The sequence below is a fragment of the Pollicipes pollicipes genome, unplaced genomic scaffold, assembly GCF_011947565.3.
Source record: "Pollicipes pollicipes isolate AB1234 unplaced genomic scaffold, Ppol_2.1 Scaffold_7261;HRSCAF=8764_pilon_pilon_pilon, whole genome shotgun sequence".
NCBI classification, from domain to species: Eukaryota; Metazoa; Arthropoda; class Thecostraca; order Pollicipedomorpha; family Pollicipedidae; genus Pollicipes; species Pollicipes pollicipes.
This window is the reverse complement of record NW_023597054.1, coordinates 27,765,537-27,835,879: the sequence shown is the minus strand read 5'-3', so window position 1 is coordinate 27,835,879 and position 70,343 is coordinate 27,765,537. Positions and strand designations below refer to the sequence as shown.

Genomic DNA, 70,343 nt, shown 5'->3' with positions numbered 1-70,343 from the left:
ATGAAAAGTGGGTGGGTGTTATGATTATATTATTTGAATGATTCCCCAGGAATTATTTCTCAGACAGCTATGACCTGAGTTTAACCTGCCACAGATCAGTAACTTGACACGATATGCATCATTGTTATACCAGATGATTAGTTATTTAATTGTCTACGGCTTGAACTAGAGTAACGCGGCTACCACGCAATGTTCGGAAGTTTTTTTTTACAAAACTTTTGGATGGCAAATTAGCCCACTCAAGCACGTATTAACGAGAGTATAAGGCCTTGTTTGCTCTTTTCGAAATAGTTCATGATCGAGAGGTCGTTTGTTAGTACTCATTATGTGTTTTAAACTGTAAGTTATGACATTCTGATGTCTACTGACCATGTTTGTTTTATATTCTACCCAGACTACTTTGGACAAGATCCAAAAAAGAGCGTAGCCCTTTATTTGCCCATCCCTAAACCCCTCCCTCGCGGTAAGACGTTTATGGCGATGTACGGACGAGCATCGACCAATATCACATGACGTTGCCATCGCTCACCTGTTGGTACAAGTTTCATGGGTGTTGGATGACGTCTTATTGGTGTCGGTAATGTTTTTCGTTACAAAAGCATTGGGTTAGAATAATCAAGATTGAGCTTAGATTAGGACAGTGTAGAAAAATATGTCACTCAAGATGGACACCAATGATTATATAGTTCGGGAGCAGTGACTTGCCCGGTCGTTTTGTTGATATGACGAAAGCGTGGAATCTAAAATATATTGCAATCTCAAAACAGCTAATGAAATTGGTAGCGGTGTTTGTTTGAATGGTTCCACGAACCGAGTTGTTACGAATGCTTCATTTACAACAACTTTCTTGATCGATTTCAGCGCAAATACCTTGTGTGGCACAACGGAATGTGTGCAAAGGTTTTCGTGCTTAAATGCTTTTAAATTTTGTAAATCGAATTGAAAGATGCAAGGGACTGCTAGCATTTAGAAGCACTTGTGCACTTGGTCGTCAAGGGGATTGTGAGACCTTTTTCGTAAAAAAAGGATGTGCGGGCGCATTTAAGCTCCTGATCACAAATAACTATGTGGAGTTTTGTCTCTAGTCATTAGGCCGATAAATAGTCCTCAGCTATACTGATCGATTCAGACATCTATAGGCGTTCCATGCCTAATGACGTGGTACTCAAGTGAGAATGTAACATAAAAGATGTTTTGTAATAAAAAACAAATACCGACAGCAATAAGACGTCATCCACACCCATGAATGCTCTTCAAATCGGTAAACGGCGACAACGCGGCCTGGTGTTGGTCGATGCTCGTCTGTACATCGCCATTAACGCCTTGTTATGAGGGAAGGTTTAGGAATAGACAAAATTACAAGCCCACCCACCCCACTCAAGCGCGTGTTAGGGGAAGGCGCACCCAAGTGGATTACCTATGATATGGACAGTTAAGAGAGAGACAGAGCGTCGACTTCGGATGTGACAACGATCTCATGAGCTGTCCCACTGAGGATATCCACACGAAGTCGCAGGGCACGGACAGGAAAGCGCAAATGACTGGCAAGTAGTGAAAGGTGCCAATGTTTGCTACGTTCAGTGTCGCTATCTTCTTTTTCCCACATTTGTTTTACACATGTGTAATGATTGACTGTTCAGTAAGCCGTGCCTCTAAAAGAAAATCAGCTATTAGAGACGGCTCCACTGAAATAATTTCGCCCTATTAAAAGCGCTCCGGAAATGTTCGTGAGACTGGCACCCTCGGGACAAAGAACGGCGTTCGGTGCGTGTTGGGCCTTCACGTGGTAGCCCAGGTTTGATTCCCGGCTGGTGTAACAGCCACCAGTCATTCATATGACCAGTGTAGTCACCGGTGCTTCATTCAGTGTTGCGAGGCAACACGCTCGCGGCATCTAAAATGATTTCTATAAATTATTGTAGGTGTCAATGTCGATGTCTATAAAATTCACAAACATCGCGACACCAAGTGACTACCAGGTTTCCCACGACGAAAATCTTCCATCCTCTCATCCAGCGCCACCTTTTCTTCAACACCGTGCCGCTGTCAGCCCCAACACACCGCACCCAGTGCGTACACAGCGCACCGGACCGCACACCCGCGTGGCCGCATCCGAGCGCGCCTGGTCGGTACCCGCGTGGCCGGATCCGAGCCCGCCGGGTAGCACACCCGCGCGGCCGCATCCGAGCGCGCCTGGTCGCATACCCGAGTGGTCGGATCTGAGCCCGCCTGGTCGCATACCAGCGTGGTCGGATCCGAGCGCGCCTGGTGCATACCGCGTGGCCGCATCCGAGCGCGCTGGTCGCATACCCACGTGGTCGGATCCGAGCGCCGGTCGCATACCCGCGTGGCCGCATCCGAGCACGCCGGGTAGGAACCGCGTGGTCGGATCCGAGCGCGCCTGGTCGCATACCCGCGTGGCCGCATCCGAGCGCGCTGGTCGCATACCCGCGTGGCCGCATCCGAGCACGCCGGGTAGGACACCGCGTGGTCGGATCCGAGAGCGCGCTGGTCGCATACCCGCGTGGCCGCATCCGAGCGCGCCGGGTCGCAGACCCGCGTGGTCGGATCCGAGCGCGCCGCTGCTCGCGTCGTCTGGACTTGATGGAGCCAGTCTCCGTAGTAGCCGCCTCTCCGCCTATCGACCAGGGTGTTAACGCCGGCGAACGGCGCGCCTTTGACGCATTGCAGATCTGATTAGCGCCGAATTCATAACAGGGTAGACGACGGTTGCAATTACTAAATTCGAACAGGCGGCGTCAAGGCGCAGTCCTCGTGAGCTTAGCTATTCAGCGACCGGTCCACAGCCAGTCAGGTCTCACTCTGGAGCAAACATGCAAGGATGCGGTGCGAGTCATCGCGTCTGGGTCCTTCTGAGTCACACTTGGAGTCCGGGTCAGGCATGGTAGTATGTTTCGAGTCTCATTTTGGGCAAAGGTCGCGTCTGAACCTCCACTGATCACCAAATGAGCACGCTGAGTGTCATACTCTTGGAATGTGCCCAGAGCGAGTTCCACCTGACCTAGCAGCGAGGTGGAACTGGACGCGAAGAAAGTTTAGCCGGAGTCACACTTGGAGTCCGGGTCAGGCATGGTAGTATGCTTCGAGTCTCACTTTGGGCAAAGGTGGAATCTGAATCTCCATTGATCACCAAATGAGCACTCTGAGTGTCTTACTCTTGGAATGTGTCCAGAGCGAGTTCCACCTGACCTAGCTGTGAGTAACAGACGGCACCCCGACCCGGCAGTGAGTAGCAGACCGGACCTCGTGACCCAGCAGTGAGCAACAGACCGCACCCGGAAACAGCCAGGAAACTTTTTCTTAAAAGCCCCCCATTGAAAAACCTGACACAAGGCCCAGAGAAAGTGTGAGAGAACCATGATTGCTTGTCATTCTCCCTTAAGACCCATTTGACCGGTAATAAAAGTTATCAGGCGTCTTGAAGGGAACATGCGACTTCTTCACTGAGCAATGAGATACTCATATAGGCTGTCAGCCGAGAACACGCACCTTCGGAAGGTTCTGGATGCAACAACACCGTTTCAAAGTGCTTCGGTTTTTCCTGCATGTGTACCCTAGTCCTATCTCAGGCTCACCATGGGCACGGCCGTCATATTTGTGCGATGATCTGGCGGGTCTGCTACCTGGACTTTTGTGGTGATGTTTTTCAAACTGTACTAAGCCTCTGCATCCCTTAAAATAATGTGTATAAGGTCCAAAAACAAGATTGCGTGCTCTCTCAATATACCGTTTCAGTCAACCAGGATATGATTCTTAACACAATAGTCAAATCTTGTACAGATTTCATTTGGGATCATCGTCATATCTACATGTTCTTATTGTAATTTTGGCACTTCTAGGAGAATGGTCACGAGATGTCAATATCTAATTTTCGTAAGCATACTGATTTAAAGAGCTTTCCAAAGGACTAACTCACTTGACGTCAAGGTGACAGGCTACCGTAAAGATCACAAAGTCATACTTTGCCAAGGTTCAGTTACACAGGGGATGGCATGTGCCTGTATGTTGTCCAAACATGTAATGCATTCTAAGGTACACACAAGTCTGGGAAATTCTCTTAAGAATATTTTGGACGTCGCGGGTACAGTTTTCTATTTAGCCGGGGGGAGGGGCTATCGGCCCTCCCACAATTTTGAGATGAAAGTGGGCTAAATCCAGGGGAAATCTCGCGTTATGTACTTTGAGGAAAGTGTGACCATTGTTAGTTAATCAGCCGTCTCCCAGCTTGTTTCGCGAAAGTACATCCCTAAACCATATGTTGTATACCAGTCATTTCCTCCCATGCCCAGCGTGAAATGATGATCTTGTTCCTGCATGTATGTAACCCCGGGAACTATCATGTTTCCCAGAGTCTCCAAAGGGTCAGGGATCTTTGCTTCCTTAAAAGAAATGTCCACATTTCAGTTTTAACCCGCCCCCCCCCCCCCCCCCTCCCGGTCAATGCCGGGATAAGCAGGGAACCAAAAAAATGTGAGCAACTGCAGGCATGTCTGTCTAGCCTAACTAGTATGCAAGATCCCAGAACAATTCATTAAGGCTAGCATTCGGTCACATTTAGATAGGCACCAGTTGACAAAAAGTCGTCAGCATGGTTTTCCTTCTGGTAGGGCCTGCTTGACAAATCGTATAGAGTTCATGGAGTATGTCACTAGTCAGATAGATAATGGGGAAAGTTTGGATGTTGTTTATCTGCATTCTAGTAAAGCGTTTGATAAGGCGCCACACCCGCGCCAGCTATACCAGTTAAAATTGCATGGCATTAAGGGAAAAAATATTGGCTGGTTAAGGGCTTGGCCGCCAGACAGGAAACAACAAGTAATGCTAATTGGCACCAAATCTCAGTGGGAGCTAGTAGTGAGTGGGGCTCCACAGGGGTCGGTGTCGTGCCCTTCGCTCTTTATCTTTTGTGAATGATATTGAGTTAGGATTAGAGAATAAGGTGTGCTGAAATTTGGTGGCGATATTAAATTGGTTGGGGTGTCAGGAAATACCGACCAGATGAACCAAATTACACTTGTCTTAGAGAAGCTTTTGGACTGGACTTCTCTGTGGCAGATATAAAATTATGACAAGTGTAATGTGATGCATTTGGGTAGTTTTGGCAGTGAGCGCATTTGCTATGGAATGGGAGGCCAGGAGTTAGACCAGAGTGAGGAAGATAAGGACTTGGGCTTTGTAATTTCCAGGTATGCAAGGCTGAAAATCAAAGTAGAGCCGTTAGGAGCTAGGTACTTCAGGTGCTTGGGCTTAATAAAAGGAATATCCATTACAAGAGAAGGAATGTTGTCACATGAATAAAAAGTTTTACTTTGCTTATGCCAGATCACCCGTAGAGTTTGTGTACGAGCTTGGTCACAATGCCTCCAAAAAGACATAATCAAATTAGAAATAGTGAAGCGAAAAGTAACTAGAATCACAAGTTGGATTGACGACTTAGAACACGAGGATAGGCATAGAGACGTGGATTTGTATTCACTGAAATATCGTAAACCTAGAGGGGATCTGGTAAAGTATCCAAGGTTATCAAAGCGACAGAGAAGGTACATCTACATGGAGTTCTGGAAATTAGGCCGAGACTTGAGGAAATCAGTTTCATTTAACAATAGGTGAGAGTAGGACTATCAGGAGGCAGGTGTCATTTAGTTAAAAGAGTAGTGAATCATTTGAATGGACTCTCAAACAAAATTGTAGGAGGCCGCTCTCTAGCAACATTTAAAAATCGTTTGAACAAAATGTATCGGTCTAAGGATATCATTTATAGCTACATTTAGGCAGGCCAGGTGGCAACATCAGTTTCGAAGATGTGTGCGGAACCTGAGGTAGGCCAACTGTGATCGGTGCTGGTGGCTCTTTATTGGCCAGATGTCTTTATGGCTCTATGGTTTTAAGAACACCACGAAAATTTGCTAAAACACGAGCACATAACTACATTTGGCTCAGCGAACACTTCCAGCATCGCCACTGCCATCCCTCGGTGAATGGAAAGCACAACATGTGAGTGCTTGGGTGGCAATTTCGCACGGCTAATTTGGCATCACCTCAAGGTCATACAAACATTCCATGATGTAATCCAACAACGAGGTATTGAGGAGCATATTTACCAAATAGAGAAATTGTGTGGTCTACAGCAGATTTTTCTAGTTTAAGGCATATCAGGTAACCTATTGAAGGTCATAGGTAGCCCAATTTCATCATATCTCATGCTTGGTTCAATATCTTCAAATATCAAACATTGCATTTGAACAGCGTTTAAAACTGCAATTTGTTTTCAAGATTTAAGCCGAACGTTTTAAATGGATGGATGTTTGGGATCAGAGCTCCCGATAAGCAGCGCTTGCTATGTAAGCCCCGACCTCCATCATCTGATCGCGCAATTCTAGGACAATGGCAGAATTTGGTGGCGAAAGTTGAACAGGCCGAAAGGGTCGGCACGATCTTTCTTGCACTTTGACGTCACCTGAATTTTAGACGGATGCTGCGACATGACAAGGGAAATAGCAGGTATCAAAAGCGGCTCGAATTCACCCCGCGACGGGCGGATGGGTCAGAGCACATGCGCTCTAACCAACCGTAACCGTTGGGTCCGTCACAGAGAACAAATATCCACACCAATGTCCAAATGAGAGAGTGGTGGGTTTGGTGCACCCCGTTAGATCTATGGCAAGACATTGGGTCACACAGTGACCTCTCGGGGCTCCGGAGCGTCGCTACCCAGCTGGGTGGCCTGAGCGGGTAGACGCGGTAAATAAGCGGGGCGTGAGCGTGGTTGGGAAGGGAGACCGCTCTGAAAGCAAGCGCAGCGTGCTCATTCCCATTGACACAGGGTCTGGAGTCAGACCCAGGGTCAGGGTATGCATGGTCTGGAGTGTGATCGAGGAGCGTAAGCTGGCAGTGACGCAAAGGGTGAGAGGCAATGGACCGTGGACGTTATGGCTGTCGAGCATGACCTTCAGGCGATCACTCAAAATTACGCCGCAGTTCGTAATGATGTTTAGTATGTAAATTGGTACCCAAGGCCGCAATTAAATTAACCGTGACAATTGGAGCCTAGTACCAACTTCAACCTTACCGGTTTGTGCGTAATTTAAAGCCTATAAAAGTCGGCAAATTGGGTGCTGATGGACTCAAGACAATCGCTGACAACAGCCCATTTGATGTGTGAATAACCTTCGGACACGAATAGGCTTTTATCCGTGTGCTATGTGAGAAGGCAAGTTTTGAAGCCGCCTTCTTTTGGTCCCTGAAGTAGGTGGATGCAAATTATTGATGGCTTCAAAGACGGACCCGGCATTGAATCTGGAGAGGGGATAATTTCTGAACACCTCACCGAATGTAACCAAAGTGGGATGTTAAGAGGGATATGTGTCCTAGCTGAGTTAACTGGGGTAGCGATGTGTTTGGGTCTCGGTGACTCCATCGGCCTCCCCTGAATCAGCCGCCCGGGTCACCGTGAACCCATCGACCGGTCCCTTCCCTGATATGAATTCCAGTTGCCGCCCGTCGACTCTCCGTGCCCGAGACCTACGCCCGAAAATGACAGCCCAGCACGCGCTCTAGGAGGCGCCAGGTCCGTCGAGCTGGTAACTACCAGCCCACATGCGATGCAGTGTGTATGCAAATTGGCGAAACTCGTGCAAGAGTTGCCTAGAGACCAGGCATGGAATCCGACGTAACCGTTTGGTCTGTGGCACAGCATCTTTCTGCATGGCACGTTGCCAGTCGGCTCGGGTGACTGCGCCGTCAGGTGGTATGTCAGGCATTTAGGAAGTTCCAGGTCGACGGGGACATGAACCCAGACAGAGCAGAGTTAACGCCTTGACTCATATCGTGGTTTCTTAATATGGTCTGGGGAATGCTACCTATGAGGTTTCAATAACATTTAATGTGATGTTATAATCACGGTTGCAAGTAATCTACGCGTGCTTGGTTTTTAGTGGAGGAAGTTTGCCAACTTTGGACATATTTCAAAAGACATGCTCCGATGACACACCAGGACTACTTCTGTCTCACAATGGTAAACGAGATAATCACTACAGTACCCACAAGATAAGATCAGCGAATTTATTTTGATTATTTCTTGTCTAAATTAAAAGGTAAGTGTTCCGGTGCAGTGTCGGACATTTTTTTTTCTTTGTAGACCTGCATTTCTGTTCTGGGATGAGTGATCCTGGTACATATGAAACGTTTTAGTGAGATATTCGCCGTAGTCTTTACGACCGTGTGAGAGGATTTTACGTGGAACTTGTTCATAGCCGACATGCAAATCGGCATGATTAAGTGAAAAGCTAGTTGCAAACAACAACGATCAGGTCTTTGGTATACCTGAAATGTGGTAGTTGCAATGTACTCCACCGTTTAAGGGTATGAATAGCGTCGGTGGAGATGAATGTTCGTGCTTACCACAGCAGGCAGAGTAAGGCATTCAGGAGGGAGTGCGTCGGTTGAAGTTTAAATATTGAATATTGGTTTAATGGGCCACGCAGTATGTCGCTTACACATACCTGCTCTGTAAACACAGCCTTACTCGAAATGAGGATTTAAAAATGATGTTTCTAAAAGCACAAGCATGGTTAGAAAAGGATCCCCGCGCTTAACACAATGGAAAAAATTGATGACGCGGTGAGACGCTGCGTTAAATTAGCGTGATAAGCGTTTCATAATTCCTTGATAATTTTTCATGAAACAGAATGGTTAAAGCTCTCATTTCATGTACCGCGCGCGATTTGGCGCATTCATGTGCTACAGCCATTGAATGATACAGATGTTGAAAAAAGCAATGCAAGTAAAAGCTATGTCTCATGACAGTGACCAGAGAGGCGGATGGGGTTTCTCCCTTGGGAGCCGTTGCTCCAAATATAAGATTTGAACACTCTAGAGGGATTTTCCGTAAGCTGGTAGTACTGCCCAAATCTGGTCCATCTTACCTAGAATAAGCGAAAAACAAAAACAAACTTGGCATACTTCTTTTAAACCCGTCCGCGCGGCACAGCTGAAAGGGTCACAGGACAAAGCTCCGAACTGGAGAGATTCGAGAATGCTTCCTGTAAATCGGATCACTCCAGTTATATAAGTTGTGTGACTAAAAAGGATTTTTCTGTCTTCCATCGGGGCGAAATGCATCATGTTCTAAATACTCCGCCTTTCGGTGAGGATTAAAACTGGATCTTGGTCCCGGCAGTCAGTGGTCGCAGAGACATGTCATTAACATAATTTGCTTGAAGAAATACTGGGCAATTGTGCTAGTGCACTTGTGCATACCTGCACATTATGTCACACACGCACAAGCACACGCACACGCACAACGCAACACCATGGATTCCCGGCTTTGGACATGCTGAATTAACGACAGATGTCGGCAACTGGAACAGGCGGCATGCCCGTAGTCCCACAAATAGTCCATAACGAACATTCCAGCTTAAGTGAATGCACCATGCATACATTTCGCATGTCGTTTAATGTTCTTGGGTGTATGGGCCCGTAACGAAAGAAGACAAAGGGCGATGCCGCCCGGCTATGAACTGGTCTCATTTCTCCAACACTGGTGCACATTTGAAAATGAAAAACCCAATCGTATAGCCAGCGTGACCTATATTAATACCACAAATTAAAGTTTTCAATGATCTTCCGCGTGTTTTCTGGCCAAGACCTAAAGGAATGCCTCTTGCGTTATTTCGTCCTTTGAAAATGCCATGCCTTTTAACGCTTCCTGTTACGAGTAAAATGAATGTTATGAGCAAATGCGCGCAAGAAAGGCTTGGGCTAACTTCCCAGCTAACTCACATGGTGACACGGCTGTGATTGCAAGGTCCATTGGTGTATGTTTCCAGATGCGCATGATTACATTTCCTTAAGGTTTGGTACTTTGCATGATAATTTTTCTGTCACTACTCGTTGGTCTCCTGTCAATCAGACCATCTGCTATGTTTTCATGATAGCTGCATGTTTATCCTGTTCATGCAATGTTTAACAAACATGGAATCAGAATTCATGTCATGGGTGGATGTGCAAACAAAACCAAGTGTAGAACCGAATCAAGCAGTCATTTGCGTTGCCACCTAAGCAGTTATCACGAACTTGTGTGGATCACGACGAGGAGCACTAGCCAGCCCAGTCACAGCGCATATCCTCCCACAACTCTCGCCTCCCCCGCCACTCGTTGGGCTGAATTTGTGAGGCGCTCAGACTGAGAAGATGCTCCCACAGGCGATTAGTCGCAGCGCGGAGCATCCGAAGTCTGATATCTGAGGCAGTTCGCACCCCGCGAGCGAGCAGCGTCTGACTGGACCGCCGAAGCCGAGCCGAGTCGGGCCGGGGCGCGCGTCGCGCCGCTTTATTGGACCAGGGACTGCCCACAGTTGTACCGATCAATAGCCAGCGCGCTTTGACCGGGCACCACTCGTCTTTATAACTCGGTTACCGACTGCGACGAGTCCGGTCGGCCGGCGACATATCAGACCGGTCGGCGGCGAATGTGAAGCGGGCGTGCGCCGCCCGCTCTGACAAAGTCGGCCAGCGTAGCGCCAGCTCAGCTGTCGCCGGCAGGACGCCGGGCGTGCGTGATGCGGCGAAATCCGTTTCTTTTCCGGGAAGGTCAGCGTATAGATCGGACCATCAGAAGCAGGTCGAACAATTCGAAATGGTGATAGCCATCGAGCACGCGATGAACGTCGGCTCTTGTCCCATGTTCAGCTTGTGCGCCGTTCAGGGATAGTTGTAGCACAGTTGGCACATAAGTCTCGTCTCAATGAGTGGCAGCTGTAGTGGCGTTGAGACAGGTTGCAGGGAAAATGTCCGACAGCGGGAGCCTCCATTTGAAACGAAAATCACGCGTCTCGTCGGAATGTATTTCAGCGAGAACCACTTTTGCTTACAGCTGGGATGTCTATCGGACAATCCTCAATGTCTCGGTTTAGCAGGGTTACGTAAGGTACTGCATGCCTCTTGGGCCGGAACTCAGCAACACTACGGGGTCTTGAAGGCTGTGCCTGAAAGGCAATTTGTGTCTAGATTTTGCTCTAGCCAAACGAGGAAGCTCGGTCCATTTATCATGAAGAAAAAACGACTGTCATTTGACTCTTCAAGGCTGCTCGCTGTCAAAAAGCGAAAACATGTCACAGGAAAGCAATTTTACGCCATTGCCGCCTGAGAAAGCCAATTTTGACATAAGTGTATGCTCAGTGAAATTGCTACACTTCAAATTCATCCTGCTTTTTCGACATCGCTTCCTTTCCTATTCTTTTCAAACTGGCAGCAGAATCGCAATTCGCTGCGGTTTGGGCCGTGTTTTCCTGCCCGATTTCATCTGTTCCGGCGCGCTGCGTCAGCCGCCGGCCCGCCCCATGGGAGCCTGCCAGACTGCGCCACGACCGACCCAGCCGGCCCCAGTCAGCCGGGCGCCGACCGCTTTACGGCCGCCGCACGCTGCGCTGGAAATCCGGGCGTCCTGCTGCCGAGCTCAGGTGCGAACGAGCGGCGCGTGACAGCCGCCGCTCCAATAGCGGCCACCGGGCCGGCCGGACCAAGGCGCTGGGCCGCCGGCGAGGCACCCCCGTCAGCTCAGGGGCGGCGGACGGCCATCGCCTTGCAATAGCAGGTTGGGAGGCGTGGTTTACGTTAAAGCATACTGGATCTCAAAATGATATGGGCCTAGCAATATCACACATCAGTGCCAATGAATGACTGTAGCAATGATAAAACTTCAATGATGCCTTGTTAGCACACCTCAGGCAAAGGAACCATCATAATCTGAGATCACAAATTTGTAGAATAGCATTCTCAGTGGCCTAAAAACGTGACTTTGTGTGGTCATTGATATAGTTCTGGTGTCCCGTAGACGTAACAAAGTTGCGCTGGCTCTGCCGGCAACATAGCCATTTTTCGCAGTTGATTTCTCATCAACTGCGAAATCAGTTGATGAAAAATCAGCTCAACGTCAATCGAAATCCCTCCACCCGAATATTTGCGTCCAGGTAGCTGTCCCAATAATATTTTCAGACCCATGCACCATTGTTACATTTAGACCTGTCATGAAAAGTCCACAAAGGCAATTCGATATGACGCACTCGTCCCCCTCCCTCCGCTCTCCCTTCCCCAAGTCTAGCATAACATATGCGTTGTATCTAACAGTAATATCAATGCAATGCTATTGGTGCGGGATCAGTGTCCAGTGGTAGGGCGCCAAACGAGTGAGAGTGGGTAGGGGGCTGAGCATTAAGAATTGACGCAGCTCACCCCCTCCCCCCCAAAAAAAGCGCCAAAGGTAGGTGCCTTCCCTGGTGCGGTTCGCTTACTTCCCAAAGTTGGGTGGTGGCTTGAGACCAAGTTGAGGGAGGGGGGCCTGGACACCAGTTTGGAGGGGCTGGCTTCCTTTCCCGACTGAATGGGAAACTACACCCCTGCCAGTGATGGTAATTGGTGATAGGCATGTCCTTTGCAGTGCCCTGTATCCAGTACGATCTCCACACATGAAGCTACTCTTATGTACCTAATGACGGTACGATTACAGAAAAAAAAATGCAATACAGCATGTCGTTTGGCCACACCATTGGTTTATCTTAACTAGTGGCATAAACAGCTCACATTAGTTACAGTAACAGTTAACAGGTCAGGCTCAGTACTTCGATGAGTTGGTCCTGTTCGATTCCACGGGGATTTCGCCTGGGGGTCTCACTTGTCCTCAAGGTAGCGTCAGTGATCTACCCCGCGGTCCTCTAATGTCTATTCCATTGATCATCGTGTCATTAACTTGCGCTCAATCAACATTCACTTGGCATTTCCAGAGCACTCGTCAAATAACATGTGATGGCATAGGAGCTGTTCGTAAATCAAAATTATTCCCAATTATTAGTGCTGCTGTTATTCCTCTAGGCAACCTGACGCTGTTGGAAATTGACCACCTGCAGCTATCAGCGTTATGTGATGGATCGATCAATTGCCCCCCCCCCCCCCCGCCCCGAAACCCTGTTAGGCCTGTGAAGCCAGTTTACTCTGCTTCCCATCTACAACTGTCATTTCCCTGTCATTATTTTAATCCCAGGTGAATGTGGTAATGCCACAAGAATGCTAAGGTCGTCAGCATTACAAGCGGCTTGCACATTTTGAGCAGCTTCGTATGAAATGTTCATGATTTCTGGGCTTCTGAAGGCCAGGAGCGTTGCAACAGGGGGAGGAAGGGGGGGGGGGGCGGGGTAGAGCGGGAAATTGATCTTTCAACTTTCTGAACATTTGGCGCTGTTCCTCTGGGCATTGACAGAACACAAATAACCAAAAATAGATGTTTGCCCCTCAACTTGGGAGAACCCTCGTTGCCCCAGCTGAACGTCCATCCATATAAGCTCATAAGACACCTATCTAAGACATCTATCTAAGCTCATAAGACACCAATGTCTCGCCAGCCCCATTTGCAAACTCATGGCTGCCGTTGAGGCTTGCGTTTGGGAGCCTACACGGGTGTAACCTCAAGACTGTGACGTGAGGACGTAGCTCCGTTTGCCAAAGATCGCGAAATATTTAGGTCTATGGCGCTGCAAGCAAGGAATAGCTCAAAAATGATATCAGGATCTTAAAAATTTGTTGGTTATTTTCAGTTCAGAGCCAAAATAAATACTCAAAAGTGATCCCTACAATCCTATTGCCGGCACCACGTAAAATCAGATTGTATTTGCCTTTCTGGCCCATTTGGCCAGGACAAATCCTGGTGCCCCTCTTACCTTGAATACATCCGCTGTCGCCTTCTTATTGGTTGCACACTGAAACATTTCCCGTCTATCCAGTTTAACTTTGAACCTTGATTTCAGCCTGAGCGTGCTTTGCCAAAAAATAGTCACCGAGAGGGGCATTCCCTGTTTTGCTTTCAGCGCCTCGTAGGTGTTCACTATATCAGGCTGGAATATGGAGGGAGGTATGGGGCCCTATGCCCCTTTTAGAGCTCAAAGTCATCTACAGAGCACAAGACCACCCAGACAGAAAAATAAGTGGATCTATTGTTACAAAAAGTAGGTGGCCAAATCTTAACGTACAGGGCTCATCATGGCCGATTATGTGACCGTGGTATGTGCCTTTATGTGTGATGTGTACCAGCTTAAAATCGTTTACATGTGTAGGTGATGTCTGACGCGTGACGTGCGATGCCTGTTCAATTGAAATCGTTTGCATGTATCGTTGATGCGCGGTCTGTGACGCCTGTTTACTTCAACTCTCTTGCATGTTTGAATGAAGCGCGATACGTGATGCCCCTTTGCTTGAATTCGTATGCATGCACGCGTATTTTGGCGTATTTTAATTCTTAGGCATGCACTGAATCATGGCAATGGCTGGTAATCGCTCTTTGTTTAATCACCGAAATGTTGGTGTCCTGTAAAAACTGTGACTTGTTGTTTCAAAAAAGCCTGCAAAATAGAGCAGGATCATCGGCAGGCAACTTTGAATTCACGTCTGCTATTGTTTCGATAAAGGCAGTTTGCCGAAATGTAAACCAATCCATTTCTCCACCCTCCTGGTTTTTCTCCGAGGAATAAGGCCATCACTAACGTTTTATCTATGTGAATAATGTTCCTCGCGAATGCACTGAACAACTTGCGCAAAAAGTCGCCCTTATTGGATGAAGAGCATGGTCCAATGACAGGCTGGTGTTGCAGTCAGTGACCAGCCACAGTTGGTTGGAACCCGACTATGGAAAGTAGGCGTATTATCAAACGTCTTGAGTTTTATTCTATAGGAACAAGCGGCTTAGAAGCAATGGAAAACTATTGTTGAAAACCCGTTCTGTGATGCCTGCAACACGTAAATGGCCTGGGACATCCCCATGATGACGTCACCGTGGGATTGCCAGACTGAGTTCCGAGCAGCTTCCGATTCCCCTGCCAGTGTCCAACTGGCTTCAGCCAATCCCTGACTGAGCTGACCTGGACCGTCCAGGTAAAGTGATGACAAAACGATAACTTTCCAGGATACTTTTAATGATTTTGTGATGTGCATTTCATGCCTTATTACCTTGCAATGTATCGGTATAATCAGAGTTTCGGATAGTGTTGGTTAGCTACTTGAATCTTTAACAGCTATACTACACCAAACCACAACATAACACAGCCACAGCCATACTACACCATACTACACAGCCATACTACACCAAATCACACAGGTAATGCGTTCTCAGACCAAAAGCGGGGAGTTCGTGGGTATCGATTTATCTGGTTCTATGTTTTTCAGCATCAATAAAACACCCCTGTGATATTACGCTGCCGCCTATGCGACGGCTAAACTCTGCTGGGATGTCAGGGTCACTGATGTAAATAAACAAGCTGTTTGAAACAGACTCACTTAAAATGACGTATCGTATACCTTTCCTGTGCCTCTTTATTGTACCTTTCGCATCGAACGTGAAGAGATTGAAAAAGGCTCCTCCAGACAACCACCCTAACCTAGCCAAAGCCCAAACGTTACAGCGCGAGGAAAGGATAGGGAGAAATGGTCAACTCGGTACGAACGATCATTTGACCCAGACTAGGATTATAATTAATCTCACTGCGCTCGTTCGGGTTACTGTACTTACAACTTTTTATCGGGTCACAATTCAACGTACACCAATCGACGCAGCGTAGCTGATGTTCTGGGGACAAACGAGCAAGAAAAGAGCATAGTCTTTATGTTGTGGCCTACTGGTACGCAAAGGTCGAACCTATTACTTTTGGCTGCCACAAGTCAAAAATCACCTTTATACAACGCAAAAAAAGTTTATCATTCGAAACACCGTAGTTCATTTCCCTGTGATAAATGCAACGTCGTAAGCCACAGGTGAACATAACTCAAAATAATCCATTTTGGGTGCTGATATGCCGCACAAACCGGCAAGGTGTGCGGATCACAATAAGAGTACACCAAACCACATGTTGTAGCCAATTTATCGCAGTCAGATTAGCATAGCAGGTTATGCTACGTGTTTCGTGACCGGAGATCAGCAAAACTAAAAATGCTTTCTCTGGGTCCGCTGACAAGATAAGACATCACCCTTCTGCGACGTGATCTTAATGCAAAGCACTCTTTTCGACCCGGGGCGCATGGGTCTTTATTCACTGACATTAAACGTGCTCCACCCATTTGCCGCAGTCATCCTACAAACTTGTTTTTTATCAACGCATTTCTGTGGCACTGGTGACAGGTTCCCAGCATATTTTTGGCGGATAGTTGTATTACAGAAAGTTTTGAGCTGGGCGCTTCCTTGAAAATGGGGTTATTTCCCCGCCGAATAGCCGTCTGTAGTCTAACTGTACAGTAATAACAGGCAGGGGTGTACGCACAACGTAACCCTCGGGGCACGTGCACCCTCCTTTCCAAATGTATGACATGTATTGATGTGTACGTAGCCAAATGTTCACAGTTAAAAACACTTGATCAAGACGTCAAAATTGGAAGATCCCAAATGAGCAATACTGTTTGACGGTACGCAAGAAATTGCACGCACCCGAGGCGTCCTAAACTTGGTTTTGGCGAACATTTCGAGTTTTGTCGCTCTCATTTTGAAATTATTAGTTCGCTCCTCATAACAAATCCAACATTTTGTTTCTCCTTCATTCAGTTCTAAAAAGCCATTTCCTTTTTTCTTCTCTAGGTTGACTGATCCTGGAAAGTGTGATCTCACCTCATTGCATCCAATAAACACACAGAATGTGATGATGTGTGTATTGTTCGTGAAAGCACTTGACCAACCACCAGGCACTGACAGTGACATCTACCGGTACAACTCTACACTACATAGACAGCACAGCGACATGGATAAAAACTGCTTGCATGCGGGGCTCGCTTCACCCCTATATCCAAACATTTCATATCCCCGGCACGAAGTTCATCTGGGCCACGTTTAATGCTCATGAACCCAAATCTGCTCCGAAGCGAGTAGTAGAAAACGTCACAAGGCGGCTAAATAATTAAACGAGACACAGGCAGCTGGACACACCCGATAACGGCGTGTTATGAATATTGACATACATCACGGCGTAGATCTTGAAACCGCAGGGCACCACATTGACACGAAACACGGAATTAGATGGGATAGCCAGGAGAAAATGGCATGTTGAAAACCGTAGGTAAACGATACCTTGTATATACAGTCGGCACACGGAGATATGCTCACGAATTACAAGTATGATGCAAATATGTTACAAGGTAGTTGTTTGAATCTGTCCGTCTAGACATTTCCTCGCTTTTCTCCTTTAAAGATGGGTCAGAAAGCTACTTGTTTAGCGCCCTAGTCACGGTTCTAAAGATATATATTTGTTCAACCCGAGGGATAAAAGCACATTCTGATCGGAACCAGATAATTGGTTATAAGGAGCTCTTAAACATAATTCGATAGTCTACAGACAGGCGGATACGAGAGAGGATGATATTGAGGATATTACGGCGCATATACATGAACACACCTGGAATGTCTAGTACTCCTTAGGTTCGAACAGCATGCACCGCGGCATGCAATGCATCACATTCATTATGAACAAACAATGCCCTCTGCTACGTCTTCTCCCTTCGTGAAGACGTCCGCCACTGTGACGTTGCTCGCGGTCAATCCTATCAATCACTTCCAAGCATGCGCGCCCGGTTAAGACAAAACGTGCAAACTTCTGTTGTCTGGAAGCGAACGAGACACATTGAGCGAGTGACGCATGTTTCCCATCCAGGGCAAACTATCGGATTCAACGCTGGTTCGACCATCTGTCCCACTCTGAGCCTCCAGTCGTTTCGTTTCTCCTCCGAACGTGGTCATATTTTGCAGCCGCAATCGACTACGGTGCAGAACCGCTAACCAGTAACGGTGCGAAACAAGCCCAAATCTCTCGGCATCAGGTGCTTTGGCGGCCAACGTTCTGCCATGAACTACGAACAATTTGCGGCTCTTATGGGTTTTACATCGACTAAGCAATGTCGGCGGGCCGGTTCTCCGGGCGCGCAGAGCTGGTGTCGGAGGGCCGGTTCTCCCGGCGCACAGAGTTGGTGTCAGCGATCCGGTTCTCCCGGCGCACAGAGCTGGTGTCAGCGAGCCGGTTCTCCCGGCGCACAGAGCCCGTGTCCTTGGGGCTGGTTCTCCGGGCGCACAGAGCTGGTATTGGCGAGCCGGTTCTCCGGGCTCACAGAGCTGATGTCGGCGAGCCCGTTTTACGGGCGCGCAGAGTTGGTGTCGGAGGGCCGGCTGGCAGCGACCTTCCACAGATCAGTGACGCCGGCCCGACACTTCGTTACGCGGCACACCAGCACGATACGGAGAGCCGACACGCGAGCTTGTTTGGCGGGCGGTGCCGGTCTGGGAAGATGGCGCGTGCGTGCCGCTGGCCGCCGTCAGCTGCCGCCCGTGGCACGGCTCACAAAATGGAGCACATGTTGCCGTGACAGCGGCCCGGAAACATGGACGTCGCTGAGATGCCCGAGGTAGCGAAAATGTACTTAGTCTGACGCTGGTTGGCTGAAATTGAGCGAGGCACGTCACGAAGGAGGTTATGAGAGACAAAGGCGAAAAGAGTGTTGTTGAAGAGATCGTTTATGGACTGTGTTAAGCCACAAAACTTTGACAAGGGCAAGGGTTTTGCGTCGGTGGAACCCTGAACAACAAGACAAGTGACGCAGAGTTAGTCAAAAATGAACTTTTCATCCATTTTATTAGAACTTGACACGCACAAAATGTTGCGAACACTCATATCAAGTAACCGAACTGCGTATCGTATAGCGTCGTATCGCACTGCGTAGCGAGAGATATAAGATAAGGTGACAAGGTGTGCCATCAATGTTTAGCAAACGGAGGTGTCACAGTGATTAGGTGTCACCTTTACTGGAGCACGAACCTCCCTGGTCGGTCTCCATGGGCAGCACGTCAGGCCGCTTCGCCCGCGACTTTCTGGGCAGAAAATGCCTGTCGGAACGGCGGCGGCCGTCCGACTTCTGCCCGCCCCTGCCATCTAGCGCCACCAGCTGGTACCAGCGAGGCTGCTCGTCGACGCTGTGTGGATCTGAAAATATAAGTATTTCTCTGAAGTCTTGATAATGTTTCACTTAGGTACTGCGTTCAAGAAACGTTGGACAAAGTTATGAATAGGAAGAAAGAGTAGCCATGTCTGTGCCAAGTAAGCTTAAGAAGGAGACTTTCAACAACTGAGGCGGTCTGAACTTTGCAAAGGACAAAATCTAGGGACAAAAGCGTTCTCTTTCAGTCATACACATACAAAACTAAACGCATCTTTTCAAGAAGCAAAAATTATCAAGAGCATACCATTGCATTATGCTGAATAATGTTGCCAACAGACATATTGGTGTCACGTGCGTAAGCAGTGCAAGTAAACTTTCAAATCTAGTTCATGAAGAGCAACATTTATTCCTTACCCGAATTCTCATTTAAACCTACATCGGTTTTCCAAATTTGGTGCGCAGTTTTCTTAAATGAACGTGATAATCCAGTGGTGACAATGCAAACTGCTGTGCGGTGCCTGAGGGGGAATTTCTACCGGGTCCTCGGTCTCTGGGTGCTAATATGGCCATTTCAATCACGGACGTCGGGGTCATGACAGGCCACCTCTCCAGCGCCATGTTCTCCCGTCACCTGACAAATCGATGCAGACTTGTCCCAGGTGCTCGTTGCCCTTGTACAGATCGTGGTTCCAGATGGAGACCTCCAGGCTGGAGGCACGCAGAGTCTCGGCCTGCACCTTGGGGTACACCATGGTCTGGTTCCACTCCGGCACCGACTCGTACGAGAAGTGACGGGTAGTCCGCGTATTCTCCGAGCTGTGGAACGCCGGGAGTGTCATCACACGGCCATGAACGTCTCCTTTAAGAAGGCCTGTTTAAGAATCTGTGGTCGTTGTGGTCTAGCGACGTGATCGTCCAGTGGTGACAATGCAAACTGCCGTGAGGTGCCTGGGTATCAATTCCTACCGGGTCGTTAGCCTCTGGGTGCTAATACGGCCATTTAAATCGCTCCTTAATGTAACCTGTAATCTTTGGCGCTTGTTTGGCGCCCCTAAGCCTGTGGACTTGGAGCGACATGCGACGCGTTCCCGGAAATCGTCAGTCTCAGGAAGCCTAGGGGGTATGCTGTACCGCAGAACACACTGCCCTGGTCGACCGTAACAATCTTTTACAAAACGGTCCAGTCGTTAGATCGGATACAAGTACAGGATCTGGTACAAGAATTTATTGCGAGCACCTGTGTGCGTGAGCTGCAGAAGCCGCACACGTGAAGCGAATGCTTCACAGTTGAAAATACTGTAGCAATCATCAGAATTGACGAAACGAGTTCACTAATAACCATTGGTATCCTTTTTAATAGGAAAAGACTACTCTACACAGCACAATTCTCTGTTAAGTAAATATGTTCCTCAATACAGCATGGTTTGATAACGTCATCGCACCTTGCACAGCATTGATTGAGAGCCAGTTGGCGGCCGTTATATTTGGAAATCGCGCTCATGAGCGCTGGATGTGAACACCTCGAAAAAGTATTCTTCTTGGCCTTGATCACCGCATGGCTTACGAAACGGCGGGATTTGAACGGCGCTATTATGGCGTCATTAATGCCAAGGTGTCTTTGAAATGCTCTCTCCGATGTACTTTTTTTCTTTTCGCGGGTGTATAGCCCAGAGACCAGAGGGGCTTAGGTCTTAAGAAGAGCAGTATTATGAACAACACCAAAAGGTTTTCAAAATGGCTATATCAGTTCAAATCCCATATAAATGTGGAGCGCCCTCATTAATAGTGCAGATCTGAGTGGCAAATCCGCCCATCCGTGTTTTGCTTTCGTCGCTGTGCCTGCTCTGGTATGCACCGTTTAACCATTTATCAAAGTTCTTGCAATGCATTGCAGTGGTTCTTGCCATGAGAGCAGAACCGCTCGTTGTCTGAATTTAAAACGTGCGGCTGTCGCCAGCTGAATCCGGCCAGCCGCACCTGTGCAGGCACAAAACATTAACTTAGGCCTGAGAGCACCGTTTTGAGCTACTGCGGCGTTTGCCTGGTGACAGGTCATCAGCACTTGGCTCGTCATCCCAGCGGCATACCTGCAACAATCACCAAAACATCACGTTCCAGAAAAGAAAAACGTTCAAACCTACTTTAACAGAAGGTCGCTGCAAAGCCTAGCTGTGACGACGCCCCGGCTGTGTAGCGGTAAGCGCCAGGCCACTTATGTTGGCTGTTGGGTGCAGGGCCGCACCGCACAGGCGCGCGTCGCTGCCGCGGCCGGCCGGTACCTGGCGTCCGGGAGCAGCGTGGCCCTGACGAATGGGTCCGGCCTCGTGTCGCCGTTCGGCCGTCGGGTCTTCAGGTTTTTGGCCCGCAGCACGCTGACGTACAGTATGTGGGCCACCACGTCGTAGCAGAGCTGGAGCTGAATCTGGCCCAGCGCTATCCCAAGTGGCAAGCGCTGGAAAACGAGATCTCGCTTTAGATAGAGCCCTGGTGTACGTATCTGTTGATTACAAGTGACGTCCATCTCAGACTGCTTCTGGCAACCGAGATCGTGGGATAAGAAACATTCTGTGTCGCGCGAATTTGATTGCCAAGGACGGTTCAACAGAGACGCCCATTAGAAAATGCCCGAGATGCATAATTTTTTAATTTAATTTTTAATTAAAATTTTTAAAAATTTATTTAAAAAGTTTAAAAATTAATTGACTACCACGCCTCGGAAAGTTATGCCGTCTGAAAAAGCTACGCTTTACGCTAAAGCACGGTATTGTCAATATGAATTGCATGGTACAGCAGTACATCCTTTTTCCCTACATGGATAGCGTTCGTGGGCGAGGAGGAAAGCAATAGCCAGGTATATAATAGCTTGTAAAAAATGGGATCAAATCTCCGCGCTTTTCGACTCGTAGTGTTCTCAATGCATTCCCCCCCCCGCCCCCCCCCCCCCCCGCCCGCCACCTTCCCATACTTGTTCGTTACTCCAAGTGGCGATTGAGAAAAAGAGTGAGAAGTGAAGCACTGAAAAGAGAGAACGATTCGCAGATGTTGAGGCGAAATTTGCCAATGCAGGCCTCAGCGCAGCGGCCGGCGGTCACGACAGCCCCGCGCTCGCGCTCACCCGGGTGGTGGCGGAGGTGCCGGCGGCGCGCACGGCTGCCGCTGGTGCCCCGGTCGAGGTCAGGCGCTGGATCGAGTCGCCGCCGGCCAGCCGGCCGCAAGTTGCTTACGCTGTCCATCGGGTCGATGCTGGAGTTGTTCTCGCGGCGATCTGGCCGGCACAAACGGCGCGCTGTGTCACGGTAGAATTATTGACGAATGTGGCGTGAGCCGGCCATCAATGTGGCACACGGCCGGCGAGCATCGCTGTGGCCCTCCGAGGCCGCTCTGATGGGCGGGGCGGCGTCCAGACACGAGAGGCCGTCTACAACGCTGCTTGGTATGCTGGCTGTGTCCCTTACATGATGTGGCTGGGTTGTGGGTTGGTTTAGAAGCGAGAGTACTGAGTCCTGCGGCGCTTTCAAGAGTGGGTTTATACAATTAGCTTCGTTTGTCCCTCCGACAGCCATTAAGTTGGAAGAATTGAATTAGAAGTCACTGATGACCACTGATAATGAATGATGACCACTGATGATCACTGATGATCACTGAGTCATCATTGATGATGTAATGAAGGCAACGAAAACTGTTTTTTAGTCCGGTATATAGAGGGCTATGGCATCCCCTAATGTATATGAAGCACTTCTTTGCAACATCATTTACCCCTTGCCCTCCAGTAATTCTGAAGAGCTGTGGCTCTAATGTGAGCAATTGAGGACATAATTATTAATTCTGAATAAAACGCCACGTAAATTCTTAGTGTTAGAATGAGATCAGCTGAACGAAATTGGCGGAAGAAACTGTGTTCTATTTTTCTGAATCTGTTGTAGCTGAAAAGATGCCATCGTACTTTTTTCATTCCCGCCTCGTTCATGAAAACGGAAGAGTTTTTGGTTAGCCCATTCGCTTTAAAGTGATCAATGGTATTTGATCCAGGTCTATGCAACTTTTCCTCGGTAGGAGTGAATGGCTAGAACGTTAGAGGCTGGTAGACCAAGGGCTATCAGTATTCAACGGAAAGCCCGATACGGAGCTGGTTCGAAGCGCGACATTTTTCAAATGGTTGGTAATATGCGAGATAATGTATTATGCATTAATGTATTATTGCATAATGTGTTATTCCGTCCTGTCGTCCAGCTTTGCTTCCATCTAAGAATAAAGCGTTCAATTGCCGCTGCAATGTGTTGGCCTGTGGGCCAACTCACCGGTGCAGGTGCAGGCTTGTGGGCCAACTCACCGGTGCAGGCGCTGGCCTGTGGGCCAACTCACCGGTGCAGATGCAGGCCTGTGGGCCAACTCACCGTCGTCCTCGTCGAGGGTGCCGTTGCCAGCTCGGCTCAGCTTCGCCTCGACGGGGTTGCCAGCTCGGCTCAGCTTCGCTTCGACGGGGTTGCCATTGGTGTCGTAGACTGTGTCGGTCTTCCTGACGCTCCTGCTGCGCCTCGCCGGCCCACCCTCCGCCGTCTCCCCCGGAACCCTGGGCAGTGACCTGCGACCTCGCGACCCACATGTCACCTGCGGGCTACCGCTCGACGAGCGGTCCAGCTTCGGCGCGGCGCTGGCTTTGGCTGGCGAAGTCGAAACAGGCGGCGTCTTGGGACCGCAGTCAGCTAATATTTCAATCTCTTGAGTAGATTCGCTCAAAATTTTCTGGACTTCCTCGTATGTTTTGCCACGTAAGCAAGTGCCATTCCATTCAACAATTTCGTCACCTGCGGACAGGAGTGCAAAGCTCATCCCCGCAACCTCACACGATATAAAAAATGCATCAACCGTAGCTTAATGAGTCATTTAATTAGTCTACCACGCTTTGATATAGTCCAGGACATGCCATTTATGGGACATGACGTTTCTAGTTAACTTTGTTCATTAATGGTTGCAAGAGCTCGGATCAATTGCTAAAAGAGCAAAATCCATGCGTTGACGTACTGTACCTTCTTTAAGTTGCCCCAGTAGATCTATCACTCCTCCCTTGTAAATTTTTCCGACAAATGCTCCAGTCTCGCCGCTGGGTGTCAATTTTCCTCCCACAAGCTTCATACCAACCCCACTTTCACCTGCGGGAAAAAAAGGCTGGCTTCGAATCGTTCGGAAACTACTCTGAAGCTTAACTGGAAGCCCTAACAGGCCGGCATGTGATGAAGTGCGCTGCCTGGTTGCGTTTTCATACGCTGCCAATGTCTAGGTCACAGAGAATGCGTCGCTATCAAAGGTGACGGACAGTCTATACTCGTGTTTTGTGATAGCTTTGAGTCTATGTAACATTTTCTGTGTGCTAAGATCCTCGAAAGACGGTCAAAATTGTCTTACATGCTTGATAATCATACCACATCGTTACTGCCACACGACGCAGACTACATTAGCCAGGTGAAATTTGATGAGCACCAAGTATCATACCTGAACGATGCTTCTCCCTTGTTACGAACAAACGTTTCATAGTAGACTGGCACCCCGCTTCTTTGACGTGCTGATGATCGGGTGTCTGAGGAAAACGCAAAGGCTGAACAGACATCAGCGCCGTTAAGACAGCAGTGTGTGCGGCGAACAACACATCCATAGAGATGGGCTATCGCTTTTGAGGGTAAGCAGTAACATCCGTGTGCCCCTTTGGAAGATGTCATTTAATGGCAAGCCTTCCATTTTATACGTGGTTGGTGGTCACGACCATATTCGATGGGCACGACCATCTTCTGAGACGCGTTAGTAATCGCATAATGCTCGTCGTCGTTTGTAGCATTTTCAAAATCACTCGGACTGGTATAGATTTATATTGTTCTGGTACTTGAACAAACGAGTTTTGTGCAAATACATGAAGACAATGCGACTGACTATGCCATAATAGCTATGTGCTGGTGCTCACTTTTGCGAAACGATGCTGGTGTAACTCTACTCGCAGGTGAGGAATCAACTTGGCGGACACGCGTCACAGCCCACACACGAAACCGAACGAGCACATTTAATTCGAGAGGTGTTGTGCACTTTAGCCAGCTCGTGGCATAGTGCAGGTATGTCAGGGACTCCTGTGCGCGTGTAACGCGACGCGGGCGGACCCTATGGCGGGTGCGGCGGCCCCTGGTCGGCTCTTTTTCAACCTCAGTGGCCTGGCGGGCCAAGTGTCAGGCGCAGTGATCCCTGGTAGACCCAGTGTTGGGTGCAGTGACGGCTGGCGGGCTTTGTGCTGAGTGGAGAGGCCCCTGGCAGACCCTTTTCTGGACGTAGAGGCCCCTCGCAGGCCCTGAACCGGGTACAGCGGACCTTGGCGGGTCCCAGACACTGGTGGACTCCGTGTGAGGTGTAGCAACCCGTGGTGCGGGCTCTGTGCGCGGGATGTAGCGGCCCGTGGTGTGGGCTCTATGCGCAGAGCAACGACTTCTAGTGTGGGCTCTGTGCGAGGCATAGCGATCCGTGGTGTGGGCTCTGTGCAAGACATAGCGACCCGTGGTGTGGGCTCTGCGCGTGGGGCAGCGGCCCGTGGTGTGGGCTCTGTGAGCGGGGCAGCGGTCCGTGGTGTGGGCTCTGTGAGCGGGGCAGTGGTCCGTGGTGTGGGCTCTGTGCACGGGGCAACGGCCCCTGGCTGGCTTAATGTCGGGCACGGCGGCCCCTGACCGGCCATGCGCCGGACGCACGGACCTTTGCGGGGTGCAACGGCCCCTGGCGAGGCCCGTGCCGAGTGCAGCGATCACTGGTGTTGACACTGCACTGAGAAGCTTTGCCGGACAGCGGAGAGCAGGCGGCAGATGACACTGCCATTGGCATGCGGCACAACAACAACACCGAAAGTATGAAATATAGCTTACGTTCTTACTTGTGTTTTCTTGGGCCGGCCGGCGTCCCGCGGTCAGAGCGGGCGGCGGCGGGGCGCGCGCGCGCCGCGTGTGGCCGCCCATCAGGCCGTAGTCGTCCGGTACGGCGGCCGCTCCTGGTGGTGGTGCCGCGCGGTAACTATACCCTCTGTCTACCGGGTGGCCGAGGGAGGGGAAGGGCTCTACCGGAGAGACGACGGCATACGGCACAGCGTTAGTCCAGGGCCGCTAGCTACGAGAGGGCGCAGTCGGCCGCGCGCGACGCCGACCGCCTGTTCAGGGGACAGCCTACTCGAGTCTGCTACGCCCTGCGGCGGGGCGCACACCGGACAGGAATGCAGGCTACTCTGACAGCCACTGGTCTAAATTCGCTAGGTACATACACACACACAGATCTAGTCTTTACAGCGTCTATGCGTAGCATTCTGCACGGTTTTACGCGTAGGCACATTGATTCTCGCAAAACACTGAGCTCTGACGATTTGCTTTAATGTACGGCTTACAGGATGCCCAGGTCGTTGGGCGCTATGTGGTCGAGTATCCTACTATGTAGCTGATCATCCTAAAGCTGAAATCATGGCCAGCATCATGAATGGTAACATTGTTTGCATATATGCATTATAGGTTCAATGCAGTTTAAAGGTAAACTTTGTTTCAACGTAATATTTTTGACATTTTTTTTTAACTTGTGCTTTTGCTGCTAGAAGAGCCCACATCACCACAGAACATCTCTAAAAAAGCGTTGTTGAGATTTTCGTTAATCAACGAAATACAGCTTCACTGGTTGAATGCAGTGGATAACTGCGAACGATATCCGCGTAGGTGCTGCTGAACTGCTTGATGAGCTGTTTTCAAGGTATTCCAAAATACTTCGTGAAATTATGTTGAAAAGGCACGGGTATTGGGGAGCCGCGGCGGTCTGCCCCTTAAAATGCAGCTGTTTATCTCACCCAAGCCAATTGGGCGCCGTCGGTGGCGTGAGACGAGGCGAGGCCAACACGAATGGTAGATTTACCCTGTTTTATCATGTATCACGTATCACGTATCAAACCCACTGATTAAGCCAGACGTCTACGGTGTCCGATGCCAACAAGTTTGACCAATGCGTCGGAAAGCCGTGGGAAAGTCTACCGTTCATCAAAAGCTGGCGGGTGGAGCTCCACTTATCACAAATTAACATTGACTGTAAAACGACTGATTATGAGATTGGTGAGGCTCACCAGGTCTTGCAACTTAGTCAGCAAAATCTGTGAATTTGCAATGATGCGTTGTTTTGGCAATTGTGACAAAGTTGTTGCAAACATAGATTTCACCTCTCAAACCAAACGTTTCAACTGTGCATTCGTCGCATTGAACAGTTTTACATGTAAGCGTAGCTAAAATTGTCCAATATCTCTCGGCATTGTACAAAGCGTCCTGTATTCGAAACCTCGATTTCCAAAAGGGCGATGTCTGTCACCTTTCGGTCGATTACTGGCATACTAGCGCAGTGACGTGTGTGTTGGACAGACTACTGGCATACTAGCGCAGTGGCGCATGTGTTAGACAGATTACTGGCATACTAGCGCAGTGACGTGTGTGTTGGACAGATTACTGGCATACTAGCGCAGTGGCGTATGTGTTGGACAGATTACTGGCATACTAGCGCAGTGGCGTATGTGTTGGACAGATTACTGGCATACTAGCGCGGTGACATATGTGTTGGACAGATTACTGGTATACTAGCGCAGTGGCGTATGTGTTGGACAGATTACTGGCATACTAGCGCAGTGGCGTATGTGTTGGACAGATTACTGGCATACTAGCGCAGTGACGTATGTGTTGGACAGTAGTTCTGAGATCCGCTAGTGAGTCGCAGTCGGTACATTCACCCGCAGCATGCAGTTGGTGTCACGCCTCAGTATACTTAAGTCGCTGAGATCAGACATTTGCCTCCTATAACGGCCCAAAACAGGCGGCCACATAAGTGGTGCACGAGAGAGCGTGGAAGTCTGTTTTAGTTATGTCTTTTGGAGACAAAATACCTGGTTGACTGAAGACCTATATGAATCAATTCGATTCCCGATCGGTCACAGAAACGTCTTTCGGTCGCTTCTCAAACAGATAATGAGTAAAAACATGCCGCACATTTCAAGGTAGCACAAATATAAAAACAAATTATGGCTAACCCAGTTAAGGAGCTCCAGTTTCGAGTCACGATTTCATATTTCGTATGTTGCATTTTTCAGAGCGATCGTTCTGGAGTAAATACAGATTCACGGTGCTCATAGGGAGCATGCACCTACATAGCTTCTAGAAATAATGGTTTCTGAGTGGGCCCGTTTAAGTTGAAAATTGTTTTATACAACATGTTTCATTTAAAACATCAAGTCAAAGAAGACTGTCATTTGTGTAGCATACTATTCATTAACATACATCTTTATATTACAGAGCTTTGAACTTTTGAACATTTTTCATTTTTTAAGTCAGTATTTATCTACTTAGTAAAACAGTTCCACGACAGCCCCAGAATGCGACGTACTTCTCAAATTGCCCAATGATCCACACCTGCTACGACTGTATTGTCTTGCAAATGACGCGTGTAGCCGCTGAGTGCGGGGACAGAGGCCTGCATCTCCAGCTGCCAAACCACCATAATTGTGTGAGAGATACTACTTTAAATGTCAGAAGTTTGGTTACACTTCCTGACAGTAAGCTCTTGTGTAGCCTATTGTTGAAATATGTACGTGCACGTTTATAATTAGCATTTCAAGTGAAACATCCAGCAGGTCAAACAAACTTGGTCAGACGATTAACGTTCTAAAACATTTCATGCCGCCGTCGTAAAAAAATAATCATATTGGGGTCACATCTAGTATTATCACGCTACCCATTACCATCTCATCAATACTCATTTATCTTGGGTACGCCACCCTCGTGGTGCAGGCCATCCATCGGCTCTGATGGATTGGAAACTGTGCGTTAAGAATAGAATCGGTTGTCCCTCCTCCAGTATGATTTTTTCGTGAGCAAAGGTGGCTGCAAATAGCTTCTATCGTGGAACAAATATGAAATTACTCTCTTTTGTGCAGCGATATTAAACAAATTTACACTTTTACCTTGCACATGTAGTCATCATTGCCCTTCACCTTCCCGCTATTCTTAAAGGCTGAACACTATTTGTTGAGTTGAAGAAGACCCCTGAGACTGTGTGCATAGTTGATAAACCATTTGAAATCGAGTCCAAATTTGTTAACGTTGTCGAATCATTTTGCACGTGTCCTTTGATCACCGTATGTGCGGGGATGTTGCGTACCCCGTGGTGAAGGCGTTGCGAATCGATTGCGCTTTTCACGGTACGAAGACAAATATTCTAGACACGTTTTATATGGAATGTGATATTGCTAACGTCGTCGCTTTCCATTGGTTCATATGAATGCATGCTTAAACAATACGGCGTCATTAAATGTGATTGCCGGAATTATATGCAAGACACACGCTTGACAAAGACGTGAATGTGGATGAGTAAAACGAAGATATTACACGCGAGCATGGCGAAAAAGTGAACAAAAACGTGGAATAAAAATGCTGATCCTAGGACACGAATATCAACGAAAAAGTAAATCCTGCAATAAAGATGTACTGACCTTAAATATATGTGGCTGTTGCACATCGATGTGCTGTTAGCCATTGGTAGCCAAATGTAACAAGCCTCATGTAAGCCTCATAAAGCACACAAGCCTCATGCAATTTTCAGTAAGTGGTGTCAGCCGCACATCAAACGGTACCCCTCTTAAGACGACGCTTATGCCCGGTTCGTCATCTAGACGGCTTGTATCAGGAGCATGTCAGCTCAAAACGCGATCGAGGCAATATCTGCGAGTGGTGCATCCTAACGTGGCTGATACCTTTTGTGGCTTTTACGCTCATATTTTGCATTCTACAAAATGCAGGTACTGTGCTGAAACCAGCATGGGTTGCTAGTCTTTTTACTTTCACTCTTGTCTTTGGGTGTTTTGCGCTTTAGCAGTGCAGCTTTTTAATTTTCTTCATTTTGTTTTGCGTGGCAGTGTGCCCCTTCATTTGAGAATCATATTGGTACGCTTAAACGTCATCGTGCATCAACAATGTAAGTCAACTGTTTTCTTTACTTTCAATAGTGCATTCGATAGACTGGCAATCTTGATTTTGTGTTGACTTAAAGCGGGAAGTATCGACCCCTTATTTCTAAGTGATACTATTACTTAAGGTCATCATATACCAATGACGTCGGTAATTTTTTATGTTAAAGGCGTCTTTTGGATTATTCCAAAACCTGGCAGCTACCTTAACATAACTTTCCCAGTAAGCCTTCCAAGCTTCAAGTAACGTCCGCGACTGGCCAAAGGGCTGAGGGAGCATTCAATTGTTAAGTGGCAAAACGCTCTTTTAAGTCGATAATTTGTGAACATGTTTGCGAAGTGCACGAGGGTTTGGCGGGTCAGTCAGCCGCAGTTATTACATCGCAGACAGAGAGAAAATGTGGTCAATTATTCAAAAAGTGACGAATGGTCTCATGTCATTTAAATCCATAGCAGAGCAAGTCGTAGCCCAACAACATTTTGGCCGTCCAACGGCTGTTTCCTTTCTCCTTTGCTCTATTAGCTCCAAGATAAAGGCTCTTTTGTATGCATCTTTCCCTCGACCAACTAGCGTGAAGCATCCACGGATCCCTGTTGGGGCATGCATATATATCTTATTTGAAGAACTTGTTCTTGATTCTGTGGGCAAGGAGTTGTCTGAAGAGCGCATTAGAAAGTTGAGCCTTTCTTGCAGTTGTGTTGACCATCCGCTGCCAGAAACGCAATGTCATGCCGAGAGAGCAGCTGGGCGGTGTGCCAGCAACAACATACTTTAACATCGAATTGGCACGATGTCTTCACTTCAACGTTGAGCGGGTAGAAGCATGCGCGCATTTCATGCCACCGGAGGCGTAATGCTGTGATCACCTATAACCACACATTTGTGATCCACGGCTGGGGCCTCGCATTAACAGGACCGTGTTACCAACGTGCAGTGTTAAGTGCGTGATATTGAGTGCGGTAGCAATAAGTCATATATTCATATATGTGTTATCTTTTGGTGGTTTGGACTGGGCCAGCGAGTTGAAAATATGTTTTGCAGGCTGAGCTTACTCTTTCAGTTGACTGTCCATTGTGACGCGATTTAATACCATGATTTAAGATAAAGTAGCGATAGACGACGGCTGGCAAAAAAGACTTACTGACGTCTGAGCATGCTGTGCGTTTCGATACGTTCAAGTTAAGACTACGCAGCCTCGGGCTTCCACGCGTCTATTCTAATTGCATGTGTAATTGGTAAGCATGACATGAATCAGCATGAACCACACCAGCTGCCATAACAAGGTGTTTATTTAGACACTTCCACCTACCAGAATTGGTGCGTTGCAGTTTTCATGCGCCAAGCTATCCCCGGTGCGTAGCTATGTTTTGGTGCATGGCTGTCGTTTCATTAGAGACCGCGAAACATTCAGTTTCTCGCATGATATCAAAATGAAGTGCATGTGGTAACAAAAACAGTGTATTTATGTATATATGTATATGCAAGATGGCCCTCGGCATCGAAGACCAATTACAGATATGAATCATCATCGATTCTGTACAGGTCAATCAAATCGAGGGAAGTAAGAAAAGGGCACAAACAAATGGCTATCCCGTCCTACAGAGGTAATCCTTCATCGCCAGACACTACACCACATATGGTAACAATAAATCACACCCATACCTGTACAAGACAAGCAAAAGCGTGCGATCCGCTCAACAACAATTTGTGCTTTCTTGCTCTCTCTCCCTCATGATATGACAGGAATGCCACCAAATTAATCAGTTCACTGTACTGTACAAATCTGAAACCCATAAGGCACAAACCAAACTGACACGTGGGTAGGGTCACAACCAGGGTTTGAAGTTCAGCGGCCCCAACCATGTGCCAAAGTGAAGCCAGCCATTCGCTTAGCAGTTGCACAGTGACGACAGTGTGACGGTAAAGCAGGCACGAGTGACAGAGGCCATCCAGCGTTGTGGCCTTGAAAAAGTATTGCACAACAACAAACGAAGCCAAAAACACCTGAAGCGTTGGATACATTGATCAGCAGGCCACTAGGCAAGCTAAGCGGTGAGAGAAACCATAATTATACACAGTTTCACTGCGCAAGACTGACGTGGGAGAGAGAAAGGGTAAAGGTCCAACAACCATTCCACACAGCGTTGCTCGCACAACACTAGGTACATCAATGCCACCGTCTGTCGTACTTGCCTTTGTATAATTTGCGCGCGCTGGGGTCATCGACCCTTTGACTTTGACGCGACCTTGACGCGGAGTCAGACAGGTAAAGTGAGCCGCTCGGGTCGGCCCGCTGTTTGCTGTAAGACGAGTACTCAGGCATGGGGTCATAGTACAGTTCGTTAGTGTTGAAGGTGGACGCCAGCCGGTTCATGCTCCGCTCTTCGTCCGAGTTGGAGAACTTGCGACCCAGCTTGCCATCAAAGTCGATCTTGCGCGTGGGTGGTGAGCTGTAGTAGCTGAGGCCGGTATCGGGCACGCGGCGCGCGTACCCCTCGTCGCGCATGATCTCGTCGATGGACTTGAGCACGCTGTGGCCGGTGTCACGGCCGGGAGGCGCGCCGCCGCCGTCCGGCCGCTCGCCGAACGAGAGCTCCGCGCTCTCGCGCAGCCGCGCCAGCCGCATCAGTTCGTCGTGCAGTGTCGAGTTCTCTTCGATGTGGTGGCGTCGCCGCGAGATCTCCTGCTTGATCTTGTGGCGACGCTCCTCGCGGTTCAGCATCTCGTCGTCCTCGTCGCTCACGTAGGGCGACGGATGCCAGGACCGCGGCTTGCGCGGCTTGCGCGAAAGCCGGTGGCGCGGGCTACCGTCGCTCAAGTACGATCTACTGAACTCGGAAGAGTGGAGCACGCCGCTGTCGCTCAGCCGACGCTGGTAGGATCTACAAGGGGCAGAAACGCGCCGGTGTTACAGCGGGTAGGGGACGCCACGCACTGGCAGCATAGTGCGAAATGGAGACAGCGGCTCTCGCAAGCCACGGTCGCGCGACTCTTCTGCGGCGGTCACGGCAGGTCGAATGCAGAGACATAATGCAGCAATGTACAAGAATCTAATAATCGGAACGCACTGTCAGAAAATGCCAATGCATGGTAAGAAGGGATGGAGCGAACAGCAGCCACGAGAAAGAAAATGCGAAGAAGACGCGGATGAAATTCGATCACAACACATTTGCAATATTCAAACCATTTACAAGACAACACGCATATGCTTGGATAATCAATCACCAGACAAGATGACGCAGATGTTTACTTATGTCATCCAAAACTACGAAAAATGAAACAGGCGCAAAAGGAGAGAGATGATTGAGTCGAACAACTAGTTGACCAATGCAGAACCAGCAGAATTACTCTAACGCCAATCACTGACAAGGCCAGTGTTCGCAATAAGCACACACGATTAAGTATTCCACTGGCACAACACGGACGACTACAGAAAAATGGTACAGGCAGGCAAACCGCACCAGAATGGCTAGAGTGCAGCATAGCATTCAGGCGTGAGTCGAGGTATCGAGGGAGCAGTATGCAGCTAGCAGGCATAAACTGTTAGACGAGAGGCTTTGGCGCGCCCGGAGAGTACCTTAACAGCAGAGACTGTCTTTACATGATGAATTCCTCATCCCACAACCCACTGCCCTCATTGGACCTGCGCGAGAAAGAAAAGGAGGCTACTGAAGGGCAACAGCGGCGACGATCTGGGTGTCGGCAGGTCGTCTACGAGAACAACGGGACATGCCTGGTGCTTGACATGATAGGGCTCACAGAGCAGAGTTCATCGACGGTCCGAGGGCAAAGCCAGGCGATGCGGCAGCTTGAGACCCGGTCGACCGCCGGACTCCGACGTGGTCAGTGTAGGGGTCACCACCCAGGCATGAGAGGGGGAGGGCAGCAGACGCACAGAGGAAGACACATAGAACGACAGAAAGAGCGGGTGAGACACAGAAGTGCTGCACAGAATGCTCTAGCTGGCTAGCACCAGTACCGCCGTGACGTACCGGCCGACGGCTCCGGCACCGCCTCTAGACTAGGCTACAGGAAGCGCTTCTCTAGTGGCCGGCGGCACCGGGTGCCGGTCTGGTGGGGGGGGGGGGGGGGGGGGGGGGGGGGGGGGGGGGCGGGGGCGGGCGGTGCGACAGGGCCTCCGGCGGCGCCACGCCTACCTGTTAGGCGCTGGCCAGCCGACGCTCGAGCAGCTCCTCGCCCAGGTAGGAGGAGATGGCCGTGTCTCGCAGGCCGCCGCCGTACGGGGCGCCGATGTACGGGTGTGATGGGTCGCCCCAGCCGGCTCGGTCCCGGCCGTCCAGTGACTCGTACTCGAGCGACTTGAGCCGGGAGCCCAGCGAACCGCCGTAGCCCTGCCGGTGCCAGCAGCGATGCTTTCAGTACTGCGGCGGCTGACTGGTATTCAGCTCTCTTGAGCTGGTATATCAACAGATAGCTTGTTTTATCAGGGTAATTGAGTGCCTAGGGTTTAGTTGATTTGCGGAAGTATTCAAGATATTTCTCCTGGCATTGAGTACCTGATAAGCTGCCCAGATTGCAGGTCAAGTAAGCTTTACCTTGCAGAGAAGCATTAGTACGGCGTGTGACTTAATCGAGGGAGCAACCATATTGTAGATGTATTTTTTCATTATCATATATATATCAGAGAGAGAGAAGAGAGAGAGAGAGAGAGAGATAGAGGAGAGAGAGAGAGAGAGAGAGAGAGAGAGAGAGAGAGAGAGAGAGAGAGAGAGAGAGAGAGCGAGAAGAGAGAGAGAGAAGAGAGAGAGAGAGAGAGAGAGAGAGAGAGAGAAGAGAAGAGAAGAGATAGAGAGAAAAGAGAGAGAGAAGCGAGAGAGAGAGATAGAGAGAGAGAGAGAGAGAGAGAGAGAGAGAGAGAGAGGAGAGAGAGAAGAGAGAGAGAGAAAGAAGAGAGAGAGACATAGAGAGGGAGAGAGAAGAAGAAGAGAAAGAAGAGAGAGAGAGAGAGATAGAGAGAGAGAGAGAGAGAGAGATAGAGAGGAGAGGAGAGAGAGAGAGAGAGAGAGAGAGAAGAGAGAAGAGAGAGAGAGAGAGAGAGAGAGAAGAGAGAGAGAGATAAGAGAGAGAGAGAGAGAGAAGAGAGAGAGAGAGATGAGATGCATGTGGTGGATGTGCGGTTCGCGTGTAGGATGCGTGTTCGTGTGCGTGCTGTGCGTGTTCCTTTTTTGCATGTGCGCGTGTGCGGGTGCGGGTGTGCATGGGTGTATGTGTGTGTGCGTGTGTGTGCGTGTGCGTGTGGGTGTGTCCAAGTCTCTAAGATGATGGCGAGACCACGTACCGCCAGCAGGTCCTCGTCCTCGCGGATCGGGGAGACCGACGCGCTGAACAGCTTGGGGTCGCTGAGGTGGCGGCGGCCGACCGGGAACCGGCGGCGGCGCAACGTCGGGCTGAACGAGGTCAGGCCCATGCGCTGCTCGATCCTGTCGGCGGCGCGGCGGTAAATCAGCGCGCCGCCGGCATCTGGCCGTAATGGGTCGCCGCTGAGAGCGAGCGAGTGCCGCGCGCGCCACCGGCCGATAGCGGCCCGGCCGGCCGCGCCGTGTCGGCCGAGCTTATCGAATGAGTTATCTGACGCCGATTGGCGTCGGCCGACAGCATCCAGCCGCCGCCGCGGCCCAGTGCCGCGCTGATTGAGTCAAGCGAGTTACAGTGTAACGCTGTGTGTCAGCGGCGGCGGCTGTCGCCCCACCGCCTGCTCCAAGCCCCACCCAGCCCCGGCAATGGCGGCCGTGGTCCAAAGCGCGGCAACCCGCCATCGGTGATCAGCACGCGACGGCCCGCCATCGGTGATCAGCGCGCGGTGGCCCGCCATCGGTGATCAACACGCAACGGCTCGCCATCGGTGATGAACACGCGACGGCCCGCCATCGGTGATCAGCGCGCGGCGGCCCGCCATCGGTGATCAGCTCGCGGCGGCCCGCCATCGGTGATCAGCTCGCGGCGGCCCGCCATCGGTGATCAGCACACGGCCCGCTGTCTGCGGGAGACGCCAGCTCCGGCGCTCACCGCTGCCGCGTGGCCGGCGACAGGTTGGTCTGGCGCAGCGTGCGCCGCCGCTCCTCGTTCAGCGCAGACAGCTCGGCCTCCAGCAGGCGCCGCTTGTCGTCGGAGGCCGTGCGCAGCTCGTTTTTCAGACTGTTGGCGTACGTCAGCTGCAACGGAGGCGGCGCTGCTGATTGGCGGCCGCCTCGGTGGCACCCACACCGACAGCCCTGGCGGCGCCCGCCGTCACAGCAGTCGATACAACGCCGCGGCGGGCTTCGGCGGAAATAGACGCCCCGCGATAGGGTTATCGTTGACGTCGACGCCGGCGTCGACACTCAACGACTCGCGGGCGAAACGAATGGCTCGCTTTGGTGTGGCCGAATGGCGCGGGCCTGTGTACATCATGGCTGGGTGTGGGCGGGGGCCCGGCGACGGTGGGTGGGGCGGCGGACGCGCCGGTCCTTACCTGGTTGGCAAATGTTTCTGAGAAGGAAGACGACACGCCCGGCTTGCTGTACACCAGGTGCTGCAGGTCCGGCGGCAGCACTGATGCGATGCTGGCGTTCAGGTTGTCGCGTGCCGCCTCTGTGGCAGACGAGCTCAATGAGCCCCGGCATAAAGGAACGGCAGGCTACCAAGCCACGGTCGAAGGGGAGCGCTTGTCGGGAGTTGTGATGCGGTCGTCGAGAAGTCGCTTTCCCACGAGCATTATGCATTTTGGGGGCATGAAAGCGGACCATTGGTGGGAGGGGACCAGAGCAGCAAGCTTTCAATTGTCTCACAGGCATGGCTTTTGTCATTCGGGCCGACGCTGTAGACCAATTGTTTATTACACCAAATAGCATACAAACTCGCAACTCATTCGCTCTCCCATTCGCTGGCGAGAGCCATTCCCCTGGAGCCTCGGCAAATTCAGAGCACGAGCCCCGCACAATAGATTTCCCACCCATCCAACATCCGGCCGTGTCTCTCCGTATATGTGTGGCAGTGCGTGACGGGCCACAGTTGGAGCTCACAAACGAGCCTGCGGCGGCCGCGTTGGCTCCGGACCCGCGCCGCTCTCAGCGGGCCGGTGCGGTTTCCGCCTGGCCCGGCGGGTCAGCACGCTCCCACGGTCGCGTTCGCTGCGTCTCACCACTCTTATCAGCGACGGACGGCCGGCCGAAACAGCGGACCCCGACCGCCGGAGCTCGAGGCCGGAATGAGCCACCTGCGGCCTGACCTGACAGCGATATGGCCGCCGGGCTCGCGGCCCCCCTCCCTCAGGGACCGCCCGGTGAAAGGTCACGGGGTCAGCCACTCCCAGCAGTTCTCCGTTCTCCAAACACAGCCGCGACGTGGAGCCGACTCTGCCCTGCAAAACTGGCCTTTAACCGGCCCGTACAGACAGCACCGACCCAGAGCCGGCTCTACACTGTAGAACCGGTCTATAACCAGCCCCGCACCGACAGCACCGACCCAGAGCCGGCTCTATACTGCAGAACCGGTCTATAACCGGCCCTGTACCGACAGCACCGACCCAGAGCCGGCTCTACACTGCAGAACCGGTCTATAACCGGCCCCGCACCGACAGCACCGACCCAGAGCCGACTCTGCACTGCAGAACCGGTCTATAACCGGCCCCGTACAGACAGCACCGACCCAGAGCCGGCTCTACACTGCAGAACCGGTCTATAACCGGCCCCGTACAGACAGCACCGACCCAGAGCCGGCTCTGTACTGCAGAACCGGTCCATAACCGGCCCCGTACAGACAGCACCGACCCAGAGCCGACTCTACACTGCAGAACCGGTCTTATAACCAGCCTCGTACCGACAGCACCGACCCAGAGCCGGCTCTATACTGCAGAACCGGTCTATAACCGGCCCCGTACAGACAGCACCGACCCAGAGCCGGCTCTACACTGCAGAACCGGTCTATAACCAGCCCCGTACAGACAGCACCGACCCAGAGCCGGTTCTGCATGCACGCGCCCACACACATCCCGACATAGCATCCCCTTCCCTATCCCAACCCTCTCCACACATGCGGAGCGCAGAGTCCGCGCGCTTGCGGCGACTGTCTCACCCAGCGTGGCCAGCCGGTTTGTCTCGCTCATGATGCCCAGCGCGGAGCCGGGGCGCGCCGGCAGCTCGGGCAGCGGCGTCTTGGCCGCCGCCGCCAGGTTGGTCATGCTGGTGCTGGGCCGCGCCAGCGCCAGGCTGTTCAACGAGGTCGGCTCCCGCAGGTCGGCACTGTCCAGCGACGTTTGCCGGTGCAGACCCGCGTGACCCCTGCCGGCAGGAGCGAGCGCCAGGTCAGCGAGGGATGCGGGCGTCTCAGACGAGGCGGGGTCAAACGCCAGCGTTGGTGGCGTCTGATTGCCGTGTTGAGCGCCAGTGTTGGTGGCGTCAGAATGATACCAGTTTGATTGTTCAGACTGGTATCATTTCGTTGTCATGTCGGTGCAGGTTGACCAGCTGGATAGCCGGACGCGCCCGTGAAGGCGTTGCCATGCGTGACGGATTTCGAGTCGCGGAGTGCGGTTCCCGGTTCCATCTCGTGCAAGTACGATGCATTGCGAGAACGGGTGTACAAGCGATCAATGGTGAACCACATGAAATTCGATGGGGTCACTGTCCATGTCACCATTCTATGCCGAGGTCTTCCCTTAGTGATCAGATGAGTGGCAGAAACATCCCTGATGACAGAATAGATGGTGGCTGCAGTTGAGGTTATTCCCGGCATCTTCAGGACGCCTACGTCAGAAGACCTTACAGCGACGCTAATACCCGAGCGTGGGAGCACATCCCACGCGGATGACGCCGGGAAAAGGCGCGCGTTCGGCGACGATCGCCAAACTCCGTCTGAACGGTGATGACGATGACTTCCGGTAGCTTGCAGGTGGAGGTGAAAGGTCAGCAGCCGCCACGTGGGCCGATGCCAGGCACGCAGCCGGAGCCTTGGTAAGGCATGGCCACAGGGCTGACAAAGAGCCTTCTGATGACGAGAGGTGCCCCCCCCCCAAAAAAAACCGCATACAGCCCACTTGATCTAGAGCTGACGCGATTTTCTTCGTTAAATGTTTATTTTTGCCTTCTTGAACTGGAACGTAAGCCAGAAGCCACTGGAAGCTGCAACTCTGTATTTTGTATTCAGCTAGCTGAAGGAAGGCAACGTAAATGGCTGCATGAAATTAGTCACCGGCGCTGTTCATTTTAAACGGTTTAGCTGATGCTTTCTGAAATCGTAGAACTCAGAGGCTTTGCCAGCTTTTTCCTGGTTCTATAGAGGTATTGAGCACCGCATGAACATCGATTGTATATCCAAAGGAGGCCAAATCTTACTTAAACATGGTAAGATGCAAGTGTCTTGCAAGTCTGTGCAAGATACCCTCTGACTGGCATTTGAGGCACCGGCCCTCCATGCCGGCCCTAAAGGCAGGTGCTCTACAGGTGCCTCAGGCCGGCGCCTTAACGAGGGCCCTTATATGACCTACAGTCGGCCTTTCGGCCCTTTAGGTCCTCCAGCCTTCCAATCGGGCCCTCGACATTTGGTCTCGAAGGTACCTTTGGAGCCCTCCTCGGGCCCCCTTTAAATGACTCGAACACGGCCCCTGGTCGACTCGGGGTCACTTGCCAATCCAGTCCTGCTGCCAGCCTCCTGCTATGCAATGTCGGCCCGACCAATGTAAATCGCGGGCCCTGACTTTTTCCCTGCTGGAGAAATGGGTCCTCAGGCTGCAAAACGGAGCCGACTATTCGTTACTGGTGATGCCAGATCGACATGGAGGCCCTCATCGACCCAGGGGCCCCAGTCGGCGCGAAGGGCCCGATGATTAGCATTTGAGGTCACGGCCCTGCGGACCGCGCCCCTTAATACGACCTCCATCCAGCCATTCAGGCCCTTTGGGCCCTCGAGGCCTGTAGGGGGGGGGGGGGGGCACGTGTACCCTGTGCCCCATCCCCATCCCCATCCCCCCGTTCCGTGGTGCCACTGGCTGGTGCTGCAAGACGAATCCCACAGGGGCACGTGCCACTTTGATCAGTGGCCCGAGGCGTAGTCAATCCGCTTTATGCGGTGCTTGAGTATGTCCGCCGTGCGAGGAGTGGGCGGTCACGCCGCACGGGGAGTGGGTGGTCACGCCGTGCAGGAAGTAGGTGGTCTAGCCGTTCAGGGAGTGGGCGGTCACGCCGCACAGGGAGTGGGTGGTCACGCCGTGCATGGAGTGGGCGGTCACGGAGTACGGGAAGTGAACGGTCGCGCCGTGCAGGGAAGGTGGTCACGCCGTGCAGGGAGTAGGTGGTCACGCCGTGCGGGGAGTGGGCGGTCACGCCTTTCAGGGAGTGGACAGTTACGCCGCGCAGGGAGCGGGCGGTCACGCTGTCCCATTCACCAGCAGCCGCGCGTTGGGCGCGGAGCCCTGTGTGCCGACCATCATCAGTCGATATACCGAGCGGCCGGTACACCATGGCGTGCGGCACGACATTCTTTTGTCATGAAGTAGGCCATTGTTCCATTTACACGCCAAGCCTGCCGCAATCAAAAACAGCGGTGGACCCATTGCTCTTTTTATTAGCGTTAGACATGGGCACAAGGGGCACTGCAGTTTCGGAAGTCCAGACCTCATTTAGACCGGCCAATGTGGTGTGTCTCATTGCCACGCATTTGTGTGCCTGTGTCTGTCCGGATGGGCGTTGCGGTGCTTCTTCACGAAAATAAACTATGGTTTGTTTTTGCTGCCAGGCTTAAGCTTTAAGAGAGTAGATGCGTGTCATTCAAGGGCAATGAAAGGAATAAATACATATATATATATATATATATATATATATATATATATACGTGTGTGTGTGTATGTGTGTGTGTGTGTGTGTGTGTGTGTGCATGGCGTGCTTTGTGTCGAAAGATACCAAGCAGAAAGATCTGCGATTCCTATTAAATTGTAGACGTATGAAGCAACGTGCCTAGCTTGTCGGAACGGGATGTTAATGGGAAATGTGTAATTTCCTATAAACCATGTATGCCCGTAAGCCCTGTCTTACTAAGTAAGCATAGCATCATTTCTGGGCACATCAGTCCTTTAATAGGCCACAGGCTTTCCAGCTTGTACTCTCGTGTTGCTGGTCGTGTTGTGGCTCTTGAACAAGAAGAGTTAAAACAGATCGCACCTACATGAATGCAGTGCAAGACAATGCGTCCATACAAAATCTTCCACTGGATTAATTGTAGCGTCTCATTAAAACCGAATGGAAAAATAGCCATTGGGACAACAGACCACTGGCTGGCTGCCTGGCGGGCACATGGTGGTTGGTAGTCGATAAGGTGCTCGGCCCGCAGTGTAGCCAACACACCTAAATAAGTCGCACCTCATTACCTTCAAAATGGCGTTTGACCCTGATCCTGAACACTACAGAAGCGGCAGATGGCGTCACCTTTGAACACCACAGGCTGTAACACATCTCGCCGCCATCGGGGCGGTGTCTGGCGACGACTCTGAACGCCACAGGCTGTAACACATCTCGCCGCCATCGGGACGGTGTCTGGCGCCGCCTCTGAACACTGCAGACTGCCAAGCGGGAACGGGCGCCAGGCGCGGCTGGAGCGTTAACAATGCCAACTTATGGCGCTCAAGTTTCTATTCAGTTGGCGGAAGAGCCCTGAGGAGCCATCGACTTTCAGTTCGGCCACCAACTTTGTCGCAGGCGAACTTTATATACGCAGCTAGCGCAGCCTAACTATCAGCCATAAGAATAGTCTTGCGTCCAAGCTAGGCACCGTACGGTGCCGCAGATACTCTGACACTCTGCACAGCTACCTCACTCTCACTTCCACTCCAGCCGAGCTCAATGCTCAATCTCTGCCCCTGGCAGCGACCGCTGCAGGTCAAGAAATTCGTCCTCGGCGAAGCGCTAAAGATAGCCGATGCCTAAGTCGCTTCGAGTGATAGTGCTTGGCCGCCGAGTCCGTGGACAGCGGTCGGTCGCCCGAGGTAGTAAAACGAGGACGGCACACAGCCCCCGCGGCAGTACAAACGAGGACGGCACCCAGCCCCCGCGACAGTAAAAACGAGGGCGGCACACAGCCCCAGCGGCAGTACAAACGAGGGTGGCACACAGCCCCCGTGATAGTACAAACGAGGGCGGCACACAGCCCCAGCGGCAGTACAGACGAGGGCGGCACACAGCCCCCGCGGCGGTACAAACGAGGGCGGCACACAGCCCCAGCGGCAGTATGAACGATGGTGGCACACAGCCCCCGCGCCAGTACAAACAAGGGCGGCACTCAGCCCTCGCGGCAGTACAAACGAGGGCGACACACAGCCCCAGCGGCAGTACAAACGAGGGCGGCACACAGCCCCAGCGGTAGTTCGAACGAGGGTGGCACACAGCCCCCGTGGTAGTACAAACGAGGACGGTACCCGGCCCCCCGCGGCAGTACAAAAGAGGGCGGCACTCAGCCCCCGAGGCTCCGCTCGCCGGGTAGTGGAAATGGGGACAGGGACGCCAAACTCAAGGTATAACACATAACGGTAGCAAGAAGTAACCATGAGCTGAGCAGTAAAAGGCGTTGATTAGAGGTCCAAGCCAAGTAGATTATATATCTGCCTAATCAGGCCCAATTATCTGTATCCAGAATTATTTAAATCCCTTCGAAAATGCAAATTTTGTTCTGCGTCAAGCTTCAAGACAAAGTAAAGTGATATGGTTTTAGTATTTCTAAAGACGTGCGAGCACACAAAAGCCGGTTCGAACCCGTGCAACTCTTCGCCGCTCCGATAGCTGTGCGTGCATCGATGCCTCCCTCTGCCCGCTCGATACCATGCCCACTCTCACCGTTTGGTGAGCAGTTTGTGCTTGTCACGTTTGCGAGCCATGGGGAGCGGCGCCGCTTCCTGGTCCATGGGTAGGTAGGGCAGCTTGCGTCGGATGCGCAGCGACTTCTGGCTGTCGGTCTCGCTCATCGTGTCTGACGAGTCATCGCGCAGGCCACGCGGAGTGCCGGCCGGCGTCACCGGAGTGCCTACCGGAGTGCCTGCGGGGAGAGCGCGAGCAGTGAGCGTCAGGCCGGGCGAGGAGGCGGGGAGTCTAGCGTCGACAGGCTCCGTCATCGGAGTGGTCTTCGCGGGCGGGACGGCCGGCTCCGTCACGGGAGTGGTCTCCGCGGGCGGGACGGCCGGCTCCGTCACGGGAGTGGTCTTCGCGGGCGGGACGGCCGGCTCCGTCACGGGAGTGGTCTCCGCGGGCGGGACGGCCGGCTCCGTCACGGGAGTGGTCTTCGCGGGCGGGACGGCCGGCTCCGTCACGGGAGTGGTCGCCGCGGGCGGGACGGCCGGCTCCGTCATGGGAGTGGTCGCCGCGGGCGGGACGGCCGGCTCCGTCACGGGAGTGGTCTCCCTGACCGACCGGCGGATCGGCGGGACCGGATGAGAGGTGGTTGAGCTCGTCGAGGGGACGGGCTGTCAGGCGCGACTCTGATCAGAGACCACATGCTGGGGGTCTCGTCATCACGCACTGCCTGATGACGAGGAGCGGCACGCGCTCAGTTCGCTCCGGAAACGGCTCGGCGCCATTGTTCCGCACAATGCGATTATCGACGACTATCGCGCAGTTTCAACAGCACAACATTATTATCATGGTCGAACAAATTTGCATAATCAACTGCAGCCCTGCATTAGATATCCGGTCGCAATCCTTCGCTGGGATCCATACGAGACGCACCGCCGCTGTAGCGGCACCACACACCTTGTATGAACACCGGGCTGGTGTAGAGTAGGTCCCCAGTTATTGGATGGCGCCTGCAAATAAAACAACACCGTAAATCATAGAATGCCGAAGCTTGGCACCAAGTATTTGTGTGCTGTGCGCGTTTGACAGCGCCTTGCCGTTTCATTTGTCGCCGTGCAATTCCATGAAAACGTTGGGAAGATTAGCCTGTTTCTGAGTTATATGTTATCGTAATAGAATGTGGCAACCAATGGGAGGACACCATGAAACCTTGAAGTAACTTATCTGTTCCGTAAAAGGGTTAGCATTCAATAGCATATATGATTCGAAATGTTAGCAGGTCCAAGCTATTGTGATGAGCTGGTGCCAGTGGCCAGGCCTGACTACACCATATTTTAGTTTATTCCCTAAAGAACATATTTGTCCGTGATGTAGTATGCCGATGAGAATACATAACATTTTAGTCTAACGACTTAAACAGTCTAAATTGCGAACGGACAGTCATGACCTTTGCGTATCATTTAGAACAAAAAACACCGCTGCGTAAGAATGAGATCATATTTGATCTCACCGAACTGGACTCCTCCAATCGCAGCGCATCTGGAAATAAGCCGGGTCTATCTGAAGGAGGAGCTCTAGCGTGGCTGAGTACCGTCTGAGCGCCGGTCTATCTTGGGCCGCCCGCGGGCCAGCACGCACTGTCACCCACGCGGAGTGGGCGGGCTCGGGCTGCTGCCGGCCTGCGCTGGTTAAAACCAGGGGCCGGAGCCGGCCCTAATTTACCTCACTAGTGGATCGACGTGTGACGTCATCTGCGTTGCCATGACTGCAGGCGTCTGATTGGCCACCAGGACGATAGGCGTGGTTGACTTCATCTGAGCACTCGCTGAAGAGGAAGAAATGGTTGCTTCACTTCACGCAGAATGTAAATTGCTGGACAATTATGAAATAGTACGGTGGAAGTGCGCGTGAAGCTCAGAGAAGATGTAGGTGGAGCAGGTATATGTGAAGTTAACAGATTCAATGCCAATTTCCGCAAAACAAAAACTATTTGAACCTTTGGACGAACGCTGCATCGCGCCACGTCTATCGTGCGGTGCAGTGTTCGACAGTCACAGACGGGCCACTCAGAAACCGGACTTCAGGATGGATTGCCAGTGGTGCATCAGCACGGTTCGAAATAGCTCGTCATTCAAAGCAGCATTCTGTGTTCAGTCGTAACGTCTGCATGCGAGCATAAATTAATTAGGGCAATCGGATGGTACCCATGGAGACAAACACCGACGCGGTTCGTCGTCCGCGGTGCCGAGGCATCCAGTCGCGGTTCAGCAACGTCAATGACGGCATGCCCACTGAACCCACCGTCAACCCTGTCGACACACTCCACCTCTAGCAGACGTCGCATGTTATCCCTTTACGAGGAAGTCCGCTCAATGCTTTTTATTCGGAGGCGGTCCAAGGCCACCCGTCTGACAAGAGCTCCCTCTTCCTAACCCAGCAGTGCCCATGTCCTCCAGCACGCACGACCCCAGCTGCTCCCAATCCTCCCCGACCCATCCCTGACCAACCCAGCCCCGACACATCCTCGGCTGACCCAGCCGGCCGCCTCCCCCCCCCCCCTCAGGCTGACCCAGCCGGCTGCGCTGCCGCCTGCGCCCACCTGTGACGGTGGAGCCCGGCAGCAGTGAAGCGGTGGGCACCGCCTGGTACTGACGCGCCGCCGGCTGCTGGCCCTGCTGCAGCAGCCGCTGCTTGCGGAGGTGCTGCGCCTGATGGTGGGCGGCCATCTGCTGGTGGTACATGATCTGCTCGGGCGTCAGGCCGGTCGGGTGGCCGTAGGCCGGGTCCATGAGCGCTGGGTCAGCCGGCGGCGGCGCTCCGTGTGGCGCCGCCGGTCGCGGGTAGCCCGGCGCCGGGCGCGGGTAGCCGGCCGGCTGCGGCGCGGCCGCCGCTCGCGCCGTCTTATCCTCGGGCCGCCCGCCCTGGCCGCCCAGACCTGCCGAGGAAGAAGGGGGGGGGGGGGGACGTCAGGGGAAGACGAACAGCGGCTCGATCAGGCGCGCGTGGAAACTGATGGAAAGGCGGGAGGCAGGGACGAGGTGAGGCGCCGCGTCGTGAATATTGTGACCACGTGCGTGGGAGGTCACGGTTCAAGTCGCTGAAGTGTGACACAATGGAATGCCAGCGGTGTCCCCATGGCTAAACACCGGAGGGTTAAGTTCATGAGTAGAAGTCAAAAGGGGACCACTGTGACCTGACAGTAGAAGCAGGAACGAAAGTTATGCGTGGTTAATCAGCCTCACTGATAGGTAATTTTGAATAATTCTCATGAGATGTTGAATAAATGAGATTATTTGTACTGCATGGATGAGAACCCGTTGCGGATCGTTTTCAAAACTTCGAAAGTTGACATTTTTATCGTACAGGTTATGTATTGTCACCACTGTTTAGATGTACTTTTGCTTATCATGTCGCATAGCAGAGGTAGTCATGTTATATGGTCATTTCATAGTCATGCTATTTGGCATTATCTATGTAGTACAAAGCCAAGGCCAGACTTCGATCCAAGATCTAATCAAGAATGGGTTGAAGTTCCTGGGTATGAGATATAAAGGAAAATAAAAAACAACACAGGGACAACTTGAGCACCTCTAGTTTTAAAAAACCGCGGGACCATTGCCCCCAAATCCCGTATTAAGTTAACGAGAGCTTCGTATTCTGTCCGACCCAAGTTATTATAACCGAAAGGAAGGGCAAACTCTGGAAGCAAAAGACCAATAGACTCTGGGGGCGGTTCGCAAACTCTTCGAGAAGTAAACAGCAGTCGGAAGGTTCTTTTGGACCTCCCTCCCCGTCACGGCCAGCCGTGCCAAAGACCGGCGGCACCCGCCGCTGACAAACAGCGCCGTCCGATCCAGCGCCGTCTGCCCGCCTCCTGCCCCGGCCCGTTCTGCCCGATCCAGCGCCGTCCGCCAACCTCCTGCCCCGGCCTGTTCTGCCCGATCCAGCGCCGTCCGCCAGCCCCCTGCCCAGCCTGTCTTGTCCGATCCAACGCCGTTCGTCCGCTACCTGCCCCAGCCTGTCCTGCCCGATCCAGCGCCGTCCGCCAGCCCCCTGCCCAGCCTGTCTTGTCCGATCCAACGCCGTTCGTCCGCTACCTGCCCCAGCCTGTCCTGCCCGATCCAGCGCCGTCCGCCAGCCCCCTGCCCAGCCTGTCTTACCCGATCCAGCGCCGTCCGTCCGCTCCCTGCCCAGCCTGTCCTGCCCGATCCAGCGCCGTCCGCCCGCCCCCTGTCCTGGCCTGTCTTGCCCGATCCAACGCCGTCCGCCGGCCCACGTCGGCCGGACCCGACACCGTCCCACCCAGCGACAGCGGACGGAGGCGCCCACTGGCATAATAGGACCGTCCGCAATCGATAGCCAGTTGCAGTCGGGTTGGCGAGAGGTGAGCCCCATTTCCAAGCCAAAAGAGAGAGAGGAGAGGAGCGGGAGAGGAAGAGAGGGAGAACGAAAGAAAGAGAGAGAGAGAGAGAGAGAGAGAGAGAGAGAGAGAGAGAAGAGATAGAGAGAGAGAGAGAGAGAAGAGAAAGAGAGAGAGAGAGAGAGAGTAGAGGAGAGAGAGAGAGAGAGAGAGAGAGAGAGAGAGAGAGAGAGATAGATAGAGAGAGAGAGAGAGAGAGAGAGAGAGAGAGAGAGAGAGAGAGAGAGAGAGAGAGAGAAAATGGAGTTGGATGACTCGTATTTAAAGGCAGCTGTCTGACAGCAAAACTGACAACTCTGCCCAACACCGCTTTCCACCCGACGGGTTTGTCTGCAGCCCTGGCAGAAAGGACGGGGTGGTTGACATGCATCCCGACATAAGTCAGTGGTGTGGCGGAATGATGGGTGACGGGAGGGCCTTGCCACAGCCGGGTGCTAATTGATGAGTGTCGTTACCAGCAGGAGGTGGCGGCGGACACGACACCAGCAGCGTCTGCTGGCGATCGAAGATGCATCGGATGCAGGGCCCTGCCTCCCAGCGCTAAATGGCGTCAGAGACACTCGACGAACGCCGGTAAGGGAGGCGGGGGGGGGGGGGGGGGGGGGGGGTGGGGGGGGTCGCACGGTGGCAAGTGTCGATTTCTGACCCACCAAGCATCATCAACACGCGTCCACTCCTCAGACCTCTCCATACGAAACCCCAGCAATGTCGCTGTTACGCCACGCGTGTTTCGCGGTCGTTGCCCTGTGCCCTCCGACTAAGCTCAGCAATAACTCGTGAGTGGCGAGCCTCGGCAGGACCGGCGGCGGCCACGGCCCGCAGGCCCGGCCAGCTGCTGACCCGAAGCGGGCGGCGATTGGACCGCGGCCCACTGACGGTCCCAGCATCGACCGACGCCGACGGCGCGTAGAGACGGCGACGGGGCCGGCCGGGCAGACCGGGCCGGGCCGCCGACCGGCCTCAGCTCGGGCGGGACGACAGCCGACCAGATGGAGGAGGGCGGGGCCCCGACAGATTACACAGCGCCGCCTGCGTCGGTCGGCAGGCCGCAAATGACAGGAGTAATTGTTAGGTAAGGGTGAGTAGGGTACTGCATTTTTGTAGAAATAGCATAACGTCTTTGTCCATTTTCTGTAAGGAAAATGAACGAAGTTCATTCAAAGTTCAAAGCGTCTTTCACCTTGGCGGTGAACGCAGTGTCAGTGCCCTCATATGTTCGCCAGGCGTAAAGGCTGACAATTTGTCGTTGATCATCCAATGCCCTCCAACCTTCCCTGCATGCTTTTCCTTCATGGCACCTCACGGATCCTCTATGGTCCGCAGCTGGGGGCCGTTATGGGCTTTCATTCTTCTTTGTGTGTGGTAATTGTGGCTCATCTAGCAGATACGAGTAAGGGAGTGGTATAACAGCATGCATTCAGGCCTGGCCAAACCATAACGTCTCTAGTGGGGATTTATAATCAATAAATGATAATACCGCCTGCAGGCTCCTTTCCAGGTGTGTTTACTATGCTGGCATTATCGGTGCCTTACGTAAACACCGGTTTGAATACGTCCCCTGGTGAGCTGGAAAGTCATATCGGGATCTTTCTAGAGAACTTGTTCCGTGGCCGTGACCGACTTTGACTTGATGCACCACCCCGTCTTGATGCACCACCCCGTCATCACAGGACACAACGCTCCCAGACATCACTTAACAGCACCGCCCCATCATTACAGGGCACGGCGTTCCAAGACATTCATAACGGCAGCACCCCATCATTACGGGACACAACATTCCCAGACAATCCCAGACGTTTCTTTCCGAGTAAAATGCGTCCTGTCGTCCAATATAAACTATAGCGATTCCAAGACAGGTACGGTTTTTCCTTACGGTCACCACGGGTGTTTGCTATCGTATGTTACGCGCAAGTAATTTGACTGCAAGGATTTTCCACACATAATGCCCACTTACCCTGAATGTTTCAAAAGAACCCTTTGAAATCACGTTGTCGCCGTCGTCCCCACGTCGGCTTTGCAGAATGTAATAGCATTTTATTCATTTCAAGGTTTTTCAACCCCGTCCTGAGTGTTTCGGGGCACGGCGCCCTTAAGAGCGCTTTAGCATTTCCGTAATGCACTGCCAGAAATGTCCATTAACGCGAAGTGCTTGGCACAAAATGCCTTGGGTCTATCATGCTTAATTCGCATAAAATCCGAGAAGACTTCCTGTACTGTCATCGTTGCAAAGCGCTATTTCGTGGGTATTGTAACTTATTGTGATAAGTTTGTGCCGCGGATATGAGCAGGCCATTACTGTGAACCGAAATGCCGTCAAAGACAGCACTTTAGTATGAATTCACCTCACACAAGTGCCCGCCCTTTGGTCTGTGATCCGGAGATGAGAGGATTGGGCAGGGATCACTCAGGCAGTCAGATATTCAGCTCGAGCATGCTGCTTCTGCCCTCTGTGCCCCGCCCCCTTCTCCCTTTTTTGAACCGTTTTAACTGAGACGTCACCGTGAACAGGTCTATTCTCAAGCTTGGGCCCTTATTTTCCAGGCAAGTGAATTATTTGTTATGTTCGAAGGTTCCTTGAAACACGCGTAGTTATTCAAATAAACTTTTTTGAATGTGTTGCTGCATGGCTTAGATATTTGAGGCACTAAACACAGTGTATCCGACACCGATAGACACCTAGAAACATTTTCAGTAGCGGAATAGCGGTTATTCGGTCGTGGAGCGTGCAAACACCAGCGGTCATTTGGTGTCCATTACGGGGACAGAAGCCCATATTAGCTCTTACAGAACCCACGCTAGAGTTCGGAACATTAAGCCGTTTGTACTGACCGAGTGTGGCAAACATGGCGACCTGTACTGGGCGGATGCGGCGGACAGAGCGGGCCTCACTGACCGCGTAAGACGGACAGAGCGGGCCTCACTGACCGCGTACGACAGACAGAACAGGCTGCAATGACCGCGTACGACAGACAGAGCGGGCTTTACTGACCGAATGCGTCAGACGGAGCGGGCCTCACCGACCGCGTAGGGCAGACAGGGCGGGCTGTACTGACCGCGTGCAACGGACGGAACGGGCTGCACGGACCGCGTGTGGCAAATCGGGCGGGCCGTTCTCACCGAGCACGGCAGACACTGACCGGGTGCGGCGGACGTAGCGGGTTGTGCTGACTGGGCACAGTACACAGAGTGAGCAGTACTGACCGAGCGCGCGGCTGAAGTCGGCCAGCATGCCGCTGATGGACGGGCCCTGACTGGCGCTGCTGGCCGGCGGCCGGCCGGCGCTGTTCATCATGTGCTGCGGCGCCTGCGTCAGCATGCCCGGCGCCATGGTGACTGGCGGGTAGGTCGGCAGTGCTTGGCCCGCCATGGTCGCCGCCTGGCCGGCCGGGTATGGTGACCCCATGCTGTGCGCCGCATCGGCCACGCCCTGGGCCCGCTGGTAGGGGCCCAGCTGCAGCTGCTGCGGCTGCTGGGCGGCAAACTGCGGTCCCAGCGGCTGCGGCGGCCGACCGGCCGTCGACGCTTGAAAGCCCTGGGAAAGGTGAGGCGGCGGGTTGGTTGCTGACCTTGGTGGCTGGCTGGCTCGGCAGTGCTTTGATGCAGAGGCGAATTAATCACGGAAGATACTTGGATCGCTCTGGAGAAACTAGTTTCCACAGTTTGTCCAAAACACGTTTCAGTCATTTATTTCCGGTCTGGCTGGCTGGCTACACTGGGCGTCCATCATTTTCTTACTACTACTCCGTGAATTATCACTGCAGTGTTTGCATTTATCTTAACTGGATAATTGTGGTTGCAGTTCGGCTGAGTGGAATATGAAAAACCTTGTCCCGCTAAACACAACACACGCACGCGTAAACGCACACACACAAGGTATCTGGTCAGCATATTGTCTGTCGTCATCCCATGCTCAGCAAGGAATTCCAGTACAGAGCTGCGTGCGTTTTGATCTGGGCTACGCATGACCTTGTTGGTTCTTTACATGATCACAATTTTGGCAGTCGTTACCTATTGAATCAAAGCTTTATGAAAATGCTCTGCATGGCGTTACACCTTGCTTTGTGCACATTGCCACGTTCAGAGTGTCAACAGCGGTCACTGGGATCACGAGGGGGAAAGATTCATGAAGAACATCACGGAACAACAGTCTTTAATATTGTACATTGCTACGTTCAGAGAATCAACAGCTGTCACTGGGATCACGAGGGGGGGGGGAAGATTCATGAGGAACATCACAGAACAGCAGTCTTTAATCTTGTACATTGCCACGTTCAGAGTATCAACACCTGTCACTGGGATCACGAGTGGGGAAAATTCATGAAGAACATCACGGAACAACACTCTTTAATCTTGTACATTGCCACGTTCAGAGTGTCGACAGCTGCCACTGGAATCACGAGGTGGGAAGATTCATGAAGAACATTACGGAACAACAGTCTTTAATGTTGCACATGGCTGGGAGCATGCCACGTTTTCTGAACTTTTACTCATAGATCAGATACGACTGATTTGGGCCATAACAGGGATGTAGTGTCCTATCAAGTTGGGATGGGAGGCTTCAGATCAGAGAGTCACTTCTAAGGAGAAACTCCTTTGTTGGCATGCTTTGGGGTGGGTTAGGTAATGTTTCACTGTTCATTTCCCCCCTCACCAGCTCATTTTGTAAAACTACGCCCCTGGTCGATACACCAGTTTTTTCAATCTTTTGAATTAGTCAACATTGTCATTTGAAGTACCTGCTGCACTGGAGAAATGCCGTCGGACTCCTATCTCACCACTCAGAAAGCCATATTCTTCATTCGCATTGATTTGCCCAATATGCGTGCTCAGTAAGATCGCTTAACTGCGTACGCCGTTCGCCGTGTCACTTACGAACGTTAATTTCTACTGGCGTCAGTCACATTCCAAAATGGCGTCAGTCACATTCCAAAATGGCGTCAGTCACATTCCAAAATGGCGGAGAAAACTCTCACCACCATACGTTTTGTTAACCAACGGCCTGATCGCTGGTGCTCGCGGGCAGGTTTTGTGCTTATTATGCTCGTTTTTATGTCAGTTTTGAATCAAATCGACACGAACAAATCGTTTTCGACGTTTCTTAAACAAAAAGGAAAACAAATCGTCGTGCACAGATCTGTAGGGAAGGCTGTGTGTAGCGCGGATCGTTGCTGCATCGCTACGCCTTTGCCTGCCTGCAACGAGTGACGATTCGAATTTTTAACACTAAATAAAGGCCCAGCGCTGCGACCAGGGACCAATGATATATGAAATGAAGCAGAGATAAAATCTGACAAACAAAAACAGGTATGTCACAGAAGCTCCTGCCTGTCTCAGTGAACACCACAGAGCATAATCAGAAAGAACTAGACCACAATGGTTCACCCAGTCTAAACCGATTCTCTGATTACCTCGAACCAAATTATGCCTGTCAAATTGTGGGTTAGATGGTATCATAAATAAGATAATAAATATAATCAAAATAAGATATTTCGCAAAGCATGTTTTGCGGTGTAACCATCGGCGACTCGACCAGCCCTTGGTGCTGGGCTGCGCATGCGGCATTAGGGCGGCGTGTGGACGACGTACGAATAAATAGGGTAATTCTCCACCGCTAGTGCATCGTGTGTTTGCAGAGATGGGAAACGGCTTGTTACTGCTATGTTGCTCCGTTTGTTGTTACATATTCATTATCATATATTGTTTTCGCCATGTGCTCCTTTTAACACAATGACTTCTGGATGTTTTTGGTGCTTGCCAAAATATCCTGGAATACTAAAACCAATTTCTGCCGTTATGAATCCACACTGTCAGCATCAGTATTGCAGATAACGATCGCCATCATCAATTCCAATGCTTGCGCCACCTTAGCAAATGTGTCTGCCCCTGGCGTGAACAGAGATCTGCACATCCTCTGAATAGGCACTACAAGTCTTCGCCTGACGTCGGTAGACCACTAGGCTATCATGTGTCAAGAAGCCCGTTCCTACGACAGCCATGAGGTCCGAGGCTAGCTCATGATTAAATATCACGCCACCGGACTTCCGACCGTTTTATGATCCCATGCACAAGGCGCTGACAAGTCATTGCCCAGATACCGTCTCTGACAGCCGCCATGTCCCGAGAGGCCGACTCCGATGGCAGCTTAATGTCCAGGGACCAGCTCCGACCACAGGCATGTGTCGCACTCCACTCCGACTGCTACTATGTTTCAATAGGCCGGCTCCGATGGCAGCTTAATGTCCAGGGACCAGCTCCGCCCACAGGCATGTGTCGCACTCCACTCCGACTGCTGCTATGTTTCAATAGGCCGGCTCCGATGGCAGCTTAATATCCAGGGACCAGCTCCGACCACAGGCATGTTTCGCACTCCACTCCGACTGCTGCTATGTTTCAATAGGCCGGCTCCGATGGCAGCTTAATGTCCAGGGACCAGCTCCGACCACAGGCATGTGTCGCACTCCACTCCGACTGCTGCTATGTTTCAATAGGCCGGCTCCGATGGCAGCTTAATATCCAGGGACCAGCTCCGACCACAGGCATGTGTCGCACTCCACTCCGACTGCTGCTATGTTTCAATAGGCCGGATCCGATGGCAGCTTAATATCCAGGGACCAGCTCCGACCACAGGCATGTGTCGCACTCCATTCCGACTGTTGCTATGTTTCAATAGGCCGGATCCGATGGCAGCTTAATATCCAGGGACCAGCTCCGACCACAGGCATGTGTCGCACTCCACTCCGACTGCTGCTATGTTTCAATAGGCCGACTCCGATGGCAGCTTAATGTCCAGGGACCAGCTCCGACAACAGGCATGTGTCGCACTCCACTCCGACTGCTGCTATGTTTCAATAGGCCGGCTCTGGTCGCTGTCGCGTGCCTGTAGGTCGACTCTGGTCGCTGTCGCACGCCCTTATGTCGGCTTTGTGCTCAGCGTTATGCTTGCCACCTCCGACTGCAGTTTCGTATCCCAGAGCAGCTCCTACTGCGTGTATGCACCTGGAGGCTGGCGCCAACCAGAGGGCAGCTCTTACTGCATGCATGCACCTGGAGGCTGGGGCCAACCAGAAAGTAGCTCCTACTGCATGCATGCACCTGGATGCTGACGCCAACCCGAGAGCAGCTCCTACTGCATGTGTGCGCCTGGAGGCTGGCGCCAACCAGAGAGTGGCTGCAACTGCATGTGTGCGCCAGGAGGCTGGCGTCAACCAGAGAGTAGCTTCTACTGCTTGTGTACGCCTGGAGGCTGGCGTCAACCAGAGAGTAGCTTCTACTGCATGTGTGCGCCTGGAGGCTGGCGTCAACCCGAGAGCAGCTCCTACTGCATGTGTGCGCCTGGAGGCTGGTGCCAACCAGAGAGCAGCTCCTACTGCATGTGTACACATGGAGGCCGGTGCCAACCAGAGAGTAGCTTCTACTGCATGTGTGCGAATGGAGGATGCCACCAACCAGAGGCACGCAACCAGAGAGCGGCAGCGTGCAGTCGCAGAGACCAGGGCTGTACTCCACAATCGCAGAGATATGTGCGAGACCTCCCGGACCGCAACCATCTGCTCTCGAGCTGGCTCCGAGCGCCGCCGATCTCAAGAGAGCACGGTCCCGTCGGGCCGCCGATCTCAAGAGAGCACGGTCCCATCGGCCGCCGATCTCAAGAGAGCACGGTCCCGTCGGCCGCCGATCTCAAGAGACCACGGTCCCGTCGGCCAGCCGATCTCAAGAGAGCACGGTCCCATCGGCCGCCGATCTCAAGAGAGCACCGTCCCGTCGGCCGCCGATCTCAAGAGAGCACGGTCCCGCCGGCCGCCGATTTCAAGAGAGCACGGTTCCGTCGGCCGCCGATCTCAAGAGAGCACGGTCCCGTCGGCCGCCGATCTCAAGAGAGCACGGTTCCGTCGGCCGCCGATCTCAAGAGAGCACGGTCCCCGTCGGCCGCCGATCTCAAGAGAGCACGGTCCATCGGCCGCCGATCTCAAGAGAGCACCGTCCCGTCGGCTGCCGATTTATGGCGGTTAATATCGCGGCCTCCCGGACCGGAGGACGAATTACCGCGACGTAAGTCCGGGCTGATTCGGCGCGCGCCGACCCGATCCCTAGCCAGCCATTCGGCGGCCACCTCCGCCGCCGCGCAATATCGGGCCTCAATAGATGTCATTTAACGACGAAATAAAGGAGTGTGAAAGTTCGAGGTGAAACATGAAATGGTGCTTGGTACGACGCAGTAGATGGAGATTCTGAAATGGTTCATGTGGTGCGATCGGAATTTTGAGCTGGGGTGTTTTCCAAAAGATGGTTCTGGTTCAATCTTAAGTAGCAGCATGCGTAGAGCTATATTTCTGGCAAGGTTTAAGTCTTTTCTTGCTGGCCCAGGTTCGAAAGCCGTGAGAAAAGTCATTGCAGCGCGTCTATTGCCCTGAGTTTGATACCAACGAAAACTTTTTAAAAAAATTAAGACAGTAGTATTAGCCTTTTTCGGCGGAAAAACAACAAGAATGGAGATATGGTTAGGGTTGATATTTCGGCGACATTCCTGTATCAAAACAATAGCAGAAGATGATTGTTGTTGATTGACTTCTGCTATTGTTTCGATAAAGGCATGTTGCCAAAATATCAACCTAATTACATCTCTATTCTCCTGGTTTCTCCGAGGAATAAGGCCAATACTACTGTCTTATCAATGTGAATAATGCTCCTCGCTAATGCCCAAACAACCAACGAAAACTTATCTTACGTATCCGTAGTAGTAGCAGGTTACATATAGCTATAAAATAGCACTGCTATAGTGAACTTCATGACAAAGCGGAATAAGTGACACTACGAACTCTACTACAGACACAGGAAACGATACAAAGTGCAGTTCCCAATGACGTGATAACATCAGATACTTCTTGACACAAGCGATGCAGCAATGATCCATCGAAGTAAGTAAGTGCATAGGTCATCAGCGGAACAGTTGATGTTTAGCAAATCACCTGGCTTAAGCTGAGCAGAATGGAAAAATGAAAATCCTATTGCACCTGCCGCCATACGTTTTGAGACTTTGGCCGCATGGTTGTGAAAATTTCCCCTGCAACTATTGTGTGTATGGCACGTGCAAAATTGCAAAATAACCATGAGCAACGTTTTAATTTTACTGACGCTTGACAGGAAAAGAAACGGTTGGCAGAATAGCACGACGCAACAAGGACACTAGTACAAGACAGAATGACAGCAAGAAGTGGCGTTTAAGTCGCCCATGGGTCATTCCGAAACAATTGTAAACAGATTATCATTGTCGATCCGGATGGCGTGACCCCCGATCGCACGTTAAGCAATCACGATGGCCACTGCCGTTGAAATGCCGGTTGAGAGGCGGCCTTACCACCGTGATTTGATGCGGATCAGACCAAATGTAGCGCCAATGAACAAGCCATCGCACGCCCACACTGTCCCAAAAGCCCTCCGCTGTCCCAAACGCTCTCAGCTGATCCGAGCGCCCCCGCTGTCCCGAACACTCTCCGCTGTCTCGAACGCCTTACTACGGCCGTTCCAGACGCTCTCCGCTGTCTAAAACGGCTGTCCCGAACGCTCTCCCGCTGTCCTGAACGTTCTCTGCTGTCTCGAACGTCCCAAACGCTCTCCGCCTGTCCCAAATGGCTGTCCCGAACGCCCTCTATGTCCTGACACACCTCTGCTGTCTCGAACGTCCCGAACGTCCCGAACGCCCTCCGCTGTCCCGAACGCCTCTGTTGTCCCCAACGCCCTCCGCTGGACGTCAAACCTCACCTGAACATTTCGGTTAAGGCATATTCTCGTTTTGCTGAGCGTGCGACAGCTGCTGCCTCTGGAGCTGCTGTCCGCTGTTGCCGAGCTGGTGGTGCGTGGGTCCGTTGAGAGGCGCGCTGGGTCCGAACGCAGAGCCAGCGTGTGGCGTCTGCCCCGGGTAGCCCTGAGACGGCTCGGGGTACGGGTACCCCTGAGCCGCGCCAGGGTACGCGGCAGTCGGACCGGAGAAGGGCTGAGATGCCGCAGCGAACCCGTCCGCGGCGGCCATCGGGTGGCCCTGCTGGTTTGGAGGGTAGCTCTGCGAGCTGGCCTGGTGGTCTTGAGAGGCAGTGGGGTAGCCTTGCGAGGCGGTGGGGTAGCCCTGCGAGGCGGCGGGATAGCCCTGCGAGGTGGCCGAGTAACCCCTGAGAGGTGGCCGGGAACGCCTGTGTGGCGTGCACGTTCCCCTGAGAGGCAGTGGGGAGGCTGGAGGGTCGGCGGGTTGAAGGCGGGCTGACGCAGCAGGGTAGCCCTGGCTGGCGGCCGGGTAACCCTGGCCGACAGTTGGGTAGCCCTGACTGGTGGCCGGGTAGCCCTGACTGGTGGATGGGTACCCCTGGCTGGCGTTCGGGTAACCCTGGCTGGCAGACGGTGGGTAGCCCTGCGCGGCGGGCGCCGCTGGGTAGCCGGCCGCCGAGCCCGGATACCCGGCCTGGCCGGCCATCGGCGGGTTGACCCCGGCCTCCTGATAGCCGCGGCTGCCGGTCGCCGGCAGAGCCTGCGTGCCGGCCGGGAAGCCTTGCAAGCCCGGCGGCGCCGCAGCCGGCCCGTGGCCGGCGGCCAGCGGGGGCCGCGGCGAGGCCGGCCCGGCGCGCGCCGGGCCGCCCAGTTGCGGCGTGACCGGCGCGAACGCCGACGGCTGCGGCCCGTGTAGCGGCGGCCGCGGCGCGCCGCCCGAGACGGCCCCTGCGCCGGCGGCACGGGGGCTGGGCAGCCGCGGGCTGAACTGGCCGCCCGGCCCGGCCTGGCCCGGCCCGAATGCGCCGCCCGTGCCCGCCAGGCCGAACTGAAAGGACGGAGCGTGGCGTCAGTGGCGGGGAGGCAGCGGGTCTCCGGCAGGCCCGCTGTGTGCGGGCAGTAAACTCGCCACTTTGCCCCCGTGAGGTGGCAGGACGGGCGTGCTCCACGCCGCTCTCCGTTCGTGGTACGACGTCGTTAGGGAATAGCTCGGTGCGAGAGGACTCGGATTCGCGGGACCTGAGGAGACTTCCGCCAACCGCCGCACTCATGGAGATCGACCAGCTTTCCAGTAATGGCGCTCTCACACCTATATACTTAACGTCTCCAGCAGTTGAACACTGGGCCCGGTTCGACGAAGCAATTCGGCCGAGAACCTTTCTCCTGCAAACGGAATGCATAGGAACATCCTTCACTTCCAAGTAATGGCACGCAGCAACCCTTCTCAGCAGCGTCGTGGAAACATCCAGTGCGTGTGCGAGGTGCGAACAACCATGCAGCGACTACGCACCACAGGTTTACCCTGGGATGGACAAGACGTCTCGGAGCACAGGCATCTTCTAAAGGGAATGGCGACAGAGAGGAACACCAAGCTGCAGTGGCTGCCTACGTCTAACATCGACGTGGGTCACGGTCCAGCGATGTGAGAGGCGCCAAACCCGGGGCGTCCAGGGAGCGGGACCGACCGCGCCGCCGGTCGCGCCGCGCTCCGTCCGGAGGCCAGGCGGCTGGGGACATGCACGTGCCGCCTGAGGACGGAGCGGCGGTCACGGCGCGGAGCCAGCCGTTGTCCCGGTGATGTGCGACACAGGCGGCCCGCCGGAGCCCTGATCCGGAGCACGGCCGCGCCCCCACCTGATCAATACGCCGTGCGCTGAACAGCGCCCGGCGCCGGTGCCGGTGGCGACGGCGGCGGCGGCTCCGGCGGCGCGCTGACGACTCCGCCGGGACGCTGCGGCGCCCTCCGGAGCCGCCGGCGCCCCGCGGGCCGCCGCCGCCAGAGATGGGGGCGGCGCGCCGCCGGCCGCCGCCGCGGCCGGGTCGATAGGCGGCCGCGGTCGGCTGCAGCGCGCCTCGCCAGCTCCGGAGCTCTCCGACCCCCGCCCGGTTGCCATGGCTCACAGCTGGCGTCACTCAGCCGCCGCTGTGGCCAGCGCGGCTGCCGTGCGGCTCCCCTACATGCTCGTCACGATCGAGCTGATCAGATCGCGTCATAAAGCACGTGAAATAGGACTTGCGAGAAGGAGTTGTTTATGCTGTCAGATCGCGTCATAAAGCACGTGAAATAGGACTTGCGAGAAGGAGTTTTTTATGCTGTTAGAAGGCACCAGATAGACTTCAGGCTTCATTGATGATCTTGCATCAGTTAGCGCTTAACCAATGCTGAGTGAGAATGTAATGGCATGTAAGAGCATAGGTGTCATTGATCTTTTCAGGCGATGTCGCTCAGGTAATTAGCAGCAATGAATGCATCGTATGGGGCAGATAAATGGCCTATTCGTTAAATCACGCGCAAATATCTTCATAGACTGTATACCTGGATGGCAGCCAGCACGCATCTTGAAATAGGCGCAATATGTGTTGTTCTCGGAACGCTCAAACTTTGTAACGTTGTTGACACTTCTAGCTACTCGTGTTGTCAAGCTCGAGTGCAAGCGTCATTAAGGCTATACAAAATATCACCCAAATGTCGGTTTGATTTACGTCCGAGTGTTGGCACGCACCACTGTCGTTACCGCCGAAAGTGTTGTTGCTCACCAGTCTGGTTGCACCCCGTGATTTAACCAATCAGGTTTCAGTCTGCGACTGCGCCCTGACATTGCAGACATGATATACAGCTGCATCAGAATATGTGAGGTGCGAGTGAAGGCAATTTCGAGCAAGGCTGTCAACGAATGCAGTTTCTAAGGAGGTTGTTTCTTAGGCAATTAACTAATTTAATTTACGATGGCAACAAATTCTGCTGACGTAGGGTCAGATTCGAGAGTCAAACAGAGGTCAAAACCAACCTGGCTTTTTACTCCAAAGCTTACTGTGTGGGGTAGTCTCTGGTGCTCATGTCGAATTTAGCAAGAACAGGGACTACAGCTGACGTCCTCCATGACTTGTTTAAAGTTAGAATAGGTTCACTGACCTGAAATGATCCAAGTTAACATTTGGTTTTTAGGACTTTACCTATTTGCGTAATTCTTCATGTTTATTTAAATGCAAAGATCCAAACAATCTTCTAGGATTTTGGTCACTATAACCTTCTAAAAGCCAAACAATGTCTAACCGTAAATTAACACCAGTCATCTTTGCTTAGAACAGGTATCTAGGTGTCAGGTTGGTGTATGAGGACGTCTGGTAGCGCTTTGGACACTAATCTGAAGTTTTACTTGTTTGGCTTTATTCAACCGAAAGGTAATGGCCTCGGAATTTCACATTTAGAATCAGTGAGTTTACATAGAGGACAATCCACCATGTAAATTGGCGTTTCTAGCTCTCTTGCTTTTGAGATCTCAGCGGGGGTTCAGACTGACCCACGCCGGAGCAAAGTGGAGTCAACCGGCTGCCCGGGCGCGTGTTGAGAGAGGAATGCTTGTAATTCTGTGTCCGTACAAGTCTGAGCCACAATTATTTTTATGATATCATCATAATTTAGTGTGTAACGTGTTTTTACAACGCGGATGTCGTCACTGCGTGGTCGGAGCATATATTAATGCATTATGACGAACACTGCCCTCTAAAACCAGCTTGGGAGGAAAATGAGGACGCCTGTTCTTTGCCAGCAAATTCCACAATATGGATATCAGCAGCTTGAATTTCGCAATACCACTAAAGAGCACCATAACACGTTAAGAGAGATTAGTCTGACGAAGCTGTAGTAACCCGTGCTGTGCTAACTCGTGCTGTACTAACTCACCACACATCATCATTAACTCAAGTGACGCTGTGAGTGCCATTCTAGTCGCCGAATCAGTTGTGTTATTCGCCTTATCGCATTTATCTCGTTGTACAACCATTCCATGGTGCTAACGGGTTTAGTACGTCGCATGAAGCTGTTGCCACAGGTTCAGGTTACCCTGACCTCGTGCTATTTTGCGGCAGATCAATAGCTTGCTTTGCTGCCCTTGTCACGGCTTGCTAAAATGCGGTGAAAGTTAGGCTTTCACGTCAGAAAAAAACTGTTTTCAGGCTCATCTCAAGTTGTACTTGCGCAACCACACATCAACTGGTGTATTGTATCATTATTGATTACGCCGTGAACTACAGACCAAATATAGGGCTGACATTGTAACGCGATATTAATGTTCATATCTGGAGGTCTCCGTGCTGTTATAGACATTTCGCCTACGGCTTAGCAATTTATGTCGGCATAAATCAATCACGTTCGATATTGCAGGCCATATGTGGCGTTAAGATATGCATACAGAGAGTGATTATCCGGTAAACGAAGAATACTTCCACATATCTCGGGTTCAAGACATATTTTCAGCGTCGGATATGCGTAAAGGGTTGGACCAGAAGCCAATAATAGTCAGCTTATAGATATATATATATATATATATATATATATATATATATAGATATGCATACATATAATATATATAATATACATTTGCTTTACAAATTTGGTGTAATCCAATAGTCAAGAATAGCTACCTACGCCGCTTCGAAGTTCATTTAAATAGCTCCTAGCTATGTGATATGTTATGGCCACGTCAGATCATGTGTGACAGTAGTTTATTTTATCACAAATCATCACTGCATGAAGAAATGCTTTCTTGAACTGCTGACAAGATTCTGAGAAATGCATACGCAATTTGGTTATATTTTCCCGACGTCCAATGTGATCGTGCCTGATATTGACGTTGGTTTTGATCTCTGGCAAAAGTAATCCCATAATAAAAAAGGTACGCTGTCTTATTCAAAATTCCGATGAAACATCAACGACTCGTATATGTGTCACTCCTCAACCTGTTTGGCCTCATCCAGCAAAGACCGCAATCGCCGTAAATCAGGTCCCTCAATGAAGAGCATGCATAAATGCAGGGTAAGAATATCGTGACAGCATATACGTAACTTGGTTACGCTATCTTTTTGAGGAGAAGCGATCGCGAGTTTTGTCGGAACCCTTGCAACATTACTCCTAACTCCTAACATAATGGTGACCATAGGTTCAACTGCAAACGTGACCTGGTTTGTAGACTCCGGACCCACCTATTACCGTGCTGTAATCCTAAATAACTTGCACATGTACGAACGTCATGGAACGGCAGCGATTACGTCTTGTGGCAATCGACGACAGTCTCTTGATTACACCTGAGTACCACATCCGATACGCACGTACGTACGTATCTTAACCTACGTAGTAATATGACTAACGCTTAGCAATTATGCTTCCCAATTCATGCTTGCAATATTGGCTGCTCATTACGTTGCAATGTTCGCTGCAAGAAATTTACACATGAAGAAGTTCTGTTAACACGGTTTGTCCCCACCGGTCATATTCTTGCCGCACCACGTGGCCTATTGCTGGGATACTACAGGTAGTGATGCATTTCAACCAATCGCGCTTGGTCCACTGGCACTATGGTATAGCTTACAACACGGAAAATCCACCCATGCTCTACACTGCGAGACACATCATGCTGCAGCGTCGCCATCTTCTTACGAAGCGGTGTGTCTGCTTTGGTTCCTAACAACTGGCAGACTTCAGGTCAGAGAAGCCCTCGGAACCCCACGACGAAAGCATCTGGCCTAAAAGCGTGAGGATGTGGCCGCGTTGGTACGGCTGCGGCCCACACCCAAATGATCCACGTAGCAGTCAGCATACTTAAGTATCACAAAGAACCCAGACGTTTGCTGGCACCGATCTTCATCCAAAAGAGGGTTGGTGTACTCACCCTGGGCATAGACCTCTGCATTCCAGTGGCGTTGTTCATTGGTGCGTGGACCATGTTGTCGTTTGGCCCAGTGGGGTTCGGCCTGTAAAACGGAGACGTTACGTACACTATCTCCGTCGCGCCAAACTTCCACTGGCCCGGTTTCCACAAGCGTTTGAAGCAATAGTCACCTCAGCAGTTGCACGCGTCGATAAATGACGAAAAGTGAAACAACCACATCGGCTGTTCAATCAGCCAAATTCAATCGTAATCATTGTCTCCGTAGCTCAGTTTGTAAAGTGCTGGACACCTGGCCCCCAGCGTGACAGACTATGTGAGTTCGCGTTCCAGACACCACCCTAGAGTATTCGCCAGCAACAGCCGACCGGTAACTTCCCAGTCCCTTTTACTGGTATCAGTCTCACTGCGGTAAAAAACTAGGGGTCTTTACAGCAAACTAAACTTTAAAAAAACTCCGGTCTCAAAGTCACCACCTCTTTATTCGCCCATATGAAAAAAACAGGTAAAAGTATAGTCAGCGAAACTACATCAACCGCAGCACATGTGGCGTATGACCTGCCCCGCTCGGCAGCTTCGCGAGCCAGCCAGGTGATGGGTCATGGACAAAAGAACGCCGTAATGCTGGGGTGCGACAGGTCCACACAATTTACGAAGGTAGTTCCAGTACTTTACGAAGGCCCATGGGCAGGGTGAAGCCATCAGTCACTGGAAGGTACGTTTAGTAACACTAGTTCGTGTTTCGGTAGACTTTGGCATGTCCTAACCAAGAACATATACGCGGTAAGTAGGCTAGAGGTAGAACTCAGTGTTTTCTTCGCTCTCATGATCATGAGCCTTTTGTACCTCGCCGCAGTCTTGGTGGACGCGCAGATGAGCTGATTAAACCGGGCTGAAACCTCCGACGGAGAGGTGTTATGCTGTGCCGCATAGCTTTGCTGTAGGGCGGGCCAGCTTTCGTCTGACGCTCGGATCGACGGCCGTTTGGTGACGTCACAATGCTTGATTTTGGCGGCGTCAGTTTTGACGCACCCTTCCTACTATTCGTGCGTTACGCAAGTCACTCTTCCATAAAAGTGGCTTGTGCAACGGACAGTGAACATGTTACAATTCTCGATAGTGCGACATGGTCATATGACATACGTTGCCACAAGTATGTCACATCGGATACATGCCATGTCGGTTTCAGCTGTTGCCTATTCTGTTTTCCTCGTGATAACTATACTTAATGCGACTATTTTCCGGTGCACATTGGTGTCGAAACTCACAGGAGTGCGTCCTTAGCATCAGTACCATCAATATGGTGCGCCCAGATGAAGAGTAGGTCTCATAAATTTAAAATAAACGATATCCTCTTTCAGGCAAAGTCTCTCCAGTTCGTCCGCTGTAGCTGGTATGCGACGGTTCATGGTTAGGAGAGTTTTGAGTGGTTCTGAGCAGTGTGTTATACTCTATATGCCAGTTTGTTGGAAACCAGCGGACTGGGTAATGGAAGTTCGTAATAAGTTCACAGCCTTATAAAGCCATTCATTTCCTGATGTTGGTGTGCAGTATAGCCAGCGAATAAGGTAGTAATTCGTCCGGTATGAACTGTGACGTGAATAGTCTGCATTTGTTCGTTTTCACACCGCATTTAGTACGTTTTCCAGTACTTTTGTTCTGCCAATACCGCTGCCAGCCGATTTTTGGAACAATCGTGATGTTTTGAGCGCCTGACGTCTGTTCGCTGGCACACAACACGGCCGGTACAAGCGCGATACGTCCGATACTATCACTACGACCCGCCTTATAGGTCACAGCCATTCGATGCTATCGACCCCTCCCCCCCCCCCCCTCCCCACCGATTCTGCGCCAGGAATGTACTTTCTATGGGCACTGTCGAGCCATTGCACAAGTGAAATGAGACGACAAAAACAATCAGAGCTCGCGGATGGAGACGTGTTGTGTAAAAGGGTATCGTATTGCAGTGCTCATAAGTAATAAGCAACTGACTTGTTCGTATCATGTCCGATATCAACCAATTTCCTCTCCGTAAACGTATCCCAGGTAATGGACCTGCTCATTCACTTTTCAGAGCCCGAGGCCATCCGAACCACTTCGCAGAGACAGCGCAGCTCTGTGCTTCTTCCAGTCGCCACCGCATTCCATTGCCGAAGACCAGATACGACCCAGTGACGTGACAGTCACGTGACCCGCAGCTCTTAACTCCCACCACCGACGTACACAAAGACTACGTTCCACCATCGGTGGACAGAGGCCGCACTTCCTCGCACAGTGAACAGCAGAGACATATGTATTCCAGCAGACACAGAGCCATACTTTGTCCGGGCACACAGCACCGGAAAAGTATCCCGACGGACGCAGGGCATCACTCAAGCGCTACGTGCTCTGAGCTATCCTGAGCTCTACGTCCTGCCCCGGCGGATGGGGAGGCAGACTCTCTCCTGATGTACAGTACATGGAGCCATACTCTGTTCTCATAAACAACCCATAGTCACACTCTGTTACGAGACACGAGCACGCGCTCTGTACTGATGGATGACAAAGAGCCACACCCTGCTTCGAACGACAAAAAGCTAAACTCTGTCCTGAAGGAAAATACAGGGCAGCACTGTAACGACAAGACAGAGCCACCTCCTGCTGTGACTGAGGATTAAGATTCGCAGGATGAAAATGGACTAGAATAGATTGGAGTTCCGTAAAACGTTGGATCTTAAGAACCAGGATTCCAACACCGAAAATCAGGATTCAAATTTCAAAAATCAACAAGCCGTCAAACTCTTTTTAAAGACATGATTAGAAATATCCAATAATATGCATGCTCACATGTTCTTCGGGGAATTAAATGGAACACGTAAATGCTGGTGCTGCAACAGACTTAGTCACCTGTACTCGTTTTATCCCATTATATTAGTTAGAGGTTTCCATACAAGGATTCGAATATTTCCAAATGTATTCGCTTCAACCCGAAACCAAGTCCACTCAAAGTTTTACGTAAAGATTGAGACGAGGTATTAGCGTCATGGACGGAATTATGGCTTCGGACTCATATCCTCGTCTGGTGTAAATAATTAAGGGAAAATGGTAATCCAAACAATTGACCCCTCTGCCAGTTCACCTACCCAGGGATTTAAATCCCAAAATGCTGAGAATCTCCAGCTCCACCACCCCGTCCGCGGCGGGCACATAGGCACACTGCGTTCATCCGCAAGCAAAGTCACACTCTGTCCTGGTGGACAGCACAGAGCCACACTCTGTATCGGTCTCTGCTGACACGCCATCACTCTGCTGACAGACAACACAGAACCGCCCTCAGCCCTGGTGGACGCCGTTTCAGAGCCCAAATCCGTCTCGATAACAGCACAGAGCTGCCCTCTACCCTGATGGGAAAGTCACACTGCCCCCGCGGACAAGGAATCGACACATTCTCTACACCGCCCCAGCGGACTTTGAGCCGGCCACGCCCACTCACAGCAGCTTTGAGAAGAGTGCCTTCATGTTGCCGTCTCGCCTGTCATGCCGCTCCGGGCCACCTCCGACTCAGCACTGCCGGCCGTCGGCACCGGTGCGCCCGCCTCCAACCGCCGCGGCGCGCCCCCGACCGACGATGCCCGCAGTGCGCCCCCCCCCCCCCTCCACCATGCCCGCCCGCCGGCCGCCCGACCTGGTCCGGCTGGCGGGGCGGCGACGGACGGACCTTCACCCCACGCCTCATTAACAGGCAGCTGGTGGAGGCGGCGAGGCGCGTGCTTCGGATGGTCACCGTCAGCGCCTGCGGCCCGGGATCGATGGTGACCGGACGTGAACGCTGCTCGGCCGGTGTCGCGTCGCTGGACCGGCGGCGTCGTGTCACCGGCCTGGCCCGCCATGCGGCGTTCCGTCTTGGCCGGCGGCCGAGGCGCTCGGTGGTCCCGCCCCGGGCCGGTGGCGGCGGCGGCCTCGGCCCTGCCCGGCACGGCCCGCTCCACCGCTGCAGGGGGCGCCGGACCGCGCCGGCCGCCGGCCCGCAATCAATAACGCCGCCCGGCCGCCCGGCACCGCCCGCCCGGACGCATTCCAGGACGACCCGCGGACCTGCTGGCCCGGCCAAGCTTGCCTCGGCCCGGCCCGGCTCCACGGCCCGAGCAACTGATGGAAACCAGTGAGGGGGGCCGCTTGCTAAAATCTGTTGGGGGAAGCTGTGCCGGTGAAATTAATATAACCTATCCCCAAATCCTGACTTTTACCAGGATTTTGGCCACATTGATTTGTGTTCTCTGTGTCAAAATTAACAATTGCGTTTAATATTTGGTCGATTCCAAGATGGCTTTGATGCTGAGGAATCAAATCCAGTTCGAAGTCGATGGGAAGCTGTATTTAAAAAGAATCGGCCGAAAAATGTAAAAGAATCTCAGAATGGAGTGAAATTCAAAGAAACATAGTAAATTCAATCGCTACGATCAGCGAAAATAAACGCGTTTCTTTCATCGGTGGCGGCCCGACCCGCAAAAAGACGGTTAAATGCAGTCTGGCGTGACTTTACATGCACAAACGAAAGGCTGTCACAAAAATCGTGAACTCTGTCAGGATGAGCCGATGTAAAAAAAATAATAGTAAGCTGTCGACCTTCCCATTAGACATGTCATAATTGGAAGGAAATGGGGTAAAGGTTGGTGACTGCACGGTCACCGTAGTGAACATTCTATGAAGTAGCATGACAAATGCGTGTCGTAAACTGTACAAGTACTTGCTTAAACAACTTAATTGCAATTACGGCCGCATTGCTTGATTGCAATTCATTGTTCAAGACCTTTCTTAAGGAAGACCCTTCAACTCCTGCTGCTTCGGTGCTATGAGTTCAGAGTTTCCATGAAGGAGATAAGCAACCTTCAGTATACCAGGAGTTGTGGTTAAACGGCGTTATCAACAAAGCATTCGCTATCTTGGGAAAACCCGACACTTGAAAGCTCTGGTCATCGTCAGATTTTTTAGGAAAAGTCAGTGAAGATGACCCCAATATTTCTTTTGCCATTTTTGTAAGGAACATTTTCGTACCCAATTCTAGACATTCAAAACGCTTTCACCGTTTGGTCCGCCACCCAATGAAACTGGCAAATGCTGATGCTGAAGTGATGCTGGGGCTGTGCTCGTGTCATAGATATCTGGTATGCATGAGGCAGCGTCAACGACGAACTTCCCGTCTCTAGTACCAACAGTTTCTAATCAATATAGCATTTTAAAGATTTAGGTTAATTAAACATCGCCAGGCGGCTACTATTATTCTCTCGTAGTAGACTTGAGCCTTTGACTCCGAAATGAGCACAGCGATCAAACGAAAGGCATCGAGCAACTTTTCATCCGCAGTGCATAGTCCCGTCACTGCAGGGAATTTCCACAGCCTCAGCGAATTTCCAGCATAGTTCAATCTAAAAAATGCGAGTCACAGCTCGCTGTGTCGATAAAATCAACGAAGCAGGCTGTTGTAATGAGATAATTGTGGGGATTTGGAATGACACTGCTATTTCATAACTGACTATAGCACAGATATCAAGTAAATGGCTTGGATATCGTCCTACTTTCCACCATTTACGATTCCCATGTGCTTAGTGGCACAAAACCTCGGGTTCTAATGTTAAACGTTTATTAGACCGGTTGCCATTTGTTACACACATTGCCAGTGTTCATTTCAGCCAGCTATTCATGCCTGGATGAAATGGTGTTTATGTGGTATCTAAAGTCTAAATAGTTCATCAGCAAGCATCGGGATGTTCAATTACGCATTTAGTCCAATGTCATTGTGCTGTTGTGAACTGACAGCGCGGTGTTCCAGCTAAAAACAGGCGCCCATTATCTTGCGGCCCTCCCTGTTCGACAGATTCACACATTTTAAATTTGTCCGAATTAACTTTTATCTCCGCTCAGGTGCACTTTGGAGAAAATGAAAGCCTTCCGCTCGCCCGGGCGCGGGACAACGGGCGGACATTAAGCCAGCAAAAACAGGCCGCCATCTGGCCAATCCAAGCAGTGGCAAGCCATTATTCTACCAATCACTAGAAAGTGGAGCGTCTGGCAAGCCAGGCAGCGCCTACCGAATGGAGGAGGGGAGGGGGGGCTCTTTCCCGTTTGGATCAGGGGCTTGATAAGTTGCACTGGGGTCCCTGTGCCAATTGTTGGACCCTCTGCCACTAAGGGATCCTTTTTTGTCATTAAGAGCCCGGGCGTCACAAAGGAACCTCCCTGCGTCAGGAAGGGACACAAGGTATGGTGCATCCCCCTGAGGGCCTCCAGATCGACCAGGAGTTGCGGACTCCTGTCACACTCGATCAGGAGTGCCGGGAGTCCCCCGTTTCGATAGAATGACAGTCGTTTGGTACTACTCCGAGCTGGGGCGGGGAGGAAAAGCCCTCCAACTGCTGACGTGTGACCGTGTCCTGTCCACGCGACACCATGCCCTAAAAGAGTAGCGGCTCCTGTTTACTTCAACACGCAGACGCTCGTGAACCTCCACGGCTGGTACCGCCTACGCACCATCGCGCGGCTGTGAGACCGGTACTGAATTGTTGCGTATCACCACGTTCTCTGGTGCGCAGCTCAGGTTCGCCCAGACCCTGGGGCGATTTCTGGCGGGATTTGGCGATCCTCCTGGCCTTCCGGTGATGGGGTGCACGCCTGAGACTGGTATCCGACTGAGCGCCGCTTTGCGTCTCCGTTCGATTTCTATCCACTAGAGATGATTTAAGTTTAAATGCAATGCAGTCCAAGCCCGCTTCCAAAAATACTTATCATTCTGGACGTGTTGGTTCTTAGCTAAAGTAATCAGTAAGATATGGACGGATCTAATCAGTGCAGAGCTCTGGCATCGGCCAAGCGAAGTGTCCTAAGTGTCCTATTGCATACTGGCGACATATGTGCGAATGTGACCTTAGCTTTAGGAATGAACCTAGTGTGACTTACCCTGCCCGCAGCTGATTTCTTACGCTAACAAAATTTACCACTTCATTGAATAATCAACCAATAACGCTAATGGCTATAGACCTACGTACCCTTTGTCGTTGTAGATTACATAACTGTCAGTTTCCTAATTAAATGGCCAGAATAGGAGCCTCCTCCAGAAAGTCAGTCACTATAGCTCTGAAGCTCTGGATACCACCTGCTTCTACGGAGTGAGTAAGCTCGGCGAACTTAAACCAACATTGAACTTTACAGAGCGAGTTACCTAGGGGCTAGTAGCTGAGGCCTGACTTGTGGCTAATCGTCCAGTGGCGCCTAGCAATCACGCCATATTTGTTGTTTCTTTGCATACAGAACAATCGCACGTCGCGTGTCTCTCATGACAATGCCCCCCCCCCCCACGCTCACACACACACACACGCACTCACGCACGCACGCACGCACGCACGCACGCACGCACGCACGCACGCACGCATGCACGCACACACACACACACACACACGCAAACACACAATGAGTGCGACCGGCACAGGAGTCGCTCGTTTACGTATTGGTTATATAATCGTCCGGCTCCAAGTTCGGGCCGAGGCACAGCGGAAACGTGATGCTCAATGCT

The 70,343-nt window shown here is 51.9% G+C and overlaps 4 protein-coding genes across 5 annotated transcripts; all 4 read right to left on the bottom strand.

Annotated features, from left to right (window-relative positions):
- Positions 1-16,698: 16,698 nt before the first annotated feature.
- LOC119112279 (uncharacterized) lies at positions 16,699-22,168 on the bottom strand. Its single transcript, XM_037236393.1, has 5 exons — positions 22,085-22,168; positions 21,249-21,421; positions 19,601-19,785; positions 18,849-19,013; positions 16,699-18,472 (listed from the first exon to the last, which is right to left on the bottom strand). The coding sequence occupies exons 3-5, from the start codon at positions 19,719-19,721 to the stop codon at positions 18,372-18,374; spliced, it is 387 nt and encodes a 128-aa protein (XP_037092288.1). The 5' UTR covers positions 19,722-19,785; positions 21,249-21,421; positions 22,085-22,168; the 3' UTR covers positions 16,699-18,371.
- A 7-nt stretch (positions 22,169-22,175) lies between these two features.
- Positions 22,176-25,881, bottom strand: LOC119111266 (regulating synaptic membrane exocytosis protein 1-like; the record flags this gene model as incomplete). Its single annotated transcript, XM_037235087.1, has 5 exons — positions 25,860-25,881; positions 24,460-24,544; positions 23,997-24,119; positions 23,364-23,774; positions 22,176-22,234 (listed from the first exon to the last, which is right to left on the bottom strand). Coding segments are annotated over exons 2-5 (633 nt in total), but the record flags the coding sequence as incomplete, so codon positions are not given.
- A 5,525-nt stretch (positions 25,882-31,406) lies between these two features.
- Positions 31,407-45,553, bottom strand: LOC119112169 (uncharacterized). 2 transcript variants are annotated; one of them, XR_005095686.1, is made up of 11 exons: positions 45,336-45,553; positions 44,459-44,561; positions 43,694-43,746; positions 42,785-42,983; positions 38,040-38,245; positions 36,439-36,557; positions 35,994-36,139; positions 35,266-35,407; positions 34,124-34,318; positions 33,544-33,609; positions 31,407-32,848 (listed from the first exon to the last, which is right to left on the bottom strand). XR_005095686.1 is itself a non-coding variant. In XM_037236236.1 (10 exons), the coding sequence occupies exons 1-9, from the start codon at positions 45,523-45,525 to the stop codon at positions 34,127-34,129; spliced, it is 1,350 nt and encodes a 449-aa protein (XP_037092131.1). In that variant the 5' UTR covers positions 45,526-45,553; the 3' UTR covers positions 31,407-32,848; positions 34,124-34,126. The 2 variants fall into 2 exon arrangements, 1 of the variants encoding a protein (XP_037092131.1); XM_037236236.1 differs by lacking the exon at positions 33,544-33,609.
- A 149-nt stretch (positions 45,554-45,702) lies between these two features.
- LOC119111265 (prisilkin-39-like) lies at positions 45,703-62,854 on the bottom strand. The gene is made up of 5 exons (XM_037235086.1): positions 62,801-62,854; positions 57,413-57,555; positions 56,956-57,319; positions 50,294-50,688; positions 45,703-45,745 (listed from the first exon to the last, which is right to left on the bottom strand). The coding sequence occupies exons 1-5, from the start codon at positions 62,852-62,854 to the stop codon at positions 45,703-45,705; spliced, it is 999 nt and encodes a 332-aa protein (XP_037090981.1).
- Positions 62,855-70,343: the final 7,489 nt, after the last annotated feature.

Bases quoted from the DNA above. Each gene is read 5' to 3' on its own strand.
- LOC119112279 (XM_037236393.1), bottom strand. From the start codon at position 19,721: ATGGTGTACCCCAAGGTGCAGGCCGAGACTCTGCGTGCCTCCAGCCTG. The intron at 19,014-19,600 runs GTGACGGGAGAA...TTATATTTTCAG, and splicing joins AGTCTGCATCGATTTGTCAG to ATCCACACAGCGTCGACGAG. The intron at 18,473-18,848 runs GTTCGTGCTCCA...GCTCAATTTCAG, and splicing joins CATGGAGACCGACCAGGGAG to CCAACCAGCGTCAGACTAAG.
- LOC119112169 (XM_037236236.1), bottom strand. From the start codon at position 45,525: ATGGACCCGGCCTACGGCCACCCGACCGGCCTGACGCCCGAGCAGATC. The intron at 38,246-42,784 runs GTGAGAGTGGGC...TCCTGCCGGCAG, and splicing joins CACAAACTGCTCACCAAACG to GGGTCACGCGGGTCTGCACC. The intron at 36,558-38,039 runs GTGAGACAGTCG...CGTCTGCCACAG, and splicing joins AAACCGGCTGGCCACGCTGG to AGGCGGCACGCGACAACCTG.
- LOC119111265 (XM_037235086.1), bottom strand. From the start codon at position 62,854: ATGGTCCACGCACCAATGAACAACGCCACTGGAATGCAGAGGTCTATG. The intron at 57,320-57,412 runs GTCAGCCCGCCT...GCCACCTCTCAG, and splicing joins AGCCAGGGCTACCCTGCTGC to GGGTTACTCGGCCACCTCGC. The intron at 50,689-56,955 runs GCTCAGCAAAAC...CACCTTTCCCAG, and splicing joins AGAGGCAGCAGCTGTCGCAC to GGCTTTCAAGCGTCGACGGC.